General features: G+C 42.2%; 1 protein-coding gene across 1 annotated transcript; it reads left to right on the top strand.

Moving 5' to 3' along the window:
- The first annotated feature begins 2846 nt into the window (after positions 1–2846).
- RAMP3 (receptor activity modifying protein 3) lies at positions 2847–43099 on the top strand. The gene is made up of 4 exons (XM_060781542.2): positions 2847–3394; positions 34462–34491; positions 36990–37119; positions 41098–43099. Exons 1-4 carry the CDS (start codon positions 3343–3345, stop codon positions 41351–41353), a joined length of 468 nt encoding a protein of 155 aa, XP_060637525.2. The 5' UTR covers positions 2847–3342; the 3' UTR covers positions 41354–43099.
- Positions 43100–61522: the final 18423 nt, after the last annotated feature.

Genomic DNA, 61522 nt, shown 5'->3' with positions numbered 1-61522 from the left:
TATTCAGACAATGCTTCTTGTAGGTCAGAGCACGGTCCAGAGTGACTCCCAGGTATTTGGGTGCGCTGCAATGCTCCAGTGGGATTCCATAATAATAATAATAATAATAATAATAATAATAATAGTACTTTACTTATAAACCGCCCTATCTCCCCAAGGAGACTAATTGACCGTACTTTCCTTACTTACTTAGGCGATCCCTTGTTGATCGAGTAAGATTATCTTCCAGGTTCGTTGTACTGGTGGTGGGTAGGTAGGTGACTATGGAGCCCCATTCTTGACCTGCATGTTCTCCTGCAGTGAGGGCATCAGTTTCCAGGTGGGAGGTGGTTCCGGTCGGGGTTGGCTTGATGTGCCTTCCGCTTGGCACGTTTCCTCTCGCCCTCCTTTCATGCCTCTTCAAATTCTACAACACTGCTGGTCACAGCTAACCTCCAACTGGAGCACTCAAGGGCTAGGGCTTCCCAATTCTTTGTGTCTATGCCAGAGTTTTAAAGGTTGGCTTTGAGCCCATTTTTAAACCTCTTTTCCTGTCCTCCAACCCATTGAAGAAATTCCACTGGAGCATTGCAGCACACCCAAATACTTGGGAGTCACCCTGGACCGTGCTCTGACCTACAAGAAGCACTGCTTGAATATCAAGCAAAAAGTGGGTGCTAGAAACAATATCATATGAAAGCTGACTGGCACAACCTGAGGATCACAACCAGACACAGTGAAGACATCTGCCCTTGCGCTATGCTACTCTGCTGCTGAGTATGCATGCCCAGTGTGGAACACATCTCACCACAGTAGATGTGGCTCTTAATGAGACATGCCACATAATCACGGGGTGTCTGCGCCCTACACCACTGGAAAAATTACACTGTCTAGCCGGTATTGCACCACCTGACATCTGCCGGGAAGTAGCAGCCAATATTGAAAGGACCAAGGCAGAGACATCTCCAGCCCATCCCTTGTTTGGGTATCAGCCAGCACGTCAATGACTTAAATCAAGACATAGTTTTCTAAGATCTACAGAGACATTCGCTGGAACACCTCAGCAAGTGTGGCAGGCTCAAACCCAGAACCTCAACCAATGGCTGATACCAAATGAGAGACTCCCCCCTGGACACACAGAAGACTGGGTGACTTGGAAGGCGTTGAACAGACTGCGCTCTGGCGCCATGAGATGCAGAGCCAACCTTCAGAAATGGGGCTACAAAGTGGAATCCACGACATGCGAGTGCGGAGAAGAGCAAACCACTGACCACCTGCTGCAATGCAACCTGAGCCCCGCCACATGCTCAATGGAGGACCTTCTTGCAGCAACACCAGAGGCACTCCAAGTGGCCAGATACTGGTCAAAGGACATTTAATCAACTACCAAGCTTGCAAACTTTGTGTTTTATCTGTTTGTTTGTTTTGTTCTGTTAGAAATGTAATACAATTGTCTGGTTGCCGCTGACACAATAAATAGGTTTTGGCGGTGACCAGGGGAGAATTTGCACAGTTAAAACTTGTGCGCCAGCTGCGCCCGTACCTTGGGAAGTCTGACTTGGTCACGGTAGTCCACACTCTGGTTACATCCCGTATAGACTACTGCAACGCTCTCTACGTGGGGTTGCCTTTGAAGACTGCTCGGAAGCTTCAAATGGTCCAGCATTCGGCAGCCAGGTTGCTAACAGGAGCGGCACTCAGGGAGCATACAACTCCTCTGTTGTGCCAGCTCCACTGGCTGCCAGTTTGCTACTGGGCACAATTCAAAGTGCTGGCTTTAGCCTATAAAGCCCTAAACGGTTCTGGCCCTACTTACCTCTCCGAACCCATCTCCTCCTATGAACCGACTAGGACACTAAGATCATCTGGGGAGGCCCTGCTCTCGGTCCCGCCTACATCACATGCGTGCCTGAACAGTTTGGGACCACCCTACCTGCGTGACCGCATCTCCATCTACGAACCCTGCATTCACTTCGGTCATCTGGAGAGGCCCTGCTCGTGATCCCACCTGCGTCGCAAGCACGCTTGGTGGGGACTCGAGACAGGGCCTTTTCTGTGGTGGCCCCCCGACTCTGGAACGCCCTCCCAAGAGATCTTAGACAGGCCCCTACATTGGCAGTCTTCAGAAAGAACTTGAAGACCTGGCTGTTCCGATGTGCCTTCCCAGATTAGGAACCTCCAATACCAAGTCCTAGAAGTACTTTAGTAGAACTAAGATTACTGCACACCTCACACTGCACTTACTTATAATCCTACATACCTCCTGCCACATCAGCACTTTTAATCTTGTACCTATTACTCTGGCCCGGCCCAGTTTTATAGTGTCTTGATGTCTTGTTTATTCTGCTTAACTGTTTTAATTTTGCTTTAGGTATTGTATTGTTGTATTGTGTTTTGAGGCCTTGGCCTGTGTAAGCCGCATCGAGTCCTTCGGGAGATGCTAGCGGGGTACAAATAAAGTTATAATAATAATATACTAATGTTTCTTTGTTGATGCTATAATCTGTTTTTAATGGCTTTATACTTGTCTTGTGATGTTTTGCACTGATGTTGTCAACCGCTTTGAGTCGCCTGAGGGCTGAGAAGAGCGGTATATAAGTAAAGTAAATAAAAAAAATAAAAAATAACCCATTGACCATCATGTTGGGAGTTATAGTTCACCCATATTTTTATGAACTTTCTTATCGGAGCATTCATAAACACACACACACACACACAAAAGCAAAGACTGGCTTTTTCCTAATAAATAGCATTAGAAATGACCTAACCTGGACACTGCAGAGTACACAAGCTAGTAAATGATGATAAATTGCTGCCTGAGGGTGTGGGGGATAATTTAGGAATCAAATGAGCGGGAAGAATCCCACCTCAGGGAGACAAAGAGGGCAGAGAAGAGAAGCCGGGCTGCAATGGTCCCTTTTTGGCCCCCTCCTCGGCCTTGAAAGAGGATGACGGAAGGAAGGGCCATAATAACATTATCCTACCCCCCTCTCCTTTTTCTCAAGGAAGCGAGGGCGGGGAGGAGAGGAGGAAGGAAGGAAATAAATGGCAAAGTGTTGCCAGTAAGAGGAGGAGAAAGGAGGGAAGAGGAGGAGGGGCGGCCTTGTGTGAAGGCGACCCCTCCCCGCCCTTCAAGGCGAACTTCTTCCCTCAGAGGCTGTGGAATGACACAGCCTTATAAAATAGAATATCAAGGCAGATAATCCACAATGTCTGCTTTGAACTGAGGTATCTACACTGCCATATAATCTAGTTCAATGTGGATTTTATACAGCTGTGTGGAAGGGGTCTCCAGCGCTGCCCTTGCTTCTCCTTCTTCTTCTGCTGCTCCTTCAAGGCGGTGGCCGTGGCGAATCCTGCAGGATGGAGACCTGTGTTTTGTGGCCAGCGCGCCTTTTCCTCTCAATCCTGTGTGGTAAGTGCTTCCTCTTCTCTTCACTGACAGGCTGTCCTCTTTTGTCAAGTTCTCTTCAGAAGTTGCCCAAGGCACAGGCGTGTCCTACAGCAAAGAACACCAAGAATCATAGAATCCAAGAGTTGGAAGAGACCTCATGGGCCATCCAGTCCAACCCCCTGTCAAGAAGCAGGAATATTGCATTCAAATCACCCCTGACAGATGGCCATCCAGCCTCTGCTTAAAAGCTTCCAAAGAAGGAGCCTCCACCACACTCCGGGGCAGAGAGTTCCACTGCTGAACGGCTCTCACCATGTTCAGATGGAATCTCCTCTCTTGTAGTTTGAAGCCATTGTTCTGCATCCTAGTTTCCAAGGAAGCAGAAAACAAGCTTTCTCCCTCCTCCCTGTGGCTTCCTCTCACATATTTATACATGGCTATCATATTTCCTCTCAGCCTTCTCTTCTTCAGGCTAAACGTGCCCAGCTCCTTAAGCCGCTCCTCATAGGGCTTGTTCTCCAGACCCTTGATCATTTTAGTCGCCCTCCTCTTTTTTTTTTAAAACAAGCATTAGGTTTTTTGGAAAGGTTTCTACGTAAAAAAGTAGGTTTCTCCAAACATTATTATGAGTCTCCTGGCAAAAAAATAAGGGGGGGGGGGCACCCCATCTTTTTAAATACTGTACTTTCCCTTTAAGGGAGTCAATGTTTCAGTAATCAAGAACAAACAGGGCCTAAAAGTGAAAAGGGGGGGGGGGGGAAGAGAAGAGACTATTATTTGCAGAAACGAATGTATTTACAGAGAAATATCTACAAATGGCCCTAAATGCAGGGAGACCTTTCCTTTGACAAGCTGGAATGTGTCCAGAGAGCGACTAAAATGATAAAAGGTCTGGAGAACAAGCCCTATGAGGAGCGGCTAAAGGAGCTGGGCATGTTTAGCCTGAAGAAGAGAAGGCTGAGAGGGGATATGATAGCCATGTATAAATATGTGAGAGGAAGCCACAGGGAGGAGGGAGCAAGCTTGTTTTCTGCTTCCCTGGAGACTAGGACACAAAGCAATGGCTTCAAACTACAAGAAAGGAGATTCCATCTGAACATGAGGAAGAACTTCCTGACTGTGAGAGCCGTTCAGCAGTGGAACTCTCTGCCCCGGAGTGTGGTGGAGGCTCCTTCTTTGGAAGCTTTTAAACAGAGGCTGGATGGCCATCTGTCAGGGGTGATTTGGATGCAATATTCCTGCTTCTTGGCAGGGGGTTGGACTGGATGGCCCATGAGGTCTCTTCCGACTCTTTGATTCTATGATTCTATGATTCTTTCACCAAACCACTCTGTTTTTCCTCCCAAAAACCCTCTCTTTCTTGATTAAGACTCTTCTTGATCCTCAATCTTTGGAGCCAAGTAGTATTTCAAGTGTCCCATGTCTGCGATCTTGTATTCCACAACGAGGGGGACATCAGCAGACATGCTGAGGGTGACGGTGGGCGAGAGCGGGGTGGCCTTGGTGAAGAAGTTCAGGTAGCACAGAGCAAAGGTATGCTGCACAGCCTCGTTCATCTCTATTGACATGGCTTCGTCCTCTTTGTCAACATCACTGGTCTGGGAGAGCTTGATGTTCCCGCTCCCAAGTTCCCCGGTGGCAGAGAACTTGACGCCGTCCTTCGCACAGAGGATGACCACCGCGTCTCCGATGTGGCTCAAGTCACGGCAGATATGTGCAAATTCGGCCTATCGCAAAGAACACCATTTGGTATGCAAAAAAGAATAAAACATTTATGAAACCTCAACATCCTTCGAATACACCACATCCCAACCCATCTACAACTAATCAAAATCTATTACTCATTTCCACCCAACTCCAAGGAAGCCCCTCGAGTGCTGGACGAGTGCCTGGCCGCTGTGGCTGTCCGGATGAGGAGGAACAAGCTGAAGATCAATCCCGACAAGACAGAGGTCCTCCTGGTCGATCGAAAACCGGATTGGCGTATAGGGTGGCAACCTGTGCTGGACGGGGTTACACTCCCCCTGAAGTCGCAGGTCCGCAGTTTGGGAGTCCTCTTGGATTCATCACTTACGCTTGAGGCTCAGGCGTCGGTGGTGGCCGGGAGGGCTTTTGCACAATTGAGACTCGTGCGCCAACTGCGACCGTACCTCGTAAAGGCTGATCTGGCCGGGGTGGTCCATGCCTTGGTCACCTCTAGATTGGACTACTGTAATGCGCTCTACTTGGGGCTGTCCTTGAAAACGGCTCGGAAATTTCAGTTAGTCCAACGGGCGGCAGCCAGGATGTTAACTGGTGCTCCTTATAGAGAGAGGTCAACCCTCCTGTTCAAGGAGCTCCATTGGCTGCCATTAATTTTCTGGTCCCAATTCAAGGTGCACGGTTTGAGACCTGCCTACCTGCGTGACCGCATCTCCGTGTATGAACCCACACGCTCTCTTCGTTCATCCGGAGAGGCCCTGCTCACGATCCCACCTGCATCGCAGGCGCGTCTGGTGGGGACAAGGGACAGGGCCTTTTCTGTGGTGGCCCCCGACTTTGGAATACCCTCCCCAAGGACATCAGACAAGCCCCTACACTGGCAGTCTTTAGGAAGAGTTTGAAGACCTGGCTGTTCCGCTGTGCCGTTCCAGAATAGGAGACTCCAGCAATATGTCCCAGAAGCACTTTATTAGACATTTAAGATTGTCTACACTTTGCACTTACCCTATTTTCACCTGTCATACTCATCACTTTTTAATCTGTACCCATTATATTTGGCCCGGCCCTAGTTTTATCATGTTATGGTATATTGTCTTATTGTTTACTGTTATTGCTTAACGTTTTGATTTGCATGAAATGTTATGTGTATTGTTATGCTGTTGTTTTACTGAGGCCTTGGCCTTTGTAAGCCGCATCGAGTCCTGCGGGAGATGTTAGCGGGGTACAAATAAAGTTAATAATAATAATAATAATAATAATAATAATAATAATCAAAGAGATTTAAAGATGGACTCAAAGCCAAACCTTAAAAACTCTGGCATAGACACTGAGATCTGGGAAGCCCTGGCCCTTGAGCATTCCAGTTGGAAGTCAGCTGTGACCAGCAGTGCTGTAGAATTTGAAGAGGCAAGAAAGGAGGGTGAAAGAAAAACGTTCCAAGAGGAAGGCGCGTCAAGCCAACCCTGACTGTGACTGCCTTCCACCTGGAAAGTGATGCCCTCACTGCGGGAGAAGATCCAGATCAAGACACCGTCACCTACGGACCAGGTGGAAGGACCTGGTCCGTAGGTGACGGACCACCTGCCTTTCCAGGTGGGGGGCAGTCCTGGTCAGGGTTGGCTTGACGCGCCTTCCTCTTGGTACGTTTCTCCCTTTCGCCCCCCATTTGTGCCTCTTTGAATTCTGCAGCACTGCTGGTTACAGCTGACCTCCAGTTAGAGCGCTCAAGGACGAGGGCTTCCTATGTGGGTTGCTGTAGGTTTTTTCGGGATATATGGCCATGTTCTAGAGGCATTCTCTCCTGATGTTTTGCCTGCATCTATGGCAAGCATCCTCAGAGGTAGTGAGTGCTCTAACTGGAGGTCAGCTGTGACCAGCAGTGCTGCAGAATTCTAAGAGGAACAAATGGAGGGCGAAAGGGAGAAACGTGCCAAGAGGAAGGTGCGTCAAGCCAACCCTGACTGAGACCGCCTTCCACCTGGTAGCTGATGACCTCACTGCGGGAGAAGGTGCAGATCAAGAATAGGGCTCCACAGTCACCTACATACCCACCGCCAGGACACTGATCTTGGAAGACTATCCTACTCGGACAACGAGGGATCGCCTAAGTAGTAACTAAGTAACAACCAATCAAACACAACAGTAATTCATTCTTGCACAAGCCATGAGTTGGGGCAGAACTCCCTTCAGCTTACATTTAAGATTTCTTCTTGCTTCTTAAGCAATCCCTCATAGCTTGAAGTTGATGGTCCTCCAGATGTAGTCTTCTGGTGGTGGCTGTGGAGCCCTAATCTTGATCCGCATGTTCTCCCGCAGTGAGGACATCGGTTTCCAGGTGGAAGGCCTTCCTGGTCAGGGTTGGCTTGACACGCCTTCCTCTTGGCATGTTTCTCCCTTTCACCCTCCATTCGTGCCTCTTAGAATTCTGCAGCACTGCTGGTCACAGCTGACCTCCAGTTAGAGCGCTCAAGGACGAGGGCTTCCTATTTGGATTGTTGTAGGTTTTTTCGGGTTATATGGCCATGTTCTAGAGGCATTCTCTCCTGATGTTTTGCCTGCATCTATGCAAGCATCCTCAGAGGTAGTGAGGTAGTTTCCACAAAAATGTATACACACTATAAAAGCTGATGTTTCAATTGATGTTTGTTTGTTTGTTTTCCATTTTAAGCCCATTGGAATTAATCATGGAAGTCAGATGAAGCTTTGGACCAATAAAATTCATTTTAAAATGCTTCTGGAAGTGTGAAAATGTTATCAGGGAGTTTTAAAGACACCCACCAATGCGACTTACCATTAGTTGAATTAGAGATAAGTCTGAATCCGATTGAACTGTTCAGAATGGCACACTTCCCAACAAAAATGGTGTGGAGTGGTGAAGCTACATTCAAATTAATTATTTAAATTAACTGCCACGATTGCACCTACTGGGGATTTGATAACCTGCCTGTTACGGTGGAACATCATGGAACTTATCACACTGGGATATAATCTGTTTATATCAGTATGCATACTGTATTGAGATAGGATGCATACTCTCTTCATCACATCCGATTCAATTCTTCTGATTTGAAAATACTGCAACTCCTCCCAATCGATTCAGAACACCCCCTACATCACTCTATGACCCATCAGTAACGGTACTGATGGGATGCATATAGATTTTCCCATCACACACAAAACAGCACTTCAGCAGTGGACAAACCCATAGTAGTTCAAAAAACACGATTAGAATTCCGCTTGCAAATAATCTATTTCTACAACATTTTGCAGGTGGAATACTGACGGGATGGGGGAAAACGTCATGTGGTGGGACCAGTTAGAAATCATTCTCAATCTCAGAAACATAGTATTTCTTGGGTTGTTGTAGGTTTTTTCGTGCTATATGGCCATGTTCTAGAGCAGTGGTTCTCAACCTTCCTAATGCCGCGACCCCTTAGTACAGTTCCTCATGTTGTGGTGACCCCCAACCATAACATTTTCACTGCTACTTCATAACTGTAATTTTGCTACTGCTATGTATTGTAATGTAAATATCTGATATGCAGGATGTATTTTCAAATCCCAAATACCCAATATGCCCAAATTTGAATACTGGTGGGGTTGTGTGTGTGTGGGGGGGGGGGGGGAGGGCGGTTGATTTCGTTATTTGGGAGCTGTAGTGGCTGGGATTTATAGTTCACCTACAATCAAAGAGCATTCTGAACACCACCAATGATGAAATTGAACCAATCTTAGCACACAGAACTCCCATGGCCAAGAGAAAATACTGGGAGGATATGGTGGACATTGACCTTGAATTTTTGGAGTTGTAGTTCACCTACATCCAGAGAGCATTGTGGACTCAAACAAGGATGGATCTGGACCAAACTTGGCACGAATACTCAATATGCTGAAATGTGACCACTGGAGAAGTTTGAGAAAGATAGACCTTGACATTTGGGAGTTGTAGATAATAATAATAATAATAATAATAATAATAATAATAAACCTTTATTTGTACCCCGCTACCATCTCCCGAAGGACTCGGTGCGGCTTACAAGAAGCCGAGCCCAAATACAATAGTAAAAACAGCAGCAGCAAAATAACTCAGAAAACGAAGCAATAACATTGACAACACACAATGACACAATTAAAAACAATGGCAGGGCCAAATGTAATCATTAAAATTAAAAGTGCTGGGCATGACTAGGTGGAGTCTTTTGGAGGGGGATGGGCATGCAGGTATCCTAGATCTCTGATAAAGATGGTGGGATTTATAGTTCACCGGCAATGAAATAGCATTTTGAACCCCACCAACGATAAAATTGGACCAAACTTCCCACACAGAACCCATGAGCAACAGAAAATACTATGTTTTCTGATGGTCTCTGGCGACCCCTCTGACACCCCCTCGCAACCCCCACAGGGGTCCTGACCCCCAGGTTGAGAAACACTGTTCTAGAGGCATTCTCTCCTGACGTTTCACCTGCATCTATGGCAAGCCTCCTCAGAGGTAGTGAGGTCTGTTGGAACTAGGAAAATGGGTTTATATATCTGTGGAATGACCAGAGTAAGACAAAGGACTCTTGTCTGCTAGAGATAGGTGTGAATGTTTCAACTGACCACCTTGATTAGCATTTGATGGCCTGGCAGTGCCTGGGGCAATCTTTTGTTGAGAGGTGATTAGATGTACCTGATTGTTTCCCCTCTGTTGTTTTGCTGTTGTAATTTTAGAGTTTTTTAAGTAGCCAGATTTTGTTCATTTTCCTGGTTTCCTCCTTTCTGTTGAAATTGTCCACATGCTTGTGGATTTCAATGGCTTCTCTGTGTAGCCTGACATGGTGGTTGTGAGAGTGGTCCAGCATTTCTGTGTTCTCAAATAATATGCTGTGTCCAGGTTGGTTTATCAGGTACTCTGCTATAGTATTTCTTATTGCGATAAGGTTTCATTTTAATTTACCAGGAGTGGCAGTGTAGAGCAGCTTATCATCAAGAGGATTAATTGGACAATTCTTTTTTTATGCTACTGTGACTGATGTTTAATTTGAATATAGTCTAATGATCAGTTGCATTGGTGGATCTCTTTGAAACTCCCTCCTAAGCTGTCTTTGTACTTCAACGACATTTTCACACTTTCAGTATCATTTTACAATTCATTTCCTTTGTTCAAAGCTTAGTCTGTCTTACCTGGAAAAGGAAACATCAATTGAGCTATCAGCATTTAAAGCAGTGGTTCCTAAGCTGTGATCTGCGAACCACCAGTGGTCCGCAAGAACTAAAAAATGGTCCACGGCCTCACTGTTACTACACCACTGCAAAGAGAGTGACTGGCCTTGTGAAATATGGTTTTCTGTAGGTGAGCAGGTAGTGACTACTGGATGGCATATGTTCTGTATCAGAAACTAGAGCTGATGTAGTCTATCCAATGCCATTTGTAAGCCGCCCATTTTTTGGGACACCATATATCTATATAAATAAAAATGTAATGTTTGTTTGTGGGATTAGCATTACTCAAAAACCACTGGACGAATTGCTGCCAAATTTGGCCACAAGACACCTACTAACCCAAGGAGTGACCATCACTAAAAAAATGATTTTGTCATTTGGGAGTTGTAGCTGCTGGAATTTATAGTTCACCTACAATCAAAGAGCATTCTGAACTCCACCAATGATGGAATTGAACCAAACGTGACACACAGGACTCCCATGACCAACAGAAAACACTAGAAGGGTTTGGTGGGCATTGACCTTGAATATGGGAGTTGTAGTCAGGGGCGGCTCAACCCATTACGCAAAGTAAGCATTTGCAGTATAGTTGATTTTGCCCAGGGGCGCTCTTGAGGTGCTCTTGGGGGAAAATAGACCTTGACATATGCGAGTTGTAGTTACTGGGATGTATAGTTCACCTACAATCAAAGAGCATTCTGAACTCCACCAATGATGGAATTGAACCAAATATGGCACACAGAACTCCCACGACAAACACAAAATATATATCAGTGATTGGTGGTGGGGGGGGGGGGGGGGGGCAAAATACTGTTTGCTTACCATTGAAAATTACCTAGGGCTGCCTCTGGTTGTAGTTCACCTACATCAAGACTCAAACAATGATGGATCTGGACCAAACTTGGCACAAATATACCATATTCCCAAATATGCACACAGATGGAGTTTGGGGAAAATAGACCTTGACATTTGGGAGTTGTATTTACTGGGATTTATAATTTACCTACTATCAAGGAGCAATCTGAACCCCGCCAATGACAGAATTGGGGGAAACTTCCCACACAGAGCCCCCATGACCAACAGAAACTACTTAAGGCCTGCCAGTCCAACTCCCTTCACCAGGGCAAGAAAACGTAAACAAAGCCCTCCAGACAGAGCGCCATCCAGCCATAGATATAGACAGATAGATATGATTCACACACAGAGAGATATAGTATCATAGATTTGAAAGGGACCCCTAAAGAGGGACAATTATATGTTGCATGTTCCAGAGTAGGCCAAACCAGACAATATCCACATCAATAATGACAAAGAAACAGCAAGAAATGCTGTTTACCCACAAGCATAAAGAAATTACATATATTAGAATATATACTTTATTTTCCAGATCACCAGACTGCCACAACAACGTGTGGCAGGGGACTGCTAGTGTATATACACACACACACACACATTCCTCTCTGTATCTGAGACCAAGATTTTGTGATATCAATTAGAAATGGCTTCAGCAAAATTCAAGTACATTCCTGTCACTTGAAAGATACATTGGCAGTGTTTCTAGAATCCCTTGGCTGCATTCTCGAGTAACACAATGCATGTGGAGTTGGATGTTCTGTTATTATTTTTATTATTCATATTATTTCTATCCCACCCTTCTCCCCATAGGGACTCACGGCTGCCAGCAGCCTAATAAAATTTAAAAGAAGGCAAAAACAAAAATAAAAAACCCAATTAAATATTTGTGAATGGATATAAAGTTAAAATACAATAAATGCAATTAAAGATCAATGTCCATCCCATCCAAATTACACCTACAGTCTCCCTAGTAGCATCATCCCCCAAATGCCTGGCAAAAGATCTATATCTTGAGCTGCGGGATTGAGAGGATGGTGGGACAGAGAGAAGGCCCTTCCCAGAGGACAGTTCATACAGAGATATCCAGTCCTGCAAATAACCTCATTAATTTCATTTAACATTTCATCATTTATGTGAAAAAGGAATGAGAAATTCAAACTAGATTTGTTCAAGGCTACCAAGTCTGAAACACTTGGTACCACAGTACAGTACACTCAGAGGCGGCCCTAGGTAATTTTCAACAGTAAGCAAACAGTATTTTGCTCCCCCCCCCCCCCAACCAATCACTGATATATATTTTCTGTTTGTCGTGTGAGTTCTGTGTGCCATATTTAGTTCAATTCCATCATTGGTGGAGTTCAGAATGCTCTTTGATTGTAGGTGAACTATACATCCCAGTAACTACAACTCGCATATGTCAAGGTCTATTTTTCCCCCAAGAGTGCCTCAAGAGCGTATTTTGGGCAAAATCAACTATACTGCAAATACTTACTTTGCGTAATGGGTTGAGCCGCCCCTGAGTACACTCAACTGAGAACTGCAATTCATCCCAGGTTCCTGTTCAGATCATAATCTATATAAATAAAAATGTAATGTTCGTTTGTGGGATTAACATAACTCAAAAACCACTGGCGAATTGACACCAAATGCTCTAAAACAATTCCCCCCGCATACAAAATGCACAATAGATTAGATAGAGATAGGTAGGTAGGTAGGTAGGTAGGTAGGTAGATCGATCGATCAATCAGGAGGACTGCTGGGAGTTGCAGTCCAAGAATAGGTAGAGAAGGAAGAAAGGGGGAAAAAGAGGAAGGGAAAGAAAAGTTGAGGGAGAAGGAAGAGAAGAAGAAGAGAGGGAAGGAATGAGAGAAAAAAAGAAAGAAAAAAGCAAAGGACGGTAGGAAAGAGGGAGGGAAGGAGAGAAAAAAAGAAGAGAAAGAGGGAGGGAAGGTTGACCACAGCAATGCACGGCGGGTACAGCTAGCGTTTATTAAATTAACATGCATATATTTTCCAATGTCCTGCTTTAAATATAGACTTAAACTACTTAGAATGTAATGGCTTTGATGGGTGGAATTTGAACTTAGCTTCTGTCTGTTTGTCCCCAGAACTGCATGTATTAGTAGTTTTGACATGTATCTTACCTCTGTTTTGAATAAGAAGCATGTACTGCACAAGATTTTTCATAATTATTTCTGAATTGGGTTGCTGTGAGTTTTCTGGGCTGTATGGCCATGTTCTAGAAGCATTCTCTCCTGACGTTTTGCCCACATCTATAGCAGGCATCCTCAGAGGCTGTGAGGTCTGTTGGAAACTAGGCAAGTGAGGCTTATATATCTGTGGAAACAGTCAGGGTCAGCTAACACCTCCCAACAAAGGATTCCCCCAGGATGGAAGCAACCAGGCTTTGAAGCTGCAAGGCCATCCAATGCTAATCAAGGTGGCCACTTATAACATTCACACCTGCCTCCAACAGACAAGAGTTCTTTCTCCCACCCTGGACATTCCACAGATATATAAACCCCACTTGTCCAATTTCCAACAGAACTCACTACCTCTGAGGATGGCTGCCATATATGTAGGCGAAACATCAGGAGAGAATGCTTCTGGAACATGGCTTTACAGCCTGGAAAACTCACAACAACCCAGTGATTCCAGCCGTGAAAGCCTTCGCCAACCCATATTTCTGAATTTATTTTCATAGGCCATTTAGGTTATTTTCAAAGGACATTTATAGGAGGAAGGGGGCTGAGATATGGCAGTGCATTTCCTACTAAATGGGTTCTAATGACAGGTAATAAAAATGATTTGGTTACAAAACAACCGTAATTCATTTGTTCAAGGACATGAATTTTCTTACAGCTCTCACTTTTGAACTGAGAGCAAAATCTGTTGCTAAAACAAGATAAGTATCTCTTGGCCAAGTATCTCTTGGCATCTTAGTGCATTGCATATATAAATAGGCTGGTTTACATTACAGTTGTGTGCATACCCAAACAATTTGTTCTTTGTATTGTCAGAGGCTTTCATAGTCGGAATCGCTGGGGTGCTGTGTGGTTTCCGAGCTGTATGTCTGTATTATAGCAGTATTTTCTCCTGATGTTATTTCATTTCATTTATTCAACTTGTATACCGCTACTCCCAGTTTTGCTCGCAGCGGTTTACAGAAACAGATTAAAACAATACAATTAGCTTTAAAATGACCATAACAATAACAATAGGCAGCAAGAACAGGCATAGCCCGGATTGTTCACCCATCAAAAGCTTGTCGGAAAAGAAAAGTTTTAGAGGCTTTCCGAAAAGCAAGTAGGTCTCGGATGGTTCGAGTTTCAACCAGCAAGGCATTCCATAAATAAGGGGCCACGATTGAGAAGGCTGTATGCCTAGTAGATGACAAATGATAGGTCCGGATGTTAGGGACTGCAAGCAGATTTTGGTCTTCAGACCGGAGTAATCTCTGGGGTTGGTAGGGGGATAAGCGGGCCCATAGGTACGCCGGCCCCAGACCATATAGGGCCTTAACGGTTAGTACCAGCACCTTGAAGGTGATCCGGTACACAATCGGTAGCCAGTGCAGCTGTTGGAGAATTGGGGTAATACGACACCTCGCCGGCACCCCGGCGAGAAGATGAGCCACCGCATTTTGCACAAGCTTCCGTTTCCGGATCACTGACAAAGGAAGGCCAATGTAGAGGCCATTACAGTAGTCAAGCCTCGAGATGACCGTCGCCTGGATCACCGTAGCCAGGTCGTTCCTAGATAGGAAGGGAGCCAGGGAGCCAGTTATGCCTGCATCTGTGGCTGGCATCTTCAAAGAATCCTCTGAAGATGCCACCCACAGCTGCAGGTGAAACTTCAGGAGAAAATGCTACTAGAACATGGTTATACAGCCTGGAAACTACAGAGCACTCCAATTTGTTCCTTAAGAAAAGTCTGCAAGAGATCCAGCTTTTGTTAAAACATAACATTTTGCATCGGAGACAAATAATAGCCTAGCATTACTTTTCCAATATCAGGATGTTTATGCTAACACAGTCTTTTGAAAGTTTCGGACCAGTTTGACAACTGTTTTTTTCTACAAATACTAGGAATAGCAATGCGGGCTATAAAAGAAGTTCCAAAATTATTAGGCTACCCAAAAAGACACAAAAATAATCTCAGGTGCTAAGCTTGTGAAACCAAGAATTTATTTACCAGGCAAAATGTTTATTTGAAGTATGCAGGATGGAAGGGGGGAAGTGATTGTTTCTTCAGGAAGGGTCTGCAAGCTGTCGAATTAGGTCTCGGCCAACTGGTGTTAGCAGCAACAGCAAAACACAATAAAAAGTAGAGTAATAATATTTGCTTTTCCACTTGGGAATATAAAAGATTCCCTTAAACCCATAGACCTATATTGGTTTGATACTTCAGAGCCCTTTGTAGGAAAAGAAGGGATTTCTAGCTGCTATTTCACTCTGATCCCATCCTCAAATTTATATGCATGCATGCATGTCTGTCACCTCAATATTGAAGTTTTAGCTGACGGATTATAGTCCACAAAATTCAATATAAAACAAATCTGTCACAAAGTTTCATCTTTCCACACTTTCCACAATGAAAGAATAATAATGTTGCGTCTTTCAAAATCTTTCCTAAAACGAGTCTTTGCCTAGTTCAGCCCCTGCTCCTTATTTTCTCCCCCAGCTCATTTTCAGTTACTTGGAGTATTTTATACATGTTTCATCTGAGCATTTGATAGTCTTGTAAAAATCATAGAAAAGGATCGGCTGCTGCATCAGAACATCTATAGATGCAAATTTGAAACAAAATTAAAAATGAATCCAAAGATTATTAATATGTGGAAAGCTTTTTTCTCTTAAAAATTGGTATATGGCACAGAAAATAGCAGAAATATCACCTTTCTCTTTGAAAACACGCACATACCACTGTAAGCTACCCATAGTACCATTATTGTGATCAGCTAAATTCTCACAAAGCAGCAAAATAGTAGCTAATCACTTTTGGATATGTTGAAAAGATTAATCTTCTATTGTTCTTACTGAAGTATCATTTGATACTTCAAATAAATAAAATATTTAAGCTATAAACATAAAAAAATAACATCTATGCATGATAAATATATAGAGATACATAAATCATACGGGCATATTCGCTGGACAGCTGTAGCTCATTGACAAGTGTACAGGTTGAAAATCCAAGTTAGTGGATATGTAGTAGTCATGGGCCCGGTTATTTATTTATTTATTTGCGACATTTATATGCCGCCTTTCTCACTTCAAAGGGGACTCAGAGCGGCTTACTCTGAGTATACACCCACACACAATACATTATACCCTGAGCACAGTACAATATCAGTATTAAATGTTATTATATTGTACTATACCATTATATTGTAATATTAGTAATATTACATGTAATATAAAATGTATAATAATATATTATTAATATTATACTGTATTAATTATAATATTATAAATATTATATGTATATACAATATATTATATTATATTATAAATTAGCATAGCACAGGAGACAAGGTGGAACTGTTCCCTGGCCTCCCCTGTCTTCACTCGGCTCAGAGCAGCAGTTATTGCTGGGGAGAGGGGTCTCCAAATGATGGCATATGCAGGAGACATGATGGAACTTTTTACCATTTCATCCATTTATTTCATCTGTTTCATTCGGATGACACGAAACAGTACACCCTCCCCCCCGGTATAGAAATATCAGTGAAGAAAAAGGAAAATGGGAACGATAACGGTTTGGCCACCTGATTTTCAGCGCTTGGCTGCAGGCCCTGGCAGGCAGGCCTGTAGCGAGGGGGGGGGGGGTTAGGGGTTCAACCCCCCCCCGAAATGTTTCAGATTTTTTTAAAAAAACCTGGTTTACTCATGAATTTTAACTGGTTAACCAAATCCCCATGCTAAGTCTATGAGATGCAAAAAATTAAGAGTCCCTCCAGAACTGCAAGCACTATCTCAAGTAAATATTGACAATTTATTCACACTGTCATTACTTGCAGCAATAGCTGATGTAGTGAAGCAACCAATTTGGGTGTGTGTGTGTTGAATGCTCTCATTAAGGAGGCCAGACTTGGTGGAGGTGGTTGACAGGGGCGGAGCTGCAGGCTATTGAAGGCTGCTCTGCCCCTTGCTGTGCTCTTTGTTTCAGCGTGAGCTAGGAGGCAGGTTTCACCCCCCCGGCGAAATTTTCACCCCCCCCCCCCAAATTCAACCCCTCCCGAAATTTTTTTCCGGCTACGGCCCTGCTGGCAGGTGCTGGTGCTTTGGACCTATATGCCATACACACACTCACCTTGGAAATATATTGTGTGTAGCATGCAGGCCCAAAGCGCCTGTGCCTGTCAGGGCTTGCAGCCGAGTGCCAAGCACCGAGCGCCTCTTACTTAGTGCTCAGCGCTCGGCTGCAGGCTCTGGCAGGTACTGGCACTTTGGGCCTGCAGGCGACACACACAAAAACAGGGCCTTATGAATGACTCAAACAGAAATGGATAGTGATTCTATACAAATGCCCAAGACTAATATGTACTGTGTGGATGATGTTCTAGGACTGTTCGAAAGCAAGATCTCAGGCACCGTACATATACACCCTTTGTCTCTATCCTTACCGAGCTGTAGCATTGGTCAGAAGCAACGTTTACTAGAGTTTGAACAGGGTGTTTGTGTCTGTTGAAAGTGAACTGCCTGCATGATTCTGTCACAGCAAAAACCTCTTTTGCCTTGACATTGGCAGCTAGGGAGCATCCGGTACTTGTGAGGATTGGGACTTTGCTCCGGAGTTTTCTGTTCTCTGTCTTACTCTATACAATTATCTTCAGAGCACAATGAGATCAAGCAACTGACGCACTTAAAAAAGAGAGAGAGAGGAAAAAGGACAGCGGAAGTGAAACAAATAAACAGACTGCTGCCCAGAAGCTCTTTGTCCAATCAAGGCTTGAATAGGATATTATCAAGTGTGTAGTGTTCAGCTAAACCACATGAATCAGGAAGTTCACATTATGTGAGATCATTTTTTTAAAAAGCTGAGGTGTAGGACCTCAGCTAGACTGAAGATTTGGATAATGCCTTCCTAAAACAAATGACCAAAAATTCAAAAAAGAGACTTTAATCACCCTTATATTTTTTGCAAGTCAAACTTGATGGAGGATATAAGGTTCAACAAATGTCTCACAAATCTTAAAAGCAGTTTGATTGTAAGGGAGGCAAGAAGGGCATCAGCTATTTTGGCTTTGATTCTAACCAACATAGGTTGGATTAGCATCTTTCAGTAGTATTTAGTTGTGTGTTTCTGCATGGCAGGGATTATATGGCCCTTCCAGACCCTTTCAACTTTACAAATCCATGGTTGTCTCACAATGATGTGACGAATTGGCTCACTTCTCAGTTTCCACTCATTGATCATACTTCAGTTGTGACTTCAGAGTTCAATCTGTCATTATGGTTTGTTTTTAAATGTAGAATTAGGGCATAAACCATGCTTTGACATCTCAAGGTCAGGCTTGATGGTAGTTGAATGTAAAAATAGATGGAAGGGCACTGTAGCAGATTTTTCCCCCCATCAGTAACTACAGAGCATCTACGAACAGGAGGTTTAAATGTTAAAGAACATTATCTTGAACCACTCTCAAAATGTTCAATTCTTCCGAATAGGAGCCCCCGGTGGCGCAGTGGGTTAAAGCACTGAGCTGCTGAGCTTGTTAATCAAAAGGTCGCAGGTTCAATTCCGGGGAGCGACGTGAGCTTCCGCTGTCAGCCCTAGCTTCTGCCAACCTAGCAGTTCAAAAACATGCAAATGTGAGTAGATCAATAGGTACCGCTCCGGCACGAAGGTAACGACGCTCCATGCAGTCATGCCGGCCACATGACCTTGGAGGTGTCTACGGACAACGCTGGCTCTTCGGCTTAGAAATGGAGATGAGCACCACACCCCAGAGTCAGACATGACTGGACTTAAAGTCAGGGGACTACCTTTACCTTTATGCAAGATTTTCTTTTGGTTTCTGTTAAACTTTACTGATCCTTTGTTTGCCTTCTATTCTATTGCTTAGGTTGTTATAGTGAGGCGTGATGCTATTGTGCCCATTCCATTTTTTTATTTTCCCTCAACCAATCATGTAATGTTGTAAATAGTAATATTTCACATGATGAAAATGCATGCATTTGCTTAGGGTATTTTTAGCCCATGTGGTCTATTCCAATTCTTAGATTAGAGGCAGCAGTTCTAACCATCAGGAAGTTCTTCCTAAAGTTCAGGGGGATCTCTTTTCCTCCAGTTTGATTCCATTACTCTGTGTCCTAGTCTCTAGAGCAGTAGAAAACAAGCTTGCCCCTTCCTCAATATGACTTGCTTTCAAATATTTCAACATGGATATCAAAACCCCTTTCAATCTTCTTGTCTCCAAGCTAAACATACACAGCTACCTAAATCACTCCTCACAGAGCTTGGGTTCTAAATCAGTAATCATTTTGCTAGCCCTTCTCTGAAAGCATTCCAGCTTGTCATTGTTCTTCCTGAATTGTAATGTCTAGAACTGGACACAATACAGGGTTAGTCAAAATGCATAGGCCAATAAGCCATTCAATTGAATAGCTTATTGGCCTATGCATTTTGACTAACCCTGTATTTCAGCTGAGATAGAATAATAGAATCATAGAAGAGACCTCATGGGCCATCCAGTCCAACCCTCTGCCAAGAAGCAGGAACATTGCATTCAAAGCACCCCTGACAGATGGCCATCCAGCCTCTGTTTAAAAGCTTCCAAAGAAGGAGCCTCCACCACACTCTGGGGCAGAGAGTTCCACTGCTGAACGGCTCTCACAGTCAGGAAGTTCTTCCTAATGTTCAGATGGAATCTCCTTTCTTGGAGTTTGAAGCCATTGTTCCGCGTCCTAGTCTCCAGGGCAGCAGAAAACAAGCTTGCTCCCTCCTCCCTGTGACTTCATCTCACATATTTATACATGGTTATCATGTCTCCTCTCAGCCTTCTTTTCTTCAGGCTAAACATGCCAAGCTCTTGAAGCCGCTCCTCATAGGGCTTATTCTCCAGACCCCTGATCATTTTAGTCGCCCTCCTCTGAACACATTCCAGCTTGTCAACATCAGAGTGAGGGCTGGGTAAATGACCATGGAGGGCCGTATCCGGCCCTCAGGCCTTAGTTTGAGAATCCCTGTATTATCTCTTGATAAACTCCTGCCTGCAAGAATACGGTTTCCCTCCTCCAAATAACTCATTTAAAATGTTTGTGAGGTTCTTAGCAAAAATATTCCTGCCAGCCCCTGAGAGATGCATCTCTTGCTAGAAGAGATGGCCAGGGTGATCCATGCCTTGGTTACCTCCAGATTGGACTACTGTAATGTGCTCTACGTGGGGCTGCCCTTGGAAACGGCCCGGAAATTCCAACTGGTCCAACGGGTGGCAGCCAGATTGTTAACTGGCGCTCCTTACAGGGAGAGGTCAACCCTCCTGTTTAAGGAGCTCCATTGGCTGCCGTTCATTTTCCGGTCCCAATTAAAGGTGCAGGTGCTCACCTACAAAGCCCTAAACAGTTTGGGATCCGCCTAGCTGCATGACCGCATCTCCGTATATGAACCCACACGATCTCTCTGATCATCTGGAGAGGCCCTGCTCACGATCCCACCTGCGTCGCAAGCGTGATTGGTGGGGACGAGGGACAGGGTCTTCTCCGTGGTTGCCCCCCGACTCTGGAACTCTCTCCCCAAGGACATCAGACAAGCCCCAATGTTGGCAGTCTTTAGGAAGAGCTTGAAGACGTGGTTGTTCCAGTGTGCCTTCCCAGAATAGGAAACTCCAAGCATCATGTCCCAAATGCACTTTACTAGAGATTTAAGATTGTCTGCATACCGCACCTATCTCCAAAAACCTATCCATTTCACCTTTCATATCCAGCATTTTTAAATTTTTAATCATTACATTTGGCCCGGCCTTAGTTTTAAATGTGTCGTGGTGTTATTGTCTACTGTTTACTGCTAGTCTTTTAATGTTTATTGTTTTGTTTTTATGAGTTTATGAGTTTATTTACTGTTGTATTTGTTATGCTGTTGTTTTATTGATGTGTTGGGCCTCGGCCTGTTGTAAGCTGCACCGAGTCCTTCGGGAGATGTTAGTGGGGTATAAATAAAGGATTATTATTATTATTATTATTATTCTTTTAAAATGTAGTAAAATCTTCAACAAACGCAGGCATATAGTTGTGGGCATCAAATGGTATCAGATAATCAAGTTGAAGAGTGTGAGGATTAGCATTAAAGCTGTTGATTAATTGTGAAAGGGAAAAAAAAAGAAATAGCTAGAGTAACAAGGGAGGCATATGGGCAGATGTACTTATTCTTCTGCAAATGAAATGTAAACGGCAGATAAAAATGAAGGGCTGAATAAAAAACATTAAGTGCAAAGTTTCTGAGCAATGATATCATCCTGAGGGAAGATGTCCAGGGAATATCATTTTCCAGATGTAAGAAAATTTAAGAAGTCTCAAAATTAGGGGAAAAGCAGATGGAAGGGACATGCTCAAGATATTGCAACTTTTCTTTGGCAATTTAATAATACTACGCTTTATTTATATTCCGCTTTATTTCCCTTAAGGGACTCAAGGTGGATTATAATACATATATAAGGCAAACATTCAATGCCTTTCTACATGAACAAAAACATATAATACACAAATAAGGTAAAGGCCTTCCCCTTTTCCATCTCCAGCGTCTGGAGGCGATGCTCAATTTCCAGCCATGGGAAGGTGTGCTTTTGTTCCATTTTCCATGCTGAAGGAGCCTGCTGTCCATCGACATCTCCAATCTTTTTGCTGGCATGTCTGCATGGGACATCCTTTTACCTTCCCGACAAGGCAATACCTATTGATCTACTTGCATTGTATGCTGTCGAACTGCTAGGTAGGCAGAAGCTAGGACTGACAGTTGGGATCTAACCCTGACTTGCAGCTTCAAAACATTGACCCTCTGGTCAACAGCCTTCCTTGCAGCTAGCGGTTTTAACCAGTGTGCTACCGCGGTCAATTTAAATGATGCATTCTTCATTATTATTTGTTCACAGTGTCAATTTTATGCTGATGAATCTGGAATCTTACCACCATAAGCTTGTAACACCCCACAAATAATACTATGTAACATGATTTTTTCCTGGGTTATAAATGTAATTAGTAAATGTAATTTACTAATTGGTTCTATCATAAAAATATGGAAAAAGTTTACTAACCTACAAAACCTTTGTTTTTTGCAGGACATCCTGCAGCACATATTGCTATAGTTTTTCAATGAATATCTCATAGAGTTTCAACCAATTCAACATAGTTTCTGGCAACCACAAAAACAAAGTTTCTGGAGGATAGCAACTACTTTCTAAGTTAGTACCACACAACTAAACAGGAAATAACACTTTCAAACCAGGAACAGATAATTTTTCAAATTTTGTTTCATAGTTTCATTTGTTTAGGGGAAAAAAGTCTCTTGCTATTACAGCAAATCCTTTATGACTTATGCGATAGCCACCTGGAACTCAAACGTTGTGAGCAGAAATTGTTTTGGTTGGAAGACCGCTTTTCTTTCAGCATGAAGTAGTGGAACATTGGACATAACATCAGCACCATACTGTGAGAATTAAGAGACAAGCTCTGAGATAAGATTTTAGAAAACTTGTAAACAATTCTGTAATAACTGTAAACAAGGACCAGCTGTGGGGAGAATTATTACACTAACTCATTGCAGGCAGAAATTATTTTTAGCTGTTGCTTGCTGATTATAACTTTGAATAAACATAATAAACATAAACATAATAATAATAATAATAATAATAATAATAATAATAATAATAATAGATTGATGAGAAACAACTGGAAAAGATGACATGATATGAGGATTTAAAGATCAAACTGCAAAGACTCTGGCACAAACTAGTAAAGGTGGTTCCAGTGGTGATCGGCACACTGGGTGCAGTGCCTAAAGACCTTGGCCTGTACTTAAACACAATCGGCGCTGACAAGATTATCATCTGCCAGCTGCAAAAGGCCACCTTACTGGGATCTGCACACATTATTCGTCAATACATCACACAGTCTTAGACAGGTGTCTAATGTGTGATCCAATACAACCGCCAGCAGAGTGCCTGCTGTGGACTCATCTTGTGGTGTTTCAAATAATAATAATTTCTGCTGCTTCTGTGATTGTTCATTTGTATTTTGATTCTGTAGCCTACTTGTTGATGGATGTCCAGAATCAGCAGCATCCACCACGGTCCTTTTTATTCTGGATGCCAACCGAGCAAGTATAGACTTCGATTTGGTTTGTTTCTCCATCATGCTAATGGGTTAGATGCTCTTAGTTCCACTCCTCAGCTGAGACTTCTCTGACTTAGTTGGACCTGCTGGTAGTTACACTACTACCAGCACCGCTCTCAGCATCCTCAGAGCAGTTAAGCCCCCCACCACGACAAGGTGGAACCCATCGGGGGATGAAAAATCAGCTGATGACCCAAAATGCAGTCTGTGCAAGGAAGCTGATGAAACCATTGATTATATCCTCAGCTACTGCAAGAAAATCGCACAGACAGACTACAAACAGAGGTACAACTCTGTGGCCCAAATGATTCATTGGAACTTATGTCAGAAGTACCACGTGCCAGAAGTAAAGAACTGGTGGGATCATAAATCTGCAAAGGTAGTGGAAAAAGAATACACAAAAATACTGTGGGACTTTTGAATCCAGACTGACAAAGATTTGGAATACAATACACCAGACATCACGATTGTGGAAAAGAACAAAGTTTGGATTATTGATGTTGCCATACCAGGTGACAGTTGCATTGAGGAAAAGCAACAGGAAAGACTCAGCCATTACCAGGACTTCAAAATCGAACTGCAAAGGCTCTGGCATAAACCAGTACAAGTGGTCTCAGTGGTGATTGGCACACTGGGTGCCATGCCAAAAGATCTCAGCTGGCATTTGGAAACAATAAACATCGACAAAATCACTATCTGTCAACTGCAAAAGGCCACGTAACTTGGATCTGCGCGCATCATTTGAAAATACATCACACAGTCCTAGACGCTTGGGAAGTGTTCGACTTGTGATTTTGTGATACGAAATCCAGCATATAGATCTCGTTTGCTGTGACATACTGTGTTTTTGTGTCAGTCAACCCTTTATGTTTTAAGTAAGTTTACAATTTTGTGTTGGACCACATAAGTGAGCCACATGCAGTCCATGGGTTGTAGGTTGGTCAAGCCTGGTAGAGAATATTCATTTCCCTCTTTTAAGCTCCAGAGAATTGGGTATGGGTTGTGTGAGAGAAGCATTGCACATGTGCTGATCCCACTTGCAACCCTTCATTCTCCACAATTTAAACTAAGAATTGGCAGCATTTGCATTAGCAGCCCAATCCCCACCAGGAACTTTGAGAGTCAGCATGGTACAATGGTTTGAGCATTGAGCTATGACTTTGGAACCAGTGTTTGAATATCTGCTTGGCCACGGAAACCCTCTGGGTAACATTGAAACAGTTACGTACTGACAGAAGGAGGCAAAAGTAGGTGCTGTCTGATCAAATCTTGCCTTTCAAGAAATATGGAAAAAAGCAAAAAGCAGTGCAACTTATATAACAGTGTCAGATACATGCTCAGAAAATAAATTCACTTGTGGTAGTAAGATAACAATGACAAGCAAATCCTACCACAATTACTGTGAGGACTTATGAGTATTACAAGCATCATGTTTTTATTGCTTATGCAATTCAAATAATATTCAGGCTTTCATCCCACTGCATCTTTTCCAGCCTTTTCTTCCATTGGCACGTTAATCACAACTCCCTTTGTTCAGTCCCTGTATCAGGCTTCCCATGAGAACAACCTTGAGTCTGCTGTGTTTCCATGACAGACTCATAAATCTGCTTAAACAACGATAAGCACTCCCAATTAATGAATACTTGCAATACCAAGCTCTGTTCAAGCAATTAACGTCAACATGGTAAAAATATAACCATAGTCATCATCTCAGGATCCATTTCAGTGGTGCCATGCTTCTTGTTGGATATGGTATTGCTATTTTGTATATTGCTATTTTGTATACACCATGCTGCTATACTGTATCTATGTATCTGTTTACTTATATGGCTATAGACAGGCCCGTAGCCAGGATTTTGATTCCGGGGGGGGGGGGGGGGGGGGCTGAGTCTGAGTGAAAGAGGGTCTACCCTAGCAAACCTTTTGTATTGTTACCCCAATACCCCCATGCATATGGGCTATATTAGGTTGTTGTTGTTCATTCGTTCAGTCGTCTCCGACTCTTCGTGACCTCATGGACCAGCCCACGCCAGAGCTCCCTGTCGGCCGTCACCACCCCCAGCTCCTTCAAGGTCAGTACAGTCACTTCAAGGATGCCACCCATCCATCTTGCCCTTGGTCGGCCCCTCTTCCTTTTGCCTTCCACTTTCCCCAGCATAATTGTCTTCTCTAGGCTTTGCTGTCTCCTCATGATGTGGCCAAAGTACTTCAACTTTGTCTCTAGTATCCTTCCTTCCAGTGAGCAGCCGGGCTTTATTTCCTGGAGGATGGACTGGTTGGATCTTCTCGCAGTCCAAGGCACTCTCAGAACTTTCCTCCAACACCACAGCTCAAAAGCATCAATCTTCCTTCGCTCAGCCTTCCCTAAGGTCCAGCTCTCACATCCGTAGGTGACTACAGGGAATACCATGGCTTTGACTATGCGGATCTTTGTTGCCAGTCTGATGTCTCTACTCTTTACTATTTTATCGAGACTGGACATTGCTCTCCTCCCAAGAAGTAAGCGTCTTCTGATTTCCTGGCCACAATCTGCATCTGCAGTAATCTTTGCACCTAGAAATACAAAGTCTGTCACGGCCTCCACATTTTCTCCCTCTATTTTCCAGTTGTCAATCATTCTTGTTGCCATAATCTTGGTTTTTTTGATGTTTAGCTGCAACCCAGCTTTTGCGCTTTCTTCTTTCACCTTGATTAGAAAGTTCCTCAGCTCCTCCTCGCTTTCGGCCATCAGAGTGGTGTCATCTGCATATCTGAGGTTGTTAATGTTTCTTCCAGCAATTTTCACCCCAGCTATATTGGGTATGGTGATCAAATCATGATATGAATAAACATATGAATAAACATATGAATAAACATAACAGTTTAAATAATGCACCAGTAAGGCCTTCTTGCGGACCACCATGAGAATTTGGGGGAGGGGGGGCAAAGCCCCCCCAAGCCCCCCCCCCCCCCAGCTACATGCCTGGTTATAGATAAAATAGTAGCACGTGTATACAAAATAGCAATACCATACCCAATGAGAAGTATGGTGTAATGAATCCCTTACCTTAGCTAGCTTCCTGATAGCTTAAGGAAGTGGGCCTGGCAAACACAACCTTCCCCCATCTCAGTTTAAGGCAAGTTGTTGTCGGGTTATGACATTCATGTCACAACACAACCTTTCTGTGCAAAGGGGTACCACACTATGCCAAAAACTGCCACCTGATTACACTGAGAAGGTGGAAAGCTTTCACTGATTCACAAAAATGATTTTTCCTTCTTTTCATATGTTCAAATATTTTTTCTGTTGCAATTTCTGGAAATTCATATGGCTGTCCACCGAGATTGGTCCATTCAATTCTGAGCTAAACAGGTTGTAGTGATATATTTTTGCTCCCTTTCTTCATATGAGTTTCTTGTATTTAAAAAAATCAGGTCTTCATTTCCTAAAGGAATTAATACTCTTTATCTTTTGGATGGTGAACTTAAACGATTTACATTTAAAGAAATCATAGTGAGCCACTTTGAATCCCCTTCAGGAGAGATAAAGCAGGGTATGAATAATAATAATAATAATAATAATAGTAATAATAATAATAATAATAATAATAATAATTTCTGATTTCTAATTCTTTGAGTTATATTTATATCATTGAAATTTGTAATTACAGTATAATTTATTTTTGCTGAAATGATTCTAATAATGTTGAATAGAAAACATTGCTCATCTCTTCACTCAACATACAAAGAGATCTAAATATGCATAGCAATATCTTTTTGTCTGTTTTTAAATAATAGAAACAAATTAAATAACACTGACATAGTGATAAAAAGATTTAGCAACTAATAATTAAATCTTAACTCAATTTTTTATTTTCTTAACTGTATAACTATTTGTATCAACTGAAAATATTTAACAGTCCAGTTAGTTGCAGACTGAAGGTCTTATCCTCTTATTGAACATTTTATCTTTTTCCTTCAGTGACCTTAGAAATTAGTGCTGACTTTTTGTTTTCCTCCTTTGCCATCTGCTCAATTCATTTCCTCTCATTATGTTTGGTGTACTGATCTAACGCTTCCAATTTCTCACAGATTTCAATGAGCTTTTCTTTTGTTGCAGCTACAAAAAATCCTTCCTTACTTTGAACAATGATTTGAAAGGAAAGCTCTGTTTATACATACACCTGCCTTCTTGAAATATCCTTGACAGTAATGTCCATTATTGATTTTTTTTCACTGATCCTGATATGAAATCTTCATAAACTTTTATTCTCTCCCCTTTATATACCAAGTTTTGTTATTGCTCAAGGCTTTAGAATTTGTGTTAAAGGTCTTACTAAGATCTGTTTGGAATTCTTATTTTATTGCTTTTCTTTCTTCTGCTGTTGCCATTTGCACTTTTAGTTTCTCCAGAGGCCATCTTATTTTCCCCATGTCTTTCATCTTTTCAGTGAGTAAGGTCACTTTGCTCCATCAACTCTGCTCATCTTGTGGATGTCTTGTACATTATTGTATTTTTACAATACATTTTAATCAGAGACTATACAAGAGTGGAAAACAATACAACAAAAATACTAAACTGAAAGAAGTAGAAGAAGTCATGGTGGAACCCCTGCCAATAATCTTTAAGAATCCTTGGAGAATAGGAGAAGTCCCAGCAGACTGGAAGAGGGCAAATGTCCCTGTCTTCAAGAAGGGAAAAAAAGAGTACCAAAACAATTACCGTCCAGTCTGCCTGACATCAATGCCAGGAAAGATTCTGGAACAAATCATTAAGGAGTCTGTAAGCACTTAGAAAAGAGTGCTGTGATTACTGAAAGTCAACATGGATTTCTCAAAAACAAGTCATGTCAGAATAATCTTATCGCTTTTTTCAATACAATAACAAGCTTGGTCAATGCAGTGAATGCTGAAGGTTTCAGTAAGGCCTTTGACAACGTCCCCCTTTATCTTCTTACATACAAACCAGTAAAATGTGAGTTAGACAACTGTTAGGTGGATTTGTAATTGGTTAAGCAATCAAACCCAAAGGATGTTCAAAAATGGCTCCTCTTTATTCTGGAAAAAGGTGATTAGTGGAGTGCCACAGAATTCTTTCCCAGACCTGGTGCTATTCAACATCTTTCTTACAACCTTATCAGAAGGGTTGATTTATCCATCGTACACCGCTTCTTCTCCTCTTTCACCATAGAGCCCATTTCATGGCGGACATCAACTTCCAGCTGGGCTCTGTGGTGAAAGAGGAAAGAAAGCGGTGCACACTTCCACTGGCAACATGGGAAGCTTTCTGTTATCCCTTTGGAACAATGGGGGGGGGGGGGGAACCAGGTGGTGATGCTGTCCCCTGTGGGATGGGGATCCAGGTAAGTTGAGCGATGCAGGGTATGGTAATTCTCATTCTAATGTGATAAGGTCCATAATGGTAGTCCATGCCTTAGTCACATCCCGTTTGGACTACTGCAACGCTCTCTACATGGGGCTAACTTTGAAGATAGTTCGGAAGCTTCACATGGTCCAAAGATTAGCAGCCAAGTTACTAACTGGAGTGACGTTCAGGGTGAGAACCAATCTGATGCTGCGACAGCTCCACTGGCTGCCAGTCTGCTTCTGAGCTAAATACAAAGTGCTGGTTCTTACCTTTAAAGCCCTAAACAGCTTAGGTCCAGACTATCTGACAAACTGCATCTCCCTCTACAGACCAACTCAGATACTGCGGTCATCGGAGGAGGTCCTCGTCTCAGTTCCACCCCCATCCCAAGTACGGCTGGTGGGAACGAGAGAAAGGGCCTTCTCCGTGGCTGCCCCCCACCTCTGGAACTCTCTTCCTAAGGAGTTAAAGATGGCCCCCTTCCTCTCTGCTTTCAAAAAACAGCTGAAGACCTACCTTTGCTCACTGGCTTATGAGGAGAAGGAATAGTAGTTGGTAATACTACCATTATACTGCTGATTAATAGTTGCCATCCGTATCCATGCCCTGCTGACCCCACCAGCAAAATGGATATCTTGAGCACTGATTAATCAATTTGCCCCAAAGAAATGGGAAATTATTGTTTCCATTTGATGTTTTGTCATGTCTGTTATAACAGGCTGTGCTTTTATTTAATTTTAGTTTGTTACATTATAATTCGTATTTACATGTTGGGTTGTATAAATTTTGTTAGTATAGATGAATTGTTGTTGTATTCAGGCATTGAATGTTTGCCTTTTATGTTTGGAATCCGTCCTGAGTACCTTTAGAGCAGTTGTTCTCAACCTGGGTCTCCAGATGTTTTTGGCCTACAACTCCCAGAAATCCCAGCCAGTTTACCAGCTGTTAGGATTTCTGGGAGTTGAAGGCTAAAAACATCTGGGGACCCCAGGTTGAGAACCACTGCTCTAGAGAGATAGAGCAAAATATAAATAAAGTTTTGTTATTATTTATTGTTATTATAATGACTTTGATGAAGATTTAGAGGGCATGCTTATGAAATTTTCAGATGACATCAAGTTGGGAGGAATAGCTAATACTCCATAAGACAGGATCAGAATTCAAAATGAACCTCACAGATTAGAGAGCTGGGCCAAAACTAACAAAGTAAATTTCAACAAGGAGAACTGTAGGATACTACACTTAGGTGGAAACAATGGGTGACATCTGGCTCGACAGTCCATGTGAAAGAGATCCAGAAGTCTTAGTAGACAACAAGTTGAAAGTGAGCCAACAATCTGATAAAGGTAAAGATTTCCCTTTGACAGTTCAAAAGAGATATTGACAAAGCTGGAAGGTGTCCACAGGAAGGGGACTAAAATGATCAAAGGTCTGGGAACCATGCCCTATGGTGAGTGACTTAATGAGCTGGGCATGTTTACCCTACAAAAGAGAAGGTTGACAGGAGATATGAACACTATGTTTAAATATTTGAAAGGATTTCATAAGAAAGAGGAAGCAGACTTATTTTTTGATGCACTGGAGATTAGGACTCAAGAGCAATGGGTTCAAATTACAGGAAAGGAGACTCCACCTGAACCTTAGAAAGAGCCTCCTGACTGTTAATAGTTGTTCAGCAGACTTCTCTGCCTTCTTTGGAGCCTTTTAAACAGAGGCTGGATGGCCATCTCTCAGGACTGCTTTGATTGTACTTTTTCTGCATGGCAGGGGGTTGGACTGGATGGTTCATATGATCTTTTCCAACTCAATGATTCTACTATTCTGTGTTAGTTGACCTTCAGAAGCAACACAGCCTGTTGTGGGAAAAATTGAGAACAATCATATTGTGATGCAAAAGGAAATGAGGCAAGCAAAATTCAAGGACCTGAATAATGAATATAGTATAAAGCAAGGATGCAAGGTATAAACAGAAGCTCCCTCTTCTCCCACGATAAACTGTATGAAAATATGATTGGCACAAACAAAAGCAACCAATAGGATGCAAATGATATTTAATCAGAAAATGTTTGCAACTGTATAATAACAACAACAACAACAACAACAACAACAACAATAATACTTTACTTATACCCTGCCACCATCTCCCAAAAGGACTAGGGGCGGCTTACATGAGGCCAAGCCTAACAACACATCAGTAAAAACAACAAAGCAATAAGTAAATAAAACAATACAAATACTCACATATAGATAATAACACACAAAGATTTAAAAACCTATGGCCGGGCCAGATGTAATAGTTTAAAAATTTAAAAATAAATGCTGGACATGAGCAGAGGTAGGATATATCTAGTAGGTTTTAAAAGAAATGTAGGGAGAGCACCCAATGGGTAGTTAAAGTGGTTCTGAGTGGTTCTGAGGACATTTTGCAGGGATACCTTTATTCAGGGAAGGCACACTGGAACAGCCACATTTTCAGGCTCCTCCTAAAGACTGCCAATGTGGGGGCTTGCCTAATATCCCTGGGAAGTGAGTTCCATAGTCGGGGGGCGACCATAGAGAAGACCCTCTCCCTCGTCCCCATCAATCTCTCCTGCGAAGGGAGCGGGAGCGAGAGCAGGGCCTCTCCAGATGATCGAAAAGATCGCAATGGTTCGTAAACAGAAATGCGGTCACACAGGTAGGTGGGTCCCAAACCGTTCAGGGCTTTGTAGGTAAGAACCTGCACCTTGATTTGGGACCGGAAAATGAATGGCAGCCAATGGAGCTCCTTAAACAGGGGGGTTGACCGCTCCCTGTAAGTTGCTCCAGTTAGTAACCTGGCTGCTGCCTGTTGTACCAATTGAAATTTCCGAGCCGTCTTCAAGGGCAGCCCCACGTAGAGTGCATTACAGTAATCCAATCTGGAGGTGACTAAGGCGTGGACCACCCTGGCCAGATCTGACTTCACGAGGTATGGTCGCAGCTAGTGCACGAGTCTTAATTGTGTGAAGGCCCTCCCAGCTACCCTTGATGCCTTCAAGCGTTAGCTATGAGTCTAGGAGGACACCCAAGCTGCGGACCCGTGACTTCAGGGGGAGTGCAACCCCATCAAGCACAGGTTGCCACCCTATACCCTGATCCGGCTTACGATCGACCAGGAGGACCTGTCTTGTCAGGATTGATCCTCTGCTTATTCATCCTCATCCAGACAGTCACTTGTCCATTATCCGAGGGACTTCCTTGGAATTTGGTGGAAAGGAGTAGTAGAGTTGGGTGTCATCTGCGTAGAGGTGGCACCCAATTCCAAAACTCCAGCCGTTTCATGTAGATGTTAAAAAGCATGGGGGATGGATAGGTGGGATGTGTGATATATTCAACCAGTGGAGGCACATGCTAGTCATGTTTTGTGTGTACTCAAGTTCTATGGAAAGGTCTTATCCCAGTCTTGGACTGATAATGTATGTTTAACTGTTTTGAGGAAGAAAAGAAAGGAGGGAGTGTCTGCTTCCTGGTAAGCTTGGGGAAGACAGCATGGAATAATAGAGGCAGTGGTAGAAAAGAAAATTAAATTCTTGGAATTAAATACTGCATCATACTCTAATCATGAATTAAAATAAGCAAAGATTCCCATAACCATCTGTGTTTACAGTGCTTCAAATCTTGTGACCTAAACAATTTCCTAACCCCATGGGACTAGCAAAAAGTTTTTAAAAAACCCAAAGAACTATGCTTTGGGTAAAGAACAAGCTTAGGAAATGTAAAATGTGCTAGCTCTTCAGAGTAGTCTTTCATTCAACTTATTAATAACGTAACTTATTAACTCAAAGTATAATTGAAGTCAATCAGTTAAGCTTAGAAATAATTAAGATCCCTCTCTGTGTTGGAAAAAATAACTTAATTTCTGATTTATTTTAATTAATAAGTCCCTGTCCTTGAAGTCAAGTTGTAGTTTGATGCTGAAGCTACAAAATCTGCCCTTGGTCAAAATGAGTTTAGAAGAAATTACAGTTTTAATAAGATTACGCTTGATTTATATTAAACTAGTTTGCATAAATTAAGACAATATTCCCCACCTGCTACCCAGTTTGGCCACATCCATAGAATCATAGAATCATAGAGTTGGATGAGACCTCATGGGCCATCCAGTCCAACCCCCTGCCAAGAAGCAGGAAAATCGCATTCAAAGCACCCCTGACAGATGGCCACTCAGTCTCTGTTTAAAGAAGGAGCCTCCGCCACATTCCAGGGCAGAGAGAGAGTTCCCCTGCTGAGCAGCTCTCACAGTTAGGATGTTCTTCCTAATGTTCAGGTGGAATCTCCTTCCTTGTAGTTTGAAGCCATTGTTCCATGTCCTAGTCTCCAGGGCAGCAGAAAATAAACTTGCTCCCTCCTCCCTGTGACTTTCCCTCACATATTTATACATAGCCATCATATCTCCTCTCAACCTTCTCTTTTGGAGGATAAACATGCCCAGCTCTTTAAGCTGCTCCTCACAGGGCTTGTTCTCCTATTTTAAGGGAGCAATTAAATCGTATTTTCCCTTTTGTAATAAGTTGAAGATTAATTTCCTTTTATTTGGTGTGTTAAGGCCATTTACATTGTTAGAGTATATTGTCACTTTCATTTTCTGATTCTTGATGGGTATCCTGTTCTGCCAAAGCCTTGCCGTTCATCTCCTCGTCGTCTTCTGTCGAGTCTGGTCTGGATCTTTTTTTTCTTTTTTTTTTCAGATCCCTTCCATTCCATTTGTCTTTCCTTGGTTCTCCTTTTTTATAGTTGTCGTCTTCTTCTTTTCCAAATTAGCACAAAGTCCAGTCCATAAACAACTTCGAATGGAGTACTACCTATAGACACATGAAATGAGTTATTATAACACACTTCAGCAAACAGAAGCAACTCTTCCCAATCATCCTGTTGATAACTGACATAGCATCTTAAAAATTACTCCAAAGATTTTTGAACTCGTTCTGTGCAGCCATCAGTCATGGGATGGAAAGCAGAGCTCAATCCTTGCTCAATTCCCATCATGCATAGAAAGACCTTCCAGTACTTAGTTGTAAACTGTGATCCCCGGTCAGATATTGCTATTTAAATCATTTACATTTTATGTGTGCATACTTTTCCCCTTTAACTTCCAGGTTCTTGGCACTGTGGTATCAAAACTTAGGATTTGAAAGAGAGAAACAGAGCAAATATTTGGGAGTGAAACAAATGACTGAAAACAACAATGTGAATCTAGGGAAAAAGAAAGTCAAAGGAAGACATCAACTAGGTCTCAATACAGTAGAAGTAGTAGTGACTATGCAATGAAAGAATGTAATGCCAAGCTAATATTGGTTTACTTTGTAAATAATATTGGAATAAGTTGATAAGGGGTTAAAATAATTGTTATTATTCGAAACCTGCTTGCAAATAGAGTATTTGGGATAGGTGAATGGACTGTATATTCTTATGGGAATTTTCAGTGTTTTATAAATGTGGAATGTTAACATAAGTTTATTACCATGAATTATAATTGGAGTTTCAACACTGACTTTAGTGCTGACGTGAGAACAGTTTATGCCCAGTGTTTCTTGACATTTGCAAATATATTGCATAAGCTTTTCTATATGATCTACTGTAATAATTTTCTGGAATTTATATTTTTAATTGTGGCCTCCTTTTCTTTCTAGTTCATGGAATCATAACAATCGGATTGACAGGTAAGAAGTCAGATTTTTCTATTTGCATCGTTAATATTTATATTATTAAAATGAAAACCTTTAAAAGACTGAGTTTTGATAATAAGTTAATACAGAAAGAAAGTTGTGTCTTAAGGTGATTATTCTTCAGGTTGCTGTTTCCCCAAGATAAAATTGAATTGTTTGTAATTCTTGCTTCATACCTGACAACCATAAAGGCATATAGAGAAAATCATGCTTACCAATGCGCATGAAGTATGTCACAGCTGGTTTTTTCCTGAGAATATTCTAGTGGGAAGCTGATATGTATATATGTAAAAATAAAATAAGTAAGCCATACTTTAAAAATGGTAGAATTTATCTAAATGATTTCAATTAAATGTGCACAAAGTGATTCCAAATTTTCTCTCGATGAAAAGCATGCTAAAAAACAAGAAATCGACTTGTCACACACATCAAAGCTGATATTTCTTTGTATTTTTTTAAAAAGTATTATACTATTAATGAAATGGAAGTGATCTGGAAAAGTATTCAATAATAATAATAATAATAATAATAATAATAATAATAATTGGGAGCACATTATTCTAAATAAAAACAATTTAAAAAATAATAATTGGATAGCACATAACTCTGGGAGCCATTGTTCAGCTCCTTCTATTTGGATAACTCTGTGGATTGAACTAAATGGCACTTCAGCTATGATACATTCTCAAAGGAGATCCTGCATGAGAAGGATTTCTCCCCTTCTGTGCCTGATAGATATATTTTCCACAACAACATTTGCTTCTTTAGGGTGCTTGACAATAATTTTAGTCCCATGCAGCAGAGTGGTGGTGGGAGAGGCGGGTGACACCAAAATGACTGAGCAGTATTTCAGCAGAGATTTATTATTTTTTTATATATATATATATATATATATATATATATATACACACACACACACACACACACACACACACACACACACACACACAACTGTAGTTAGAAGTAACCACAAAAACATTTTGGTAAGCCCAACATAAAAGGTAAAGGTAAGGGTTTCACCTGACATTAAGGACCTCATAACACTGTAAGGGATCACGGGTTTAGGGTGCAGGGTCCCTTTTCGAAGAAATCCACAGAGTCCAATAGGTTCAGATAAACCACACCATTTATTCAAGCTGATCAGCATGAGAAGGACAGACAGCACTTCTGTTTGTGCTTTCACAGACTGCCCCCCCCCCGGCTTTTGTACACCATTATATACCCACAATTAAACAAGAATATTTTTGTCATGGAAAATATTTTGACCATTATTCTTCCTGCCCCATCAACCTCTTGATGGAAAGTACCTTCTTGTACCTGCAGACTTTGTGCTTAACCACAACCTTAGGCTTTTAACCACAACCCAACTTCCTATGTAAGCTCGAACTTTTATGACCTCTTACATGTTATTTCTTGTTTTTAAAACATTTTCTTCCATCCTGCTAATTTCATTCAAAGCCCCTTGCTTAGCATTTGTTAATTTCACTCAAATACCCTTTCAACACTACAGAATGAATCCTCTTAAAATTCGGTTTCTGCCTCCTGCAGAATTCTGTGGTTTGTAGTTTAGGGAGGAGCCTTTAACAGCCTCACTAAACTACAAATCCCAGAATTCTGCAGGAGGCAGAAACCAGATTTAAAATGGATTCATTCTCTAATGTAATGAAGGAATAAGCCTTGTCATGTCCGACTGGGGGGGGGGGGGTGCTCATCTGGTGTTGTCCGTAGACGCCTCCCAGGTCGTGTGGTCAGTATGACTCCATGGAGTGTTATTACCTTCCAAGCAAGGCAGTACCTATTGATCTACCCAGATTTGCATGTTTCCGAACTGCTAGGTTGGCAGAAGCAGGGCCTAACAGCAAGAGCTCATCTGGATTAGAACCACCAACCTTTTGGTCAGCAAGTTGAGCAGCTCAGCGGTTTAACCACTGTATCACCAGGGGTCCCAAGTTTAGCATACGTGTATTGATATACCTACAATTCACAGCTAATTTACTTTTTGAACCTTTTAAGACACACAACTCTAGCAGGGTTGCCATTATTTCAAATAGCATAGTTTTGTTTACACCGATCAATAGCAAGGGATGGGATAATCATGGGAAGAAGGCAGACTTTCTTGCACTGCATCATGTGATAGGGACCATCATCTTTGAATTCCTGTTGCCTGCCTTATGCAATGAAATCTTTCGACTGGCAACAATTCTCCAGGCCTGTAATTGAGGAGCCTTTAACTGGAGTTGTTGTAGGTCGAAGCTTGAGACTCTTTTATGCAAAGCACATATTTATCCCACTGAAAAGAGCTTTTCAACAGTACTTCTAAAACAATTTTCATTTTTAAAATTGCTTTGAGATGTAAACAATCCATTCAAAAATGTTTCCTTATTTTGGTTAGTATTCTAGAAAAAGTTGATTCTCGTATTTCTCTCCAAAAGGTATCAAGAGATCACTGGTGTTTCTTTGCTGATTTGAAAAATTTCTCCTCCACTCTCTAGGTGCACAAGAAAGGAGTATCTGCAATGAATCCCTCATGTTACAAAACTTGCCTGTGTGTGGGAAATCCTTTGAAGAGATGATGCACAAGTTGGACTCCAAAAAATGGTGCAATCTAACAGAATTCATCCTGTAAGTGTCATTAATGCTTTTTGAACCGTAAAATGTTCTTTAATCTATTCCCAGTGGGACAGATTGCATCAGGCACTTTCAGAGAAAGAAGTCAACAGACAGATTCCAGTAATGGTTTTATAATAATAATAATAATAATAATAATAATAATAATAATAATAATTTTATTTGTATACCCCGCCAACCATCTCCTCTAGGGGACTCAGGGCAGCTTACAAGGGATGTTGGTTGCACAGAAAAAGGGGAAAATCACATTTACTCAGCATTCACACACATACATTCAGCATACTTGCTGTCCCTTCCTGGCTTGCTGCTGAAAAAGAGAGGTGGTTGCCCAGACTCTGCATTCCTCACAGATCCAACACACTTTGGAAGAGGAAAGCGTCTTCTTAGAAAGCAATTTTTTTGCTGTTGTTGTTCTTGATTGGTTGACAACTTGTCACTCAGCTAAGGCAATGTTTCTCAACTTGTGGGTCCCCAGATGTTTTGGCCTTCAACTCCTAGATATCCTGACAGCTGGTAAACTGGCTGGGATTTCTGGGAGTTGTAAGTCAAAACATCTGAGGACTTACAGGTTGAGAACCAGTGAGCTAATTAATTCCAGGGCAGATGTTGTTTTTCTTTCTTAATGTAAGGAGCTATTATTTCTGACTTCCTTAACTTAAAGTATCATTGTCTCTGACCATGTAAACATGTGTTGTTTACACTAAAAGCTCTCAGGTCAGTTATGTCCGTTCAGCAGTTTAGCAGTTTTTCTTCATCAGCACTTTTCATACCAATATTAATCCAATCTTCACCTCCTTTTTTCTCCATAATGCAGTTTTCCAGATTCCAAATTTTTTAGGATGCTGCCTTCAACCTTGGTAAACCTTAATAGGCCCATAGCCAGACTCCAGTCATACAATGTCATTCAATCCATTCATCACATAAGCTTTTTTCTTTTTAATATGTAGAAATATTAGACATTGAGAATTATTACAATCATCTCAGCCCATGAGAGGCCAATCTGAAACATGACTACCACAACTGGCACAGCTCACAGGAATATACGTCCCACCTTGTAGTCTAAGATAATCCAGGGAGGCCCTGCTCTTGCTTCCGTCAATACCACAAATGCGTCTGGTGGAGACGAGACAGGGTCTTCTCGGCGGTGGCTCCCCGCCTATGGAACACACTTCCAACGGAAGTAAGGTCGGCCCCCTCTTTCTCGGCTTTCCGAAAGTAATTAAAGGCATGGTTTTGGGACCAGGCTTTCGGATAATAATTGTAGCAGCACTTTAGTGGAACAACGATACAAGACTATTTTACTATTTTAATGATTGCTTATGTATTGTTTTAACTATGATTTGTGCCCAATTATGATTTTATTATTGTAATTGTCATGTAGCGGCTTCGTAACTGGGCACATTGTAAGCCGTTCTGAGTCCCCCTTCGGGGGTTGAGAAGTGACGGGATACAAATACGGGAAATAAATAAAATAAAATAAATATGACACTCATCTGAGTATAGTCAAATCAAGTTGTGCCTTTTTTCTTGTTCTTGATTTTCTTGTTCTGAAATCAAAAGCACTTTAACGTATGCTGGAAGACATGTGTACCGCAGTTCATGAAAGAGTTAACTCAAAACTGCAAGAAGAATTAAACAGAACTTTAATGCAAACTTGAATGCAATTTTCCTGCTTCTTGACAGGGGGTTGGACTGGATGGCCCATGAGGTCTCTTCCAACTCTATGATTCTATGATTTAAGGATCTAAAGCAGGCATGGGCAAGTGTTTTGGACTTCAACTCCCACAGCTGGTAAGCTGGCTAGGATTTCTGGGAGTTGAAGTCCAAAATTAGACTGAGAAGCTGTGATCAATCAAAGTGTTCATGTGAGCTTCATGGAGAAGGTGGGCTCATAAATATGATATATAATGTATGTTTATTAGATTTGATAAAAAGGAAAATAATAATAATAATACTTTATTTATACCCCGCCGCCATCTCCCCAAGGGACTCGGAGCGGCTTACATGAGGCCAAGCCCAACAGTACATCAATAAACAAAAGCAATAAACAAAGACAATAAATACAATAAAATTAATATAAATCACGTATAAACAATAAACAGTAAACAGTAACACACAAGGATTTAAAAACCTATGGCTGGGCCAAATGTTTAAAAATTAAAAAATAAACGCTGGGCATGAACAAGGTACGATATAACTGGCATAGGGTTTTCAGAGAGAGATGAGGACGCAGTCATTCCTAAACCAGTAGTAAAGTGCATTCTGAGGGCATATTGCTGAGAATTTTCCTTATTCTGGGATGGCACACTGGAATAACCACGTTTTTAGGCTCCTCCTAAAGACTGCCAGAGTTGGGGCATGCCTGATGTCCTTGGGGAGTGAGTTCCAGAGTCGGGGGGCCACCACCAAGAAGGCCCTCTTCCTCGTCCCCACCAATCGCCTGCGAAGGAGGTGGGAGCACGAGCAGGGCCTCTCCAGATGATCGAAGAGATCGTGTGGGTTGTGAGAGTTCATGCAGAGAAAAGGCTGAAAGGCTATGCAATACCGGTCAACATCTGTAACTTTGAACTTTGGAATAATGTGATTTTTCTCTACTAGCTACTAGAGAAATTCAGGCACTGTTGTAATTGAGAAGAGATTCTAGACTTTGGAGTAACTGCTGAAAGAGCTGCTATAGGTCTCTTGGAGGCTGCTGAACAGATGGAGCACTGTTTGTAGGTTGAAGTGCAAAGCCCAAGTGTTATATTCATGTGAAAATGATTGAAAGTTTGGTCTACATTTAACAATTTAATCCATTAAATCACAGTAGCATTTGCTTATTTAACTGTAAGTGCACTTTGTTTCCCCTGACTGCACTTCTTTTCTGTTTGCAGTATTACTAGCACTGATAATGACTTCTTTTCAAGGAGTTCATTACCCAAATTCTTTCTGTGTTTAATGAATGTCAATTGCTTTCTTTTCAGTAGTTAAACAGTAAGCTGTCTTTGCATAAAGGTTTTGAGATTTTAGTTGCATTAAATGGATGTGTCTCTGCTCTATATTTTTAAATCTGGATGACCACGTGTAAAGATGCCACCAATTTGCGACAATTTTGTAAAGGAGCCACCGATTTGTGAAGAAGCCACTACTTTGTAAGGGCTTATTAAATTGATAGCGTAGCTAATAGCTAGTAATATTGAATTGGTCTTTCTTCAATGTGTAGCGTGACTTAACTTGGAAAGAATTTGTAACAGAGACTGGGCTTTATAAAAACTGTAACAAGTTTATTGAAATGTAGCAGAAGCTTGATGATTTCAATGTTTCTTGGTTCTTAGAGACACATATCTTCAGAGGTTACACTTATAACGTTCCTTAAAACAACTCTGGAAATGACTCTTCCTTCTACTAAACAGGGTTCAAACTTATTTTTCTTCAAACTGTGTTTCTTTCCTTTGTGATATTTCTGTTGCAATAAAGATTCTCACTGGGTTTCTCTTATCCTTTCTACTCGTACACTAAATACTAATATAAATAAGTCAACTCGACTTATCTAAACTACCTAGGCTAATAGCCAAAACCTTCCTGATTCTCACTACAGTAGAATCAGCCTTCCCCTGTAGTTTTTAAACTACAGTCTACCTTCCTGGTTCTCACCACTACAGAACTAGCCACTCCTGCAGTTCACAGACTACAGACTGGCCGTTTTAAAATGACTGCCCTGCCAAGTGGCAGTTGGCCCCGCCCCTATTTCCATAGCAACCCAGCTCAAAGTGAGCTGAGCTGGCTACCATCCCCCTCAGTTATGCAACTTTAAATACTTACCCTCTCAAACGCCTATCTATAACTATACATAATAGTAGATTAAAATTTACACCTCACCACACCACAAATATGTCATATTGTGTTGAAAGAAGGGCGACAGTTATCTGTATACTGTATATGTATATTAAGTGTCTATTTGTCAAATTTATTCCATGCTCTTTTTGTTTTTAGGTACTACAGTGACTTTACCCAATGTACAGAGCACAAGGCTTTAACAGCAAGATGCTTTTGGCCTAACCCCCTTGCTGAGGGCTTCATCACTGAAATACATAGACAGTTCTTTTCAAAATGTTCTACAGTAAAAGTACACTGGGAAGATCCACCGGATAAAATTCTCATCACCTTGATTTTCATGCCAGTTCTTCTGACAGTTGGCATGATCGGCCTCATAGTATGGTGCAGCAAGAGAAGTGACATTTTGGTGTAATCCTGCCCTTATCACATTTTCTTATAGCATATCATCACCACCATCAACAATAACAATATCATTTTATTTTATTATTTTTTGTTGAGAAAGGTTAACAAAATTATTATATATTTTATACGCGAAGAGGAATGAAAGTGGGGAAAACATAGCTTCCATAGCTCGTCTTCCTGAAATAATACCGATATCATTTTTACAATGGATAGAAGACTGACAATCCCATTTCTGTAATGGCTTCCATATGGAGAGAACTGAATTTTGCGGTCCAATCTGCCTTCAACACAAAAGTTAATCTCAGATTAAACTATGAGGGCATCTATCTATATATATGCTCTGTGCGTAATGAGTACCTTAAAAACAAAAGAACCAGTGAACGAAATCACACCAAATTTGGCAACAAAATGTCGCACAACACAAGGAGTGAGCATCACTCAAAAAATGTGATTTTGTCATTTGGGAGTTGTAGTTGCTGGGATTTATAGTTCACCTACAATCAAAGAGCATTCTGAACTCCATCGACGATGGAATTGAACCAGACTTGGCACACAGAACTCAGAAAATATTGGAAGGATTTGGTGGGCATTGACCTTGACTTTGGGAGTTGTAGTTCACCTACATCCAGAGAGTACTCAAACAATGATGAATCTGGACCAAACTTGGCATAAGCACTCACACCAAATATGACCACAGATGGAGTTTGGGGGAAATAGACTTTGACATTTGGGAGTTGTAGTCACTGACAAAGAAATAGCAAGAAATACTGTTTACCCACAAGCATAAAGAAATTACATATATTAGAAACCAACATTTTCTCATTACTTTATTTTCCAGATCAACAGACTGGGCCACAGCAACGCGTGGCAGGGGACAGCTAGTACTGTATAATTAGCACCACTTTAAATCCCATGTCTCTATCCTATGGAATCCTGGGAACTGTAGTTTTACAAGCTCTTTCTCCTTCTTTGACCAAGTATGATACTGCGTCACTAAACTAGAAATCCTGGAATTCCATAGCATCAAGTCATGGCAGTTGCAATGATGTCAAATTGCATTTATTCTATAGTGTACATCCACCCTGTGTATTTCAGATCAAATGCAGTAGTTGTCTCAGACTTAAATATGATTGAGCCTTGTAAACATGAGCCTTAATGAGTTTAGCATACTTTTCTTGTCCAAGAAATGTAAACATGAATATAGCTGTAGAACATAAGTTTTTTGTCCTTCTGTTTCCCAGCTGCATTAGGGGAAGGTTAGAAACACTCTGAGCAAGAAATGCTTGTAAATCAACACACGGATGTGTTGGCTCTTCTCCATATAAGGAAATATCAAGAGTTGCTCTTCAGGCATGGCATCTCGGAATGAACTTCAGGAAGGATGTGGGTGTCCTGCAAAGGAGGAAAAAGAATGAGAGGAAATTACTGGTAGTTAACTATGAACTTCTTAAAGGGGAAAAGAAAATATATATCTCTTAAAAAAAAAAAAGAAAACACCTGAGGACTAAGATTTTTCAGTCCATCATTTTTTTGTTCATATGCCACCCAATTAAATAGAGCTGGAACTGCTGCCAGCTCTGTTTAGGAAATTGACAGCTAAGATTTTCATCTGATGTTCATTCTAAACCCCCATGCAAATGCTTTTAATGGGATGCAATCTGTGTTAATGCTCTTTGTGTTACTATTGGTTTTCTGTAAAATGATATTGTCATGAATGACTTTTCAATAACTTTAAAGCATAGGTTCTTTTGATTGCAATTTCCAGTGTGAGAGGGTATATCAGATTACAGAAAACATTTAGACATTACACATGCAGACATACAGATTCTATGGATCTACATTGGATGTACAACAACAAAGATCTGCATAGTCAAAGCCATGGTATTCCGTGTAGTCACCTACGGATGTGAGAGCTGGACCTTAGGGAAGGCTGAGCGAAGGAAGATAGATGCTTTTGAACTGTGGTGTTGGAGGAAAGTTCTGAGAGTGCCTTGGACTGCGAGAAGATCCAACCAGTCCATCCTCCAGGAAATAAAGCCCGACTGCTCACTGGAGGGAAGGATACTAGAGACAAAGTTGAAGTACTTTGGCCACATCATGAGGAGACAGGAAAGCCTAGAGAAGACAATTATGCTGGGGAAAGTGGAAGGTAAAAGGAAGAGGGGCCGACCAAGGGCAAGATGGATGGATAGCATCCTTGAAGTGACTGGACAGACCATGAAGGAGCTGTGGGTGATGACGGCCGACAGGGAGCTCTGGCGTGGGCTGGTCCATGAGGTCACGAAGAGTCGGAGACGACTGAACGAATGAACAACAACAACATTGGATGTACAACAACTTATAGTTACACTGGACTAACAAACAGACAAAGGGGAATTACATTTTCACTCAACATTCATACACATGTACACGCATTCATCCACAAATATTACCATATCCTTTTCTCCCTCCTTGGAGAAGCACCTGTTAGGCCAGACCTTGCTTTCCTGCAGCCTGCCAACGCATAGTTCCATAACTTAAATAATGCCATAACTTCAAAACGCTGAAATCCCAAAACTTCTTTCTCTAAGAACAATTTCAAGGACCAGATCTCTATTTTCCATACAGCAGAACCTGACTCCCTGCACAAAATCTATGAACCCAAAAGCACACTTCTTCCTCTTCCCTTGAGAAAGAAGACCCAAAGTAACCAGAGTGCTCCCGTGCGAATCTGCCACTATCCATAGGTACACTATCTTGCTCCTTCCAATGGAGCAGAGCATAGCGGATGGAACAGACTCCTCAGGTCTGCCACATTTGAGCATTATTAGATTGATATTTTATAGGAATATTCTGCTGATGTAGTCCCAAAGTTGTAAATTAATGATAGACTTCTTCCATCCTGGCTCTATCTCAATTTCCTGGTCAGATGTTGATTCTTCTCGATGGGTTTTGATCTTATGATAACTTCCTTCTTAACATTGTAAACATTTCTCATATCACTGCCCAGTTCTTATCACAGTTTATTTTTCAGTTCTTATTAGCAACTTTTAATTACAGTCCAGCAAGCAGGTTTAGTTATTGCAGGCCTTAATATTATACTGGTATTTCCAAAATTATTAACTGCATCCATACATCCTTCCATTCTTCCAGTCATTCCCACACATCATATTAAATTCACATTTATCAAATCTGCAATGATATTTTTGTGACAATATAAGGGGACAATTTGTAAAGCTTTTCATCCATCTCCAGTCCAGTGATGTTATAATTTCTCAAATACAACTCCACAGGGTTTTTGTGTGTGTGCCTTGTATAAAACAGAGATAACAAAGGAGAGAAAGGGATCAATATTCCTACCCATCATCTGGACTACTTAAGAAAGCCAAAAAATGTATTTTAATGATTTACTTCTAAAACGTCCATTTAAAACCAATGTTCGTTTTTTAAATGCACATTATCTTGACTATTATGTTGAACTAGTGAAAACTTGGGCAAATAATATGCAGGAATCTACCATAGATTAGGAGCCCCCGGTGGCTCAGTGGGTTAAAGCACTGAGCTGCTGAGCTTGTTGATCGAAAGGTCGCAGGTTCGATTCTGGGGAGCGGCGTGACCTTCCGCTGTCAGCCCTAGCTTCTGCCAACCTAGCAGTTCGAAAACATGCAAATGTGAGTAGATCAATAGGTGCCGCTCCGGCGGGAAGGTAACGGTGCTCCATGCAGTCATGCCGGCCACATGACCTTGGAGGTGTCTACGGACAACGCTGGTTCTTCGGCTTAGAAATGGAGATGAGCACCACACCCCAGAGTCAGACATGACTGGACTTAATGTCAGGGGACTACCTTTACCTTACCATAGATTGCAAAATAGATAAGAGGGATATGCATTTTTATTTCAAAATGTTATTTTTGAATCTGAACGTACTTTGCACACTACATAAACTCTTTTAACACAATATGCTACAACAAACCTAGATTTATTTAAAAAATGATTATGAAAATTAGTGGAGGATAAGGCTATTAGCAGCTACTAGTTCTTTCAAGGTCATTCAAAGACAAGGAATATCCGTTGCCTGAGAACTACCATGGAAGAGGTCTGTTGTCTTCATGTCCTTCTGTGGGTATCCCATAGACCTCTGATTGGGTCACTGTTGGAACAAGGTGCTGTACAAGACAGGTCTTTCATCTGACCTTGTAGTGTTCTTATAAATTTCTTGGTGCCTTTAATAAGAGGTGAATGTCTTACCATTTTTTGTTCTTTGACCATATGACAGGTAGTAAACATCTACAACAGAGAAATCAATGAATACTAATTGATCTTTTGTGGGAGAGCGAGGCACAAATTTGCTGTGCTTTCTCCTTTCATGCTTGCTTAGAAAGTTAGAAGGTATCCTCACATTAACATTTTATGTGTGAGAAGTATGTGATCCTTAAAAACCTCTTGATAGGAAGACTCCACCACACTCCAAGGCAGCAATACTCCACTGCCAAACAGCTCTTACCGTCAGGAAGGTTTTCCTAATTTTAAGGTGCATTCTGTATTGCTGTAATTTGAATCAATTGCTCCATTTCCTAATCTCTAGAGCAGCAGAAAATATGCTTGCTCCCTCCTCAATATGACATCCTTTCAAATATTTAAATATGCCTATTATCCCCTCTCTTAAGTACTGATTCTCCAGCCTACACATTCTCAGCTCCCTAAATAATTCGTCATAGGATTTGGGTTGCGAACCTTTCATCATTTGGGTCACCCTTCTCTGAACATATTCTACCTTGTCAATATCCTTCTTGAATTGTGGTGGCCTGAATTGGACACAGAATTCCAGGTGAGTCGTGACTAAGTCAGAATAGAGTGGTACAGTTACTTCCCTTGCTCTAGATCAGGGGTCCTCAAACTTTTTGAACAGAGGGCCACGTCACAGTCTCTCAAACTGTTGGAAAAAACATGAATGAATTCCTATGCACACTGCACATATCTTATTTGTAGTGCAAAAAGCACTTAAACACAATCCAATAATTAAAAGGAAGAACAATGTCAACAAATATAAAATTATTAGTATTTTAATGAGAAAAAAGCCAATGGGATTTTGGCCTGCATCAATAGGAGCATAGTGTCTAGATCTAGGGAAGTAATGCTGCCCCTCTATTTCGCTTTGGTTAGACACACCTCAAATATTGTGTCCAATTCTGGGCACCACAATTCAAGAGAGACCTTGAGGTTTGGAGTTGTAGTTCACCTACATCCAAAGATCACTGTGGACCCAAATAATGGTGGATCTGGACCAAACTTGGCACGAATACTCAATATGCCCAAATGTGAACACTGGTGGAGTTTAGGAAAAATGGACCTTGACCTTTGGGAGTTGTAATTCGTGTGGAACACATCTCACCACACTAAAACAGTGGATGTGGCTCTTAATGAGACATGCTGCATTATCACGGGGTGTCTGCGCCCCACACCACTGGAGAAATTGCACTGTTTAGCCGGTATTGCACCACCTGACATCCGCCGGGAAGCCCCTCAAGCCCCCCCCCCCCAGCTACAGGCCTGTTGGTGGACAACAAAAGAGATTTAAAGGTTTAAAGATGGTCTTAAAGCTAACCTTAAAATTATGGCATGGACACCGAGAACTGGGAAGCTTTGGCACACAAGTGTTTTAACTGGAAGTTGACTGGCACAACCTGGGTATCACAACCAGATACAGTGAAGACATCTGCCCTTGCGCTTTGCTACTCTGCTGCTGAATACGCCTGCCCAGTGTGGAATACATCTCACCATGCTAAAACAGTGGATGTGGCTCTTAATGAGACATGCTGCATTATCATGGGGTGTCTGCGCCCCACACCACTGGAGAAATTGCACTGTTTAGCCGGTATTGCACCACCTGACATCCGCCGGGAAGCCCCTCAAGCCCCCCCCCCCCCGACTACAGGCCTGTTGGTGGACAACAAAAGAGATTTAAAGGTTTAAAGATGGTCTTAAAGCTAACCTTAAAATTATGGCATGGACACCGAGAACTGGGAAGCTTTGGCACACAAGTGTTTTAACTGGAAGTTGACTGGCACAACCTGGGTATCACAACCAGATACAGTGAAGACATCTGCCCTTGCGCTTTGCTACTCTGCTGCTGAATACGCCTGCCCAGTGTGGAATACATCTCACCATGCTAAAACAGTGGATGTGGCTCTTAATGAGACATGCTGCATTATCATGGGGTGTCTGCGCCCCACACCACTGGAGAAATTGCACTGTTTAGCCAGTATTGCACCACCTGACATCCGCCGGGAAGCCCCTCAAGCCCCCCCCCCCGACTACAGGCCTGTTGGTGGACAACAAAAGAGATTTAAAGGTTTAAAGATGGTCTTAAAGCTAACCTTAAAATTATGGCATGGACACCGAGAACTGGGAAGCTTTGGCACACAAGTGTTTTAACTGGAAGTTGACTGGCACAACCTGGGGATCACAACCAGATACAGTGAAGACATCTGCCCTTGCGCTTTGCTACTCTGCTGCTGAGTACGCCTGCCCAGTGTGGAATACATCTCACCATGCTAAAACAGTGGATGTGGCTCTTAATGAGACATGCCACATTATCACGGGGTGTCTGCGCCCCACACCACTGGAGAAATTACACTGTTTAGCCGGTATTGCACCACCTGACATCCGCCGGGAAGTAGCAGCCAATAGTGAAAGGACCAAGGCAGAGACATCTCCAGCTCATCCCCTGTTTGGGTATCAGCCAGCACGTCAACGTCTTAAATCTAGAAATAGTTTTCTAAGATCTACAGAGACACTCGCTGGAACTCCTCAGCAAGCGAGAGTCCAAAAGTGGCAGGCTCAAACCCAGAACCTCAATCAATGGCTGATACCAAATGAGAGAATCCCCCCTGGGCACACAGAAAACTGGGCAACTTGTAAGGTGCTGAACAGACTGCACTCTGGCACCACAAGATGCAGAGCCAACCTCAAGAAATGGGGCTACAAAGTGGAATCCACGATATGCGAGAGTGGAGAGGAGCAAACCACTGACCACCTGCTGCAATGCAACCTGAGCCCTGCTACATGCACAATGGAGGACCTTCTTGCAACAACACCAGAAGCACTCCAAGTGGCCAGCTACTGGTCAAAGCACATTTAATCAACTACCAAACTCACAAATTTTGTATTCTGTCTGTTTGTTTGCCTTGTTCTGTTAGAAATGTAATATAATTGACTGGTTGCCCTGACACGACAAATAAATAAATAAATAGTTCATCTACAATCAAAGAGTATTCTGAACTCCACCAACGATAGAATTGTGCCAAACCTGACACACAGAACCCCATGACCAACAGAAAATACTGTGTTTTCTGATGCTCTTTGGCGACCCCTCTGATGCCCCCTCGCGACCCTCCCGGGTGTCCCGACCCCCAGATTGAGAAACACTGTTCTAGAACATGGCCTCACAGCCTGAAAAACCCAGTGATTCAGGCCATGAAAGCCTTCGACAATACATTGAACATTTACAACTGTTTGCTTGCAGAATTCATTAGAAAGTAGTAGTTTGTTAATTCTACCACAAGATGGTGGTAGAAATTCACATTGCTCCAAATGGGTTGTTTCCAAGCTTGAGCCAGCTAATTAGGCTGGATATATATAAAAAAAATTGCTGCCAGAGGCAGAGCACACAATTATGCCACTGCTCATCTCAGTCAAAATGCACTATACCTGAAGTCATTCAGGTAATGTTGAAACACAATGCAGAAAATGTTAGACAACCTTTGCATGTCAGATTGCTAAACTGTATTTACCTCTATAGGACTTAAGGAAGAATATATACTTATGAGGACTTCCAGCGGATTCATAGCCCACATATGAATGTCTTCCAGAGATAGAGTCTTGGCAGTGGATGCGTAGATGACTCTGAAGACCTATTCTGGATCTACATGGTATTTCACACCAAGGACACAGATTTCCAGATGGAAGGCAGACACAACAAGGGTTTGCTTCATGTGCCTTCCCCTTGGCATGTTTCTTCCTTCTGCTCTCTATTTTTGTCTTTTCAAAATTCATAGCATCGTTGGTCACAGCTGACTTCCAGTATTTATTTATCGTGTCAGGAGCAAACCAAACAGTTGTATTGCATTTTTTAACAACGAAACAAACAAAACAAAAAGTTTGCAAGCTTGGTAGTTGATTAAATGTCCTTTGACCAGTAGCTGGCCACTTGGAGTGCCTCTGGTGTTACTATTGTGCATGCAGCAGGGCTCAGGTTGCATTGCAGAAGATGGTCTGTAGTTTGCTCTTCTCCACACTCGCATGTCATGCATTCCACTTTGTAGCCCCATTTCTTAAGGTTGGCTCTGCATCTCGTGGTGCCAGAGCGCAGTCTAATCAGTGCCTTCCAAGTCGCCCGGTTTTCTGTGTGCCCAGGAGGGAGTCTCTCATTTGGTATCAGCCATTGATTGAAGTTCTGGGTTTGAGCCTGCCACTTTTGGACTCTCGCTTGCTGAGGTGTTCCAGCGAGTGTCTCTGTAGATCTTAGAAAACTATTTCTTGATTTAAGTCATTGGCGTGCTGGATGATACCCAAACAAGGGATGAGCTGGAGATGTCACTGCCTTGGTCCTTTCACTATTGATTGCTACTTCCCGACAGATGTCAGGTGATGCAATACCAACTAAACAGTGTAATTTCTCCAGTGGTGTAGGGCGCAGGCACCCTGTGATAATGCGGCATGTCTCATTAAGAGCCACATCCACTGTTTTAACGTGGTGAGATGTATTCCACATTGGGCATGCATACTCAGCAGCAGAGTAGCATAGCACAAGGGCAGATGTCTTCACTGTATCTGGTTGTGATCTCCAGGTTGTGCCAGTCAACTTCCAGTTAAAGCACTTGAGTGCCAAAGCTTCCCAGTTCTCGGTGGCATGGTGGCGTCCTTGTCCGCACCTGGGCCCTCGGCACACTCTCTTTCCTTTTTGGTGCCTCTGGTTTCAGCCTTCAGTGTCAGCGGGAGAGGAAGGGGAGTTTGCCAACAGTCCAGACGCCAAAGTGGATGCTGCCGCATCACAGACCATTCGGAGGCCACAATAGGCCTTCATGCCTGTGCACTCTGCAGGCCTTTGCGCCTGTACATTGAAGTCTCGCCACACTTGTGGCTGGGAGTGGAGTGCGTCGAGCCCGTCAGCTGCCTTCTGGGACTCTGGATCCATTTTCAAACTCCCATTTGAAAATGGCAATAATTCCCCAATTTATTTATTTATTTACTTACTGTATTTGTATACCGCCTTTCTCAGCCAATTGGCGACTCAAGGCGGTTACCAACAAATCGGTATACATAAAACATAATATAGATTAAAAAAACATTAAACAGTATAAGACATCACAAAAGCAATAAGAACAACATCATCAGCGTCTCATTATTCCCAAGCATTGTCCAATTCCATTGTCAGGTCATTCGATTTCCTATATTAGCTACTCTGTATTTGTAAATGCTTGCCTCCGAAACGTCAAGAGGGAGGGAGCAGATCTGATCTCCCTAGGGAGGGCATTCCATAGCTGAGAGGCAACCACTGAGAAGGCCCTGCCTATCGTCCCCGCCAAACATGCTTGTGACAAAGGCGGGACTGAGAGCAGGGCCTCCCCAGAAGATCTTAAAGTCCTCAGAGGTTCGTAAGGGGAGATACGTTCGGACACGTAAGTTTTAACTGTGCAAATGCTCCTCTGGTCACCGCTGAAACCTGAGGTTCCAGGCTCAGCGATGAGTCCAAGATCACACCCAAGCTGCGAACCTGTGTCTTCAGGGGGAGTGTAACCCCATCCAACACAGGCTGTAACCCTATGCCCTGTTCGGCCTTGTGACTGACCAGGAGTACCTCTGTCTTGTCTGGATTCAATTTCAATTTGTTCGCCCTCATCCAGACCGTTACAGCGGCCAAGGACCGGTTCGGGACCTGAACAGCCTCCTTAGTAGCAGGTGGGACTTACTTACTTACTTAGGCGATCCCTCGTTGGACGAATAAGATGGTCTTCCTTGATGACTAGCAGGTGGGAAGGAGTGACAGAGTTGGACATCATCCGCGTACAGATGATGTTTATTCATATGATCTGATCACCATGCTCTATATATCCCATATGCATGGGGGTATTGGGATAACGATACAAAAGGTTTGCTAGGGCAGATCCTCTCTCACCCCCTCCCTCCGAATCAAAATCCTGGCTACGGGCCTGTCCACCCACATTCCATTTTCTATTCTTGAGTTGAGGGTGAAGTAACTGCTTTGAGAGATGATGATCGGGCATTCAGACAAAGTGACCAGTCCAGCAAAGTTGATGGTGGAGAGTCATCACTTCAATGATTGTGCTCTTGCTTCTTTCATTCTGCTGACACTTGTCAATCTGTCTTCCCAAGAGATTTGCAGGATTTTCTGAACGCGAAGCTTCAAAGCTTTTGTCAACGTTGAGTGAAAGGCCAAGCTTTTCATATGCTTCTGCTAACATGCTTAAAGTAGCTTGTAGGATTTCCACTAAATGAGCACTGCTTAACATAAGTTGTTGTTACCTTACTTTTGACTTTCAGCCTGCGGAGGTTAAAGTGCTTGCCATCTGTCCCATGTGTGATTTCCACACCGGTGGGAAGCTTCACATCAACAAGATGTAGGATCATAGCAACGACGATAGAAAATACAGCTGGGGCAATAGGGCATCTCTGCTTGAAACACTTTAAATGGGTCACTTTGCGAGCCATTGCTGTCAAAGACGGTCACCATGGAAAAGTCACAGGATGTTCACAAATTTATCCAGGCATCCAATTTCTAAGAGGATGGTCCAAAGAGCGTTATGATTCAGTGTCAAAGATCTTTGCAAGGTTGATGAATGTCATAACAAAGATTGATTTTGTTCCCTGCATTTTTCTTGTAGCTCTCATGCACTGAAAATCATATCTACTGTTCCTCTGTGTCGGGGAATCTGAGCTGCTAGGCTCAAAACAACCCTCAGTTGGTGTCAGGACCCAGAAGCCTTAAACAACGCCAGACACAGATTGAAGGTTCAAACACAGCTTTATTACAAACAAAAGGACCTACAAAGCACTTAACAGCAGTGCTAAGGTCTGCTGGAGCAATTTGGCACCAAAAACAAGTCAATAGGAGAAACAAAAATATAATCCGGATTATAGCACTGCCTAATAATCCGGATTAAACAAAAGATGAAGCAAACTGCTTAAAAACCAAAATAGGACAAAAGCACAGTCTTTGAAGCTGGAAAAACGTTGTTTCAAAACCAAAAGTTGTTAAAGTCACAAAGATATTAGTAAACAAAGTCCAGAAGTCCAAAAGTGAAGTCAAACCGGTCCGTAGTCAATTCCGTTGAGAAGCAAAGCTGGAACGCTGGAGTCACCGAGGAAACAGGAGCACAGGAACACACGAAGCTATAGCCCAGGACCCAAGGTGGAAAGTTGGCAGGTACAAAGAATTATGTCCCATGAAGACACTTTGCCTTCTGCGACTTGCAGTTCAAACTGAACCCACTCTTATCTCAAAGTTCTTCATCGGAGCTTGATGAGCTCCCCACCCTCTCGTCATCACTCCCAGCTGCTCCGAAACTGGCAGATGAATGCCCATCCCTCCACCTCTGCCAGCGACTATCAGGTTTCAGATCCTGCCAAGAGTCCCCTGGCTGCCAATCCCCAGTGAACCCCTCAAATTCCTCACTAGAGGTGGGCTGGTTACAGATATCCCTTACATTTTGCACACGGGTCCAATTTAACTCCTCATCATCTTCCATATCACTCCCAGTCCCAGAACTCCCTTCAAACCCAAAGAAATCTTCATCCTCTGTTGGTGCACAAAGTATTTCCTGAATACGCTTCCTTTGTAATTCCCCTTCAGACTCAGGCTCCCGAGCAGCCCTCTTTACACCTCTGCTTACTTCCCCATCCCCCATCTCACAATCGGAGAAACCTGGAAACGTGTCGGTATCACTTGGAGCCATAACGATTTCTCTAATGTGCTGATGCTGCTGTTCTCCCTCTGACTCCAAAGTAGACCCGTTCTCCCTGCTACTAGGAGTAGCAACTCGAGCAACACGCTGAACTACAACAGTTGGGGTGATTCCACCATTAATTAATTAATTAATTTATTTATTTATTTATTTATTTACAGTATTTATATTCTACCCTTCTCACCCCGCAGGGGTCTCAGAGCGGATTACAATGTACATATACATGGCAAACATGACAGAGCTTGGGGGGTGCGCAGCAGAAGGTTTGCTAGATCAACAGACACTGTGATGTAAAAATCAGGACTCTGCAGGCTTACAGTTGCAAAAGAAACTAAGTTTTACTAAGTACATCAAACACACGTCTTAACACAGCGAGCTACAAACAGGAACTAGTGGATGTAATAGATTCTAACCTTTGCTGGCTAGCCCGAAGCCTGAGAGTCAGTGGGCTGGGTCTCCATCTTGGTAGCTTAGAAATAGCTGACATCTTGAGATAGGCAAGGAGGCAGGGGAGGAGTCAGCCAACTCCTGATTGGTTTAAGCACCAAGGGGAGGAGTTGGGTGAGAGTGAAAAAGGCTGTCAATTCTGACAGGAGGAGGAGAAGGGTCTAACGAACAGAGAGAAAGATTCTAACAGAACAGGGAAAGAAGGAGGATTTAGACAGAGAGAAGGAAGCTTTTGAGTGAGTTAAACTGTTAGGGAATAAGAAAGAGACAAGGGCTTCAGCAGAGCTGGACTAGGATAGTCAGTGAGAAGACTTGTCAGCTTGTATTTAGGAGCAAATACAAGTAGGCTTATTGCCCTACAGTGGAAAGTAGACTGGAGGAAGTCTGGTTACTCTGTAAGACTGATCTTAGAAACACACTGTTTCAGAGAGTTGAATAGTGTGAAGTAGGGAACTCACTTCAAGTAAAAGCTACACCTTCTGTAGAAACTTTATGTCTAGTAAGCCTAAGCCTCAGTAACAAAGATACACGTGTGTACCTCTCATTTTATGAGTTGTCATCTTCTTGAAGTTCAATAAACCTGTTATTAGTTCATCGTTAACTGGTGTCTGCCTCGGTCTGTCATACTTAGTGAAACCTGGTCAGCCTAAAAACCTCTTTATAGTCCAGTCAACAAGCAAAGGAGCTCAAAACAAAGAAGAAGCAGAAGTCTGGATGCATATTACCTCAAATACATTCACACCTTTGTTTCTTCAAACAAAATGGCGGCAAGAATATACCAGTATTATCGGTCTCTTACATCATTAGTCATACCCTCACTCAAATTCCTGTCACACAGGTGCGATTAGAGACCACCTCGTCTCTTGTTCTTGTTTACATTGGTGGCAGCGGTGGGATATAAAGGTTCCCCCCCTGTCACACATGCATTAAGAGACCCCTTGTTCCTTAAACCTTATTAAAACTGAAAGTCTCTCTGCACACCTGCTTATCTCTCTTCACTCTGGCTGAGACGGGTGACTCCCTTCTGTTCCCAGCCAGAACACACATTATCTCATTTCTCTCAAAGTTACATAGTCACAGCCTCAGTAATAAACATTCAGCATAGCATTTCTAATACACAGTAGAATCCATCTTGGAAATACATAGAAACACATTTAAAACACACATATATCTAAATTTATCCTGACAAAACATTCAATGCCATAGAACCACAACATATATAGACACAGAGGCAATTTAACATTCCAGCTTTTCTTGAAGGTATTTTGGCCACCAGGGGAGCTGTTCCTTCACCGACCATTTGTGACACTGATGAAGTACTTCCTCATTCATTGCATGCTTGCTGGAGATTTTTATGGCCTCGTAAATTAGTTAAATTTGCCTCCCCGTATAAGCAGCACCTAAATTTCCTACTTGACAGATGCAACTGTCTTTCGGGCCGCAAAAGTCGACAGCAAGCTACACAAATTGGTCAAACACTCACGCCAATCTGGGCTGGCTTCAAACTCATGAACTTTCGGTCAGTATTGATCTTAATGCAGCTGACTACCATCCAGGTGTGCCACAGTCCCGGTGCAGAATATCAGAAGTAAACTTCATATAAGGCAAAATATCAGAAGTAAACTTCATAACCAGCAGAAATTTACATGTGATGAGCTGGGATAAGCTTAGAAAGGCACAAGATGGCAGAGTCAGAACTTTAGGTTCAAAAATATTTATTGATGTAAAAGAAGTACATTCTTGATAAAAAAAAGGTCTTGGAGCTAATTAGCTTACTAAATCACATAATCTAAAGAGGTAAAAGCATAAAAAGTCCATGCAGCTACATTTTGCCTAGAGAAAGGCAAAATGTGCATCCTCAAACATAGAAAGAAAAGTGGAAGAAAATGGAAATTGGTGAAAGACCACAAGGCCAGCCAGGCCCGTAGCCAGGATTTCGATTCGGGGGGCGGTGGGGGGGGGGGGGAGGCTGAGTTTGTTTTGGAGGGGCTGAGTCTGAGTGAAAGAGGGTCTACCCTAGCAAACCTTTTGTATCGTTACCCCAATGCCCCCATGCATATGGGATATATTGAGCATGGTGATCAGATCATGATGTGAATAAACATAACAGTTTAAATAATGCACCAGTAAGGCCTTTTCGCAAACCACCATGAGAATTTCGAGGGGGGGGGCTGAAGCCCCTCAAGCCCCCACTCCCCTGGCTACATGCCTGCCTCAGCCTAATCCTATCTCTAGTCTAGCTACTTATTGATGTCTGGAAACTTGATGACACGAGAGACTTGTGAAGTCCAGGGAGAAAACCCAACACTCTGAAGTGGTGGAAGTCATATTAGGTTTCAGGGAAGATACCTTCTAAAATAGGTGGAAGATAGTTTGTGGGGATCCTTGCAATATTTTTTCCAGCAGAGGTTAAAAGAGAGATACCTTGATAGTTTCCGCAATCTGTTCTTTTGCTCTTTTTCAGTGATGATAGTGGCATCCCTGAGGTTTGCTGGGGTATTCTTGGTCACCCACACTTTTTCCAATAAGCTTGTGGAGTTGTTGTGTCGGTTTGGACCCACTTTGTTTAAAGATTTCAACAGGGATCCCATCAAGTCCACTGACTATTCTTTTTTAGATCATGAATGGTTTTACTGACTTCCTCCAAACTACATGCTGCAGCAATTTCTTCCCCGTTGTTGTTATTTACTTTTGTTTTGTTTTTGCAGGATTTGCGAGAAAACCTATTCAGTCACATTGGAACTGTGGTTAAGGAGGTTATGGTACTGATCTTTCTAATGTAGTCTAATTGGGGTTTTTTGTCCTTTAGAAGTTTGGTTTCTTCTGATGCATGTAGAGCAGTGGTTCTCAACCTTCCTAATACCCCGACCCCTTAGTACAGTTCCTCATGTTGTGGTGACCCCCAACCATAACATTATTTTCATTGCTACTTCATAACTGTAATTTTGCTACTGTTATGAATCGTATTGTAAATATCTGATATGCAGGATGGATTTTCATTTACTGGACCAAATATTGCCCAGATACCCGATATGCCCAAATTTGAATACTGGTGGGGTTGGGGGATTGATTTTGTCATTTGGGAGTTGTAGTTGCTGGGATTTATAGTTCACCTACAATCAAAGAGTATTCTGAAGTTAACCAACAATGGAATTGAACCTAACTTGGCACACAGAACTCCCATGACCAAGAGGAAATACTGGGAGGGTCTGGTGGACATTGGCCTTGAATTTTTGGAGTTGTAGTTCTCCTACATCCAGAAAGCACTGTGGACTAAAACAATGATGGATCTGGACTAAACTTGGCACAAATACTCAATATCCTCAAATGTGAACACTGGTGGAGTTTGGGGAAAATAGAACTCAGCATTTGGGAGGTGTAGTTGCTGGGATTTATAGTTCAACCGCAATGAAATAGCATTCTGAACCTCACCAATGATAGAATTGGACCAAAATTCCTACACAGAACCCCCATGACCAACAGAAAACACTGTGTTTTCTGATGGTCTTTGGCAACCCCTCTGACACCCTCTCACGACTCCCACAGGGGTCCCGACCCCCAGGTTGAGAAACACTGATGTAGAGGGTGTATGGCATGAGTTGTTGGGCCATAAATAACCTTTGTGGCTTTAAACAATCCCTGTGCATCATGAACACCTGCAAAGTATTGGATTTCTCGAGCTCTTTTTGTCTTCCAAAGTTCTTTATTATCTTTAGTATTTTAGTTTTTTATCTCGAACATGCGGGCCGCTCATTGTTATTTTATTGTATATGATTTTGCTTTAGCTTTTTTCTTGCACTCATATGTTGTATGTATTTTATTGTGTTGCTATTGTGTTTTGGTTTTATTTTATTGTAATATGCTGTTGGGCTTGGCCTCATGTAAGCCGCCCCGAGTTCCCATTGGGGAGATTTTTTTTTTGTCTTGTCAGGAGTGACTTGAGAAACTGCAAGTCGCTTCTGATGTGAGAAAATTGGCCGTCTGCAAGGACGTTGCCCAGGGGACGCATTGATGTTTTGATGTTTTTATCATCCTTGTGGGAGGCTTCTCTCATGTCCCTGCATGAGGAGCTGGAGCTGATAGAGGGAGCTCACCCGCCTCTCCCCGGATTTGAACCTGCGACTTGTCGGTCTTCAGTCCTGCCGGCACAGGAGTTTAACCATTGGGGAGATGGTGGCGGGGTATTAAATAAATATTATTATTACTATTATTATTATTATTATTATTATTATTTTCCTTTGGACCTCAGCTTTTGCACTAACATATATCTTTTTCTTAACAGCACAGTTGATGTCTCATGGCCATATTTGGAAAGCTTTCTATTTCTTATTGATTATATACTGGATTTCATTATCATTCTAATCAAACCAGGAAAACATTTTCTTTGATTATTCTCTGATCAGAAGATTTTCATGGTGTCAGAAGTGAAGTTTTATTGGGGGTCCTATAATCCCCCTTCACTCTTATGACTGAAATGCTCTTGCAACCCTGGTGTCAAATATTTACTCTTATTTCCTTGAATCAACATGATCTTAGAAGATTACCAAATGATACTTATATTGCACATTTGGTGCTCCCCAGACATGAATGGAAATGCTCGCAATGCAAAGATACAGAATGGGGGACAATGCCTGGCTCGAGAGAAGTACGTGTGAAAAAGATCTTGGAGTCCTCGTGGACAACAAGTTAAACATGAGCCAACAATGTGATGTGGCGGCAAAAAAAGCCAATGGGATTTTGGTCTGCATCAATAGGAGCATAGTGTCTAGATCTAGGGAAGTCATTCTACCCCTCTATTCTGCTCTGGTTAGACCACACCTGGAATATTGTGTCCAATTCTGGGCACCACAATTCAAGAGAGATATTGACAAGCTGGAATGTGTCCAGAGGAGGGTGACTAAAATGATAAAGGGTCTGGAGAACAAGCCCTATGAGGAGCGGCTTAAGGAGCTGGGCATGTTTAGCTTGAAGAAGAGAAGGCTGAGAGGAGATATGATAGCCATGTATAAATATGTGAGAGGAAGCCACAGAGAGGAGGGAGCAAGCTTGTTTTCTGCTTCCCTGGAGACTAGGACGCGGAACAATGGCTTCAAACTACAAGAGAGGAGATTCCATCTGAACATGAGGAAGAACTTCCTGACTGTGAGAGCCGTTCAGCTGTGGAACTCTCTGCCCCGAAGTGTGGTGGAGGATCTTTCTTTGGAAGCTTTTAAACAGGGGCTGGATGGCCATCTGTCAGGGTGATTTGAGTGCAACTCTTTGATTCTATGATTCTATGATTCTACAATCGCAAGGCATTGTTGTTAAATAACTTCAAATCAGTTGTCAACTCATCAGACTATACTTTTCAATAAGCGGAAAGCTCCAGAAAGTGCTTCCAAACTGTTTAGGTGGTGCAAAATGTTAAAAGTGCTGCTGCAGTGAGTTGAGAACATGCACATATTGTGCGGATGTGTTGTGGGTGTCATTTTCAACTGCTTAATTTCTTCATCCCCAGCTGTTCACCATTCAACTTCTAGTGAGCAGCCTGAGCAAACCTCTTCACTTCCTTTTACTTTAAAAAGAAATAAAGTAACTGTGCCGGTTTGTGTTTTTCCAATCACTGATAGATGTTTTCCTTCTTGATTAAGCATTTCCTTACTGTTTGCAAGACTTCTTGTGTCTGTTCTGCAAAAGTTCTAGCTTGTGCATTCCTGTGCAACACAAAACAAGGTTTGCCGATCCTAAGTATACCTTCCTTTGCAGAATCCGCAATATAGGAAAAGACTTGGAATTGCAGAATGCATTTCCAACAGTTGAACTCACTCGCCGACTGCCAACTACATGATACTATAACTTTGCTGCCACCAATCCAAATGCGCAGCTGGCTGAGTGTCAGCTGCATTAAGATCACTCTGACCAAAGAGGTCATGAGTTCAAAGCGAGCCCGGGTTGGAGTGGGTTTCCAACCAATTGTGTGTAGCCTGTTGTCGACCTTTGCAACCCGAAAGACAGTTGCATCTGTCAAGTAGGAAAATAAGGTACCACCTTAAAGTGTGGGGAGGCTAAATTAACTGATTTATGAGGCCATAAAGAAGACTCCAGCAAAGCATTCCAGCGGGGAAGCATGTGGGGAATGCGGAAGTGCTTCATTATCGTCGCAGATGGACGATCAAAGCGACAGCTCCCCTGGTGGCCAGAAAAAGTTAAATAGCCTCTGTGTATGTCTGTATATGTTTGTATGTCAAAAATTGGCATTGAATGTTTGCCATATATATGTACACTGTAATGGTAAATACTTTTGAGTTTTGAAAATTGAGGTATGCATTAGATTCAATGGCACATTAGACTCAAGTAAATACGGGCTAATATATGTTCTATTTCTTAGAAGCTCATGCTGCTTTCCCATGTTCTGTTACGAAGTGGGAAGGCCAGCCAATAAGAGGCAACCTCAATGGCTGCCCTTTGGAGTTTTCTTTGCTTTTCCTAATTTGGTGTCATCAGTAGTTTTGATAAGCATGTCTTCTATTTCATCACCCCAATCATTTATAAAGATGTGGAACATCACTGAGTCTAGGAAATAATTCATATTATGTACTTCTCCAGAATTGAATGATTGGTGCACACTTTTTGGTCTTTAAAAATTAAAAGTTAAAAATTCACACAACAGTAGCTTTGTGTAGTCCATATTTTATGAGGGGTATTTTTTAAGTAAGGTCTGTTTTGTTGTAGACACTAGTAGTTCGCGTGCATACCGCAACGAACGCATGTGTCGTGTAATGGCATGCCTCGGGAACAACTGTGCTCAGTTTCCGCTCTGTAGCTAACCTGTACGGTTCTGATCTGTGCTTTAAAAATGTTTAAGTCTATCAACTCACCCTCCGCATGTGAGGTTCGCTCAGTGATACGGTTTTTGTCAGCAAGGAACCTGCCTGCTGCAGAAATTCATCGACAGATTTGTGAAGTGTACGGTGATACTGTTATGAGTGAAAGCAAAGTGCGTAAGTGGGTACGACAATTCAAAGATGGCCGTGACAACATCCATGATGAGGACCGCTCCGGTCGCCCTTCTTTGATTACAGACAATTTGGATATTAGAGCAGGTGGCAAGTTTTTATGAAGAGGGTATTTTAAAATTGGTTCAGATGTATGATAAGTGTTTGAACAAACTTGGCAACTATGTCGAAAAATAGAGTGAAGTATGTACTTTCTGAAAATAAATTTACTTTTTCGAAATAAACTTTCGTTGTGTACTTATGTTTCAACGGACCTTACTTAAAAAATGCCCCTCGTATAATCATCTCAAAAATATTGATGAGTGGTTTCAGCTAATTGTGAAAAATGGATTTGGGGCCTGGCGTGTTTGGCTATTTCCAGTAGGCCAAATTCAAGACACAAATCAGGACTGAAGGAAACGAACAGAAGTTTATTCAGTCTGGCCAGATCAGATGTCTGCACTTAAATGGAACTGGCATAAAGCATACAGGGAAGTACAGAGCATTTTATCAACTTTGACAGCTTGTGCCCTCCTCTGATTGGTGGAAAATCAGGCCCAGCTTCTAGCCAGGTTCGTATTGGCTGGGAAATCCTCCTGACATCACTGCCTGGAGAAGGTTCCCCCTGTGTTGCTGTGTGCCTTCAAGTCATTTCAGACTTAGGGTGACCCTAAATCTGAAGTTTAGGGTGGGATGGGTAAATGATTTTGGAGGGCCACATCTGGCCCATGGGCCTTAGTTTGGGCACCCCTGATTTAATGTCAGGTTCAAATAAACAAAGAAACAACCTGGAAA

Source organism: Anolis sagrei, chromosome 6 (genome assembly GCF_037176765.1).
Source record: "Anolis sagrei isolate rAnoSag1 chromosome 6, rAnoSag1.mat, whole genome shotgun sequence".
In the NCBI taxonomy this organism is placed as follows: domain Eukaryota; kingdom Metazoa; phylum Chordata; class Lepidosauria; order Squamata; family Dactyloidae; genus Anolis; species Anolis sagrei.
Note: the sequence above shows the minus strand (reverse complement) of the source record. Positions and strands in the feature narration are given on the sequence as shown.

Coding starts and splice junctions, on each gene's coding strand:
- RAMP3 (XM_060781542.2), top strand. CDS start 3,343: ATGGAGACCTGTGTTTTGTGGCCAGCGCGCCTTTTCCTCTCAATCCTG. Junction 3,395..34,461: donor TTTCCTCTCAATCCTGTGTG/GTAAGTGCTTCC, acceptor TTTTCTTTCTAG/TTCATGGAATCATAACAATC. Junction 34,492..36,989: donor CATAACAATCGGATTGACAG/GTAAGAAGTCAG, acceptor TCCACTCTCTAG/GTGCACAAGAAAGGAGTATC.